This window comes from Triticum aestivum, chromosome 6B (genome assembly GCF_018294505.1).
Source record: "Triticum aestivum cultivar Chinese Spring chromosome 6B, IWGSC CS RefSeq v2.1, whole genome shotgun sequence".
In the NCBI taxonomy this organism is placed as follows: Eukaryota; Viridiplantae; Streptophyta; class Magnoliopsida; order Poales; family Poaceae; genus Triticum; species Triticum aestivum.
This window is the reverse complement of record NC_057810.1, coordinates 670,392,040-670,464,128: the sequence shown is the minus strand read 5'-3', so window position 1 is coordinate 670,464,128 and position 72,089 is coordinate 670,392,040. Positions and strand designations below refer to the sequence as shown.

General features: G+C 43.7%; 1 protein-coding gene across 1 annotated transcript; it reads left to right on the top strand.

Annotated features, from left to right (window-relative positions):
• The first annotated feature begins 24,446 nt into the window (after window positions 1–24,446).
• LOC123139049 (vacuolar protein-sorting-associated protein 33 homolog) lies at window positions 24,447–40,654 on the top strand. The gene is made up of 23 exons (XM_044558865.1): window positions 24,447–24,758; window positions 25,507–25,575; window positions 25,662–25,701; window positions 25,784–25,864; window positions 26,076–26,270; window positions 27,682–27,792; window positions 27,867–27,932; window positions 28,231–28,338; window positions 28,423–28,467; window positions 28,652–28,708; window positions 30,265–30,359; window positions 30,680–30,731; window positions 30,865–30,924; window positions 32,621–32,683; window positions 32,753–32,859; window positions 37,163–37,285; window positions 37,429–37,510; window positions 37,649–37,719; window positions 38,284–38,364; window positions 38,955–39,012; window positions 39,099–39,163; window positions 39,810–39,897; window positions 40,242–40,654. Exons 2-23 carry the CDS (start codon window positions 25,523–25,525, stop codon window positions 40,341–40,343), a joined length of 1,803 nt encoding a protein of 600 aa, XP_044414800.1. The 5' UTR covers window positions 24,447–24,758; window positions 25,507–25,522; the 3' UTR covers window positions 40,344–40,654.
• Window positions 40,655–72,089: the final 31,435 nt, after the last annotated feature.

Here is a 72,089-nt window from a genome sequence, read left to right as displayed (position 1 = left end):
GCAGCTAGGGGAGGGTCCGATGAGAAAAGGAGAGGGTGTGTCGTGGTGGTGGGGTTTTGCGTTGGTTTCACATGTTGGAAATAACATCATGAATAGTCTGGATAACAACATTTCTTTCTTACATATGGGACGGATTTGGGGCACCCGGACTATCAAGACGGTTGTAGTAGCCCGTTTGATGTCCGAACACATTCGGACGTATGAGGAAAAAAATAAGCTTAGACGTTGAATGCGACTTTAATTGTTTCTCTGATTCATTTATATGCATTGTTGTCCATAGCAGCCCGTAGCAACGCATGAGCGTTTTACTATTGTTTTTGCATGATGGATATGAGTTGAGAAAACAGTTTTTATTATACTTGCTCAAGCATCGTGCGAATGAAGAAAAAAAACTTTCTTGATATTGTGCGAGAATTTCTTAAGCGCATCAAGTAGATTTGAATAATTTGTAATATATTTTTAGTTGAATCATCGATTTATGTGTATACATCGTCAATTTGCCTTTTTTGTTATCAGTTTACATTACAAGTGAAGTAGACTTCAATTATTATACAATTGTGTCCATGCTATATTGTTTCTTCCTGTGATATTTTACATGGATTATTTTATAAACCTTTAGCAATATATTTCAGAAGCCCGTGGCAACGCACGGGCATGCTACTAGTAAAGCTATAAGGCAGAGTAACGAAACGCAACAACCAGACCTAGAAAACACAAGGAAAGTACCAGGCCAACAACCAACGGCACACATGCTCAAATAGTTCTAAGGCACGTAGGCCCACTGGTCCATCCCCGATACTCCGTGGGCTTCTTCTGGTCCATAAAAAATCATCGTAAAGTTTCAGCTCATTTGGACTCCGTTTGGTATTTCTTTTATCCAAAAGTTCAAAAACAAGAAAAAAACAGAAACTGTCACTGGGCTCTAGGTTAATAGGTTAGTCCCTAAAATAATATAATATAGCATATAAATGCAAATAAAATATCTAAAATGGATAATATAATAGCATGGAGCAATCAGAAATTTTAGATACGTTGGAGACGTATCGGTTTTGTCGGGGTGTTGTTGTATGTAGACTAGATCATAGACATTGGGAGGCCCCGAATTACTCGGCTAGTACTCGATGTGGGAGGTGGATGGGATGAGAAAATTGATGCTCATCGCTTGCGGGCTCGAAGGTTCGTCGTCGGATAACACTTCAGCTTTGTGTCCCCCATAGGATGTTGTTGGGCCGGAGTGGTACCTAGGCTTACACATGGTCGGTTGTCAATCCTGAGTTACACATGGCGGAGGTCGAAGTAGAGATTGTAGTACACATCAAGTCTTCGGCAGAGCCCCCCTCAATCATGCCAGAGTTCGAGGCTTCTAGAGTCCTTCCTTTATGAGAATGGTGGATCGTAGGCCTAACCCATGAACTGTGGGCCAACTAGGCTGGTACCCCCTAGTCCATCAGCGAGTAAGTTAGGGATTAGCTTGGCGCTATAGAAGACAAGCGCACATCAGCAACAAGCTAGCCAATAGCCACTTACACCTGGACAAATAACCGCCTCCCAAAGCCCTGATGCGTACATTAGAGGATCTAGAGATAGAGGCCAAGCGGCAGGTGACTCACGAATCCGGTTCTTTACAATATTATAAATTATAAAACAAAATTAGGTGGAGATGGAGATTTATAAAATGCCTACTAGTTATACAATAATTAATACTCATATTAATTAATTAATAATACAATAGTCGTTAATAATAATCAGTAATAGTGTGCATAGAGTATATCAATAGAGCTCCTCATGTTTGCTAAACCATGCAGATACAATAATTAGTACTAATGGTGTTTATATGTCTCGTCGATCACCCCTCGGAATGATCGGCGACTGGGGCAGTGGTGAAGATTATGACGGGGACGCTGTCACCCACGCGAAGAACGTGAGCACCCCTAACGCCTTGAACCAACCGCAGGTCCCTGGAGGCCGTGGCGGGTTGAGGGCAGGGGGCAATTGCCCCCGCCCCCCCCCCCCCCCCCCAGCCTTGGGAAGAATTTTAATGTTGTGCTCCAAGAGAATAGAAGATGAAGCATCACCTGCAACATTTGAAGCATCTTACACATGTATAATATAAATTGCATGTGTACCATAGAATGAAAAGCATGTTCTTACCCAACCGGCGGCGGCGAGGGCGGCCATCGCACCATGCCTCGGTGGGGCGACGTGGTAAAAGATCACTGCAGCATCGTAACCTAGACGGAGTATGTTGATGATCATCTGCATCGGGCCAGGCTTCGGTGGGGCGACGTGGTAAAAGATCAGTGCAACATCGTAACCTAGACGGAGTATGTTGATGATCATCTGCATTGGCAAGATCATCTTCAGGAATCTACAGAGAACATCATGTTGGAGCTTTTTTTTTAAGATACGCACTGAACATTTGTTTTAGAACACATGTTGAACATTTCTATCTAATAAATGCTCCACATTTGTAAAATGCACACGAAACAGTTTAAATAATACACAGAGAACATTTTTAAAACTGTGTGAATAATTTTTTACATTTCATGAAAAATTTATCTAAAAAGTCACAAAACGTATTTTTGAACCAGTGGTCATGATTTTTTAATAGTACATTTTTAAAAAAATCGCAAGAACAGTTCGTTTACAGTATATAAACATTACTTATATGCCTAGTGAATGTTTAAATTTTTATGTTAATTAATTTTCGAAACATCTATAGTAAAAATATTTTGAAAGTAATAAATAAACAAAATGGAAAGGAACAAGCACCGAAGTAGCCACTAATGCACCCCGGAGTCTTGTTCAAACAAAAAAACTTTCCCCAGTTCCCTCTCGTGACACCCTCGACAGCGAGAACTTGACGGACGGCGACACGAGGCATTGGCACAAAACCGGGGCATTGGCTGGGTTATCCATGACACGAAGAGTGAGCCAACAACGAACAACGACATGTTTGACGAGCCCAAATGGATGGAATAGTTGCGGGTACAGAAAAAGGTGGGGTGGCGCCGCCACGGCTATTGCCGTGGGAGAGACATCCGCCTGCAGGGTTGAGTTGCCCATTCCCAACCCAACACGAGACAACTGTTTTTGGTGTGCTTGTTAGACACCAAGTGAGACTGAAACCAGGCAAGAGCACATTAATAATCTTGTACATGCTCCTATGTTTCTCGGTTATGTATAGCATCGAGCTGGATGCATGCATGCACATTCAACATTTTAACTTATGGTCAGCACCACGCAGCCATGGTGGTATGAGTGCGCAAGGCATACCAAGTTTGAAAACGTTTATTTTTAGGAAGACAGACTATCTATCTGTAAGGCGCGAGCTATGCTACCGCAGTCCAGTTCATGACGATCTGCCCATGCATGCTCGAAGAAGAATTTTTGCCATGTGGAAGGGGTCTGACTATATCGCATCTAGATGTGAAATATTATCTCACAGATGTGAGATATTATCTCACGTCTAAGTTGTGACATCATCAGATTGTTTTCTTATTTGTTTCTTTTTTTCCATCGTTTTTTTTCTTTTGGCCGACTGACTAGAGCGACAAAAAATCAACTAAAAAAGTGCACCACACTAGGAATCAAACTCGCGGCAACATGCTGGTCACCACGGGCTCCTATACCACTCCAATAGATAGCTGCTATTGATTACTATTAAGAGGGGAGTATATAAGAACATAGTATACACTATACACCGTCTGCGATGAAGTCACGGATTGGCTTGGCGCTATAGAAAACAAGCGCACAACAGCAACGAGCTAGCCAATAGCCACTTACACCTGGACCAATAACCGCCTCCCAAAGCCCCGATGCGTACATTAGAGGATCTAGAGATAGAGGCCAAGCGGCAGGTGACTCACGAATCCTGTTTTTTACAATATTATAAATTATAAAACAAGATGGATATTTATAAAATGCCTACTAGTTATACAATAATTAGCACTCATATTAATTAATAATAATACAATAGTCGTTAATAATAATCAGTAATAGTGTGTCATACATTATATCAACATAGCTCCTCATGTTTGCTAAACCAGCAGATACAATAATTAATACTAATGGTGTTTATGTCTCGTCGATCACCCCTCGGAATGAGCGGCGACTAGGGCAGTGGTGAAGATTGTGACGGGGACGCTGATCACCCATGCAAAGAACGTGAGCACCCAACGCCTTGAACCAACTGCAGGTCCGTGGAGGCAGTGGCGGAGCTATGTTCAGGGCGGGGGGACCATTGCCCCCCCCCCCCCAGCCTTCCCAGCCTTGGGATTTTTCTGAAGAATTTTATTCTGTAGATGCATAGATTGAAGAAAATATAAACTTTTACCCCTTTGAGAGTTCATTTTTTTTCCATTCCCCCCCCCCTCCTCCAAGAGGTCCTCGACCGTCAAGGAGCACAATGCAGTCACAAACAGAAGATGAAGCATCACCTGCAACATTTGAAGCATCTTACACATGTATAATATAAATTGCATGTGTACCATAGAATGACAGGCATGCCCAACCGACGGCGGCGAGGGCGGCCATCGCACCATGCCTCGGTGGGGCGACGTGGTAAAAGATCAGTGCAGCATCGTAACCTAGACGGAGTATGTTGATGATCATCTGCGTCGGGCCAAGCCTCGGTGGGGCGACGTGGTAAAAGATCAGTGCAACATCGTAACCTAGACCGAGTATGTTGATGATCATCTGCATCGGCAAGATCATCCTCGGGAACCTGCAAAGAACATCATGTTGGAGTTTTTTTTAGATACACACTGAACATTTGTTTTATAATACATGTTGAACATTTCTATCCGAATAAATGCTCCACATTTGCACAGAGAACATTTTAAATAATACACAGAGAACATTTTTAAAACTGTGTGAATAAGTTTTTACATTTCATGAAAATTTTATCTAAAAAGTCGCAAAACATATTTTTGAACCATTGGTCATGTATTTTTAATAGTACAATTTTTTTTAAAAAAAATCACAAGAACAGTTCGTTTACAGTATATAAACATTACTTATATGCCTAGTGAATGTTTCAAAAAATTTTGTTAATTAATTTTCGAAACATCTATAGTAAGAATATTTTGAAGGTAATAAATAAACAAATGGAAAGCAACGAGCACCGAAGTCACCGCTAATGCACCCCGGAGTCTCGTTCCTGCACCATTTCCCCAACTCCCCCCCCCCCCCCCCCCCCCCCCAAACAAAAAACTTTTCCCAGTTCCCTCTCCACACACCCTCGACAGCGAGAACTTGACGGTGATACGAGGCACTGGCGCAAAACCGGGGCATTGGCTGGGTTACCCATGACATGGAGTGAGCCAACAACGAACAATGACGTGTTTGACGAGCCCAAATGGATGGAATTAATAGTTGCGGGTGAAAAGGTTGGGTGGCGCCACCACCACGGCCATTGCCGTGGGAGAGACATCCGCCTGCAGGGTTGAGTTGCCCATTCCCAACCCACACGAGATAACTGTTGTTGGTGCGCTTGTTAGACACCAAGAGAGCCTGAAACCAGGCAAGAGCACAGTAATAATCTTGTGCATGCTCCTTTGTTTCTCGGTTATGTATAGCATCGAGCTAGATGCATGCATGCATGCACATTCAACATTTTAACTTATGGTCAGCACCACGCAGCCATGGTGGTATGAATGCACAAGAAGGCATACCAAGTTTGAAAACGTTTATTTTCAGAATGACAGACTATCTCTAAGGCGCGAGCTATGCTACCGCAGTCCAGTTCATGACGATCTGCCCATGCATGCTCGAAGAAGAATCTTTTGCCATGTGGAAGTTGTGCACTAATAACTAAGTAATGGAAAGCTAGCTTCGGGCTTTCATTCCGCCCAGAGGCGCGCACTAACCTCTACTCCTAAAGAAATAGTCCGTACGCCATTCGTTCGCTCGCTGCCTCCCATCGATTGAGGACCTCACCCCGTCGATCCCATCCCCCACCGATTTTCTTTTTCTCTGAAAAAACCACTAATGTCCCTGACTGGATTTCCCTCACCGGTTTATCTCTTCAGAAAAATCCCAAGGCTGGGGGGGGGGGGGGGGGGGGCAATGGCCCCTCGGCCTCAACATACCTCTGCCACTGCCTCCAAGGACCCGCGGTTGGTTCAAGGCGTTAGGGATACTCACGTTCTTCGCATGGGTGATCAGCATCCCCGTCACAATCTTCACCTCTGCCCCAGTCGCCGCTCATTCCGAGGGGTGATCGACGAGACATATAAACACCATTAGTATTAATTATTGTATCTGCGTGGTTTAGCAAACATGAGGAGCTGTATTAATATACTATATGACACACTATTACTGATTATTATTAACGACTATTGTGTTATTATTAATTAATATGAGTATTAGTTTTATAACTAGTAGGCATTTTATAAATCTCCATCTCTACCTAATTTTGTTTTATAATTTATAACATTGTAAAGAATCGGATTCATGAGTCACCTGCCGCTTGGCATCTATCTCTAGATCCTCTAATGTACGCATTGGGGCTTTGGGAGGCAGTTATTGGTCCAGGTGTAAGTGGCTATTGAAGAAATATGCCCTAGAGGCAATAATAAAATGGTTATTATTATATTTTCTTAATCATGATAAAGATTTATTATTTATGCTAGAATTGTATTGACCAGAAACTTAAATAGATGTGTGAGTACATAAACAAATACCGTGTCCCTAGTAAGCCTTTACTAGACTAGCTCGTCGATCAAAGATGGTTAAGCTTTCCTAATCATAGATATGTGTTGTCATTTGATAACGGGATCACATCATTAGGAAAATGATGTGATGGACAAGACCCATCCGTTAGCTTAGCATATGATCATTCAGTTTATTGCTATTGTTTTCTTAATGTCAAATACATATTCCTTCGACTATGAGATCATGCAACTCCCGGATACCGGAGGAATACCTTGTGTGCTATCAAACGTCACAACATAATTGGGTGATCATAAAGATGCTCTACAGGTATCTCCGAAGGTGACTGTTGAGTTGGCATGGATCGAGATTAGGATTTGTCACTCTGTGTATCGGAGAGGTGTCTCGGGGCCCTCTTGGTAATATACATCATAAGAAGCCTTGCAAGCAAATGACTAATGAATTAGTTATGAGATGATGTATTACGGAACGAGTAAAGAGACTTGCCGGTAAAAAGATTGAACTAGGTATGTGATACGTCTCCAATGTATCTATAATTTTTTATTGTTCCATGCTATTATATTACCTATTTTGGATGTTTATGGGTTTTACTTTACACATTTATATCATTTTTGGGACTAACCTACTAACTGGAGGCCCAGCCCGTATTGCTATTTTTTTGCCTATTTCAGTGTTTCGAGGAAAAGGAATATCAAACAAAGTCCAAACGGAATGAAACCTTCGGGAGCGTGATTTTTGGAACGAACGTGATCCAAAGGACTTGGAGTGCAAGTCAAGAAGCTCCCGAGGCGGCCACGAGGGTGGAGGGCGCCCCCCTACTGGGTGCGCCCCCTATCTCGTGGGCCCCTCGGGCGTGTACCGACGTACTTCTTCCTCCTATATATACCCACGTACCTCGAAACCATCAGGGGCGACCACGAAAAGCTATTTCCACCACCGTAACCTTCTGTATCCGCGAGATACCATCTTGGAGCCGTCCCCGGTGCTCCGCGGAGGAGGAATCCACCACGAAGGGCCTCTACATCAACACCAAGGCCTCTCCGATGAGTTGTGAGTAGTTTACCTCAGACCTTCGGGTCCATAGTTATTAGCTAGATGGCTTCTTCTCTCTCTTTGAATCTCAATACAAAGTTTCTCCTTCCTCTTCTTGGAGATCTATTCGATGTAACTCTTTTTGCGGTGTGTTTGCCGAGATCCGATGAATTGTGGGTTTATGATCAAGTTTATCTATGAGAAATATTTAAATCTCCTCTGAATTCTTTTATGTATGATTGAGTTATTTTGCAAGTCTCTTCGAATTATCGGTTTCGTTTGGCCTACTAGATTGATCTTTCTTGCAATGGGAGAAGTGCTTAGCTTTGAGTTCAATCTTGCGGTATCCTTTCCCAGTGACAGCAGGGGCAGCAATGCACGTATTGTATTGTTGCCATCAAGGATAAAAAGATGGGGTTTATATCATATTGCATGAGTTTATCCCTCTACATCATGTCATCTTTCTTAATGCGTTACTCTGATATTATGAACTTAATACTCTAGATGCATGCTGGATAGCGGTCAATGTGTGGAGTAATAGTAGTAGATGCAGGCAGGAGTCGGTCTACTTGTCACGGACGTGATGCCTATATACATGATCATGCCTAGATAATCTCATAATTATTCGCTTTTCTATCAATTGCTCGACATTAATTTGTTCACCCACCGTAATACTTATGCTATCTCGAGAGAAGCCACTAGTGAAACCTATGGCCCCCGGGTCTATCCTTTATCATATAAGCTTTCAATCTACTTTTATTTGCATCTTTACTTTTCCAATCTATATTATAAAATACCAAAAATATATTTATCTTATCATACTATCTCTATCAGATCTCACTTTCGCAAGTGGCCGTGAAGGGATTGACAACCCCTCTATTGTGTTGGTTGCGAGTTCTTTGTTTGTTTGTGTAGGTGCGTGATACTTGTGAGGAGCCTCCTACTAGATTGATACCTTGATTCTCAAAAACCGAGGGAAATACTTACGCTACAGTGTTGCATCATCCTTTCCTCTTTAAGGAAAAATAACGCAAGCTCAAGACGTAGCAAGAAGGATTTCTGGCGCCGTTGCCGGGGAGGTCTTCGCTCAAGTCAAGACATACCAAGTACCCATCACAAACGCATCTCCCTCTCGTTTACATTATTTGCCATTTGCCTCTTTTCCTCTCCCTCACTTCACCCTTACCGTTTTATTCGCCCTTTCTTTCCCAATCTTCCTCTCTCTTTCGCTTGCCTTTTTTCTGTTTGCTTGTGTGTTGGATTACTTGTCGCCATGGCGCAAGATAATACCAAATTGTGTGATTTCTCCAATACCAATAATAATGATTTCCTTAGTACTCCGATTGCTCCTCTTAATGATGTTGAGTCTTGTGAAATCAATGCTGCTTTGCTGAATCTTGTTAAGAAAGATCAATTCTCTGGCCTTCCTAGTGAAGATGCGGCTACCCATCTAAACAATTTTGTTGATTTGTGTGAGATGCAAAAGAAAAAAGATACGGATAATGATATTGTTAAATTGAAGTTATTTCCGTTTTCACTTAGATATCGTGCTAAAGTTTGGTTTTTGTCTTTGCATAAAAATAGTATTGATTCTTGGAACAAGTGCAAAGATGCTTTTATCTCTAAGTATTTTCCTCCCGCTAAGATCATCACTCTTAGGAACGATATTATGAATTTTAAACAACTTGATCATGAGCATGTTGCCCAATCTTGGGAAATAATGAAATTGATGATTCGCAATTGCCCTACTCATGGTTTGAATTTATGGATGATCATACAAAAAATTTATGCCGGATTGAATTTTGCTTCTAGAAATCTTTTAGATTCGGCCACGAGAGGCACATTTATGGAAATCACCTTAGGAGAAGCTACTAAACTACTTGATAATATTATGGCTAATTATTCTCAATGGCACACCGAAAGATCTACTAGTAAAAAAGTGCATGCTATAGAAGAAATTAATGTTTTGAGTGGAAAGATGGATGAACTTATGAGATTGTTTGCTACTAAGAGTGCTTCTATTGATCCCAATGATATGCCTTTATCTACCTTGATTGAGAATAATTATGAATTTATGGATGTAAATTTTGTTGGTAGGAATAATTTTGGCAACAATGCTTATAGAGAAAACTTTAATTCTAGACCCTTCCCTAGTAATTCCTCTAATAATTATAGAAATTCCTACAATAATTCTTATGGTAATTTTAATAAGATGCCCTCTGACTTTGAAAATAGTGTGAAAGAATTTATGATCTCTCAACAGAATTTTAATGCCTTGCTTGAAGAAAAATTGCTTAAAGTTGATAATTTGGCTAGGAACGTTGATAGACTTTCGCTTGAAGTTAATTCTTTGAAACTTAGATCTACCCCTCCTAAGCATGATATCAATGAGTCTCTCAAAGCTATGATAAGTTCCATTGACGACTGCAAAGAAAGAACCGCTAGATTGCGTGCTAAGAAAGATTGCTTTGTTAAAGCGTGTTCTTCTAGTTTCCATGAAAATAATGATGAAGATATTAAAGTTATTAATGTGTGCCCTATTTGATCTTTGTTTTGCAATATGAATCTTAATAATTATGTGACTGGAGATGAGTCAACTTTAGTTAAAAGGCATCCCAATAATTCGGAGTTTTTAGATCTTGATGCTAAATTTGGTAAAAGTGGGATTAGAGAGGTCAAGACTTTAAATAGCATTGAACCCACTATCTTAGATTTTAAGGAATTTAATTATGATAATTGTTTTTTAGAAAGTTGTATTTCCTTGTTGCAATCCGTGTTGAATTCTCCTCATGCTTATAGTCAAAATAAAGCCTTTACCAAACATATTGTTGATGCCTTGATGCAATCTTTTGATGAAAAACTTAATTTGGAAGTTTCTATACCTAGAAAACTTAATGATGAATGGGAACCTACTATAAAGATTAAAATTAAATATCATGAGTGTTATGCTTTATGTGATTTGGGTGCTAGTGTTTCCATGATTCCGAAAACTTTATGTGATATTCTAAGTTTCCATGATCTTTATGATTGCTCTTTAAATTTGCAACTTGCGGATTCCACCATAAAAAATCCAATGGGAAGAATCAATGATGTTCTCATTTTTGCAGATAGAAATTTCGTGCCCGTAGATTTTATCGTTCTTGATATAGATTGTAATCTTTCTTGTCCTATTATTCTTGGTAGACCTTTCCTTAGAACGATTGGCGCGATTATTGATATGAAGGAAGGGAATATTAGATTCCAATTTCCATTAAGAAAAGGCATGGAGCACTCTCCAAGAAAGAAAATTAAATTACCTTATGAATCTATCATGCGAGCTACTTATGAATCAAGTGTCAAAGATGGCACTACTTAGATCTATCATCGCTTTTATGCCTAGCTAGGGGCGTTAAATGATAGCACTAGTTGGGAGGCAACCCAATTTTATTTGTGTTTCTTTGTTTTTGTTCCTGTTTAGTAATAAATTTTGCATCTACTTTCTGTTTAGATGTGTTTTCATGTTTTATTTAGTGTTTGTGCCAAGTAGAACATATAGGATAACCTATGGTGATAGTTAATTTGATTATCCTGAAAAACAGAAACTTGGCGCTCACAAGAAACAATTCAATAAATCACAGAAACGTGCTTTTGTGTTGATCCTTTTTGCTGTAGATCCATACACAAATTTCCTAAGACGTCCTATTTTGGTAGGATTTTTGGAGTTCCAGAAGTATTCGAAAGTTACAGATTGCTTAAGATTGTTCTGTTTTTGACAGATTCTGCCTTTCATGTGGTGTTTGCTTATTTTGATGCATCTATGGCTAGTATGTAAGGGTATGAACCATAGAGAACTTGGAATACAGTAGGTTTAACACCAATATAAATAAAGAATGAGTTCATTATAGTACCTTATGTGGTGGTTTTTCTTTCTTTCACTAATGGAGCTTATGAGATTTCCTGTTGAGTTTTGTTTGTGAAGTTTTTAAGTTTTGGGTAAAGATTTGATGGACTATGGAATAAGGAGCGGCAAGAGCCTAAGCTTGGGGATTCCCATGGCACCCCAGGATATTCAAGAATAGCCAAAAGCCTAAGCTTGGGGCATCCCCTCTTTCGTCTTCGTTCATTGATAACTTTACTTGGATCTATATTTTTATTCGCCACATGATATGTGTTTTGCTTGGAGCGTCTTGTATGATATCAGTCTTTGCTTTTTAGTTTACCACAATCATCCTTGCTGTACACACCTTTTGGGAGAAGCCCACTTGATTGGAATTTATTAGAATACTCTATGTGCTTCACTTATATCTTTTGAGCTAGATAATTTTTGCTCTAGTGCTTCACTTATATCTTTTAGAGCACGGCGGTGGCTTAATTTTGAAGAAATTGTTGATATCTCATGCTTCACTTATATTATTTTGATAGTCTCTTAAAACAACATGGTATTTGCTATGGTTATAAAATTGGTCCTAGAATGATGGGCATCCAAGTTGGGTATAATAAAAACTATCATAAAAAGTGAATTGGATGCTATGATCAATTTGATACTTGATAATTGTTTTGAGATATAGAGGTGGTGATATTAGAGTCATGCTAGTTGAGTAATTGTGAATTTAAAGAATACTTGTGTTGAAGTTTGTGATTCCCGTAGCATGCACGTATGGTGAACCACTTTGTGATGAAGTTGGAGCACACTTTTATTTATTGATTGTCTTCCTTATGAGTGGCGGTCGGGGACGAGCGATGGTCTTTTGCTACCAATCTATCCCCCTAGGAGCATGCGCATAGTACTTTGTTTTTGATGACTTATAGATTTTTGCAATAAGTATATGAGTTCTTTATGACTAATGTTGAGTCCATGGATTATACGCACTCTCACCCTTCCACCATTGCTAGCCTCTCTTGTGTCGCGCAACTTTCGCAGGTAGCATACACCCACCATACTGCTTCCTCAAAACAGCCACCATACCTACCTATTATGGCATTTCCATAGCCATTCTGAGATATATTGCCATGCAACTTTCCACCGTTCCGTTTATTATGACACGCATCATCATTGTCATATTGCTCTTTGCATGATCATGTAGTTGACATCTTATTTGTGGCAAAGCCAAATTTTCCTACATGTCACTATTGATTCATTGCATATCCTGGTACACCGCCGGAGGCATTTATATTGAGTCATATCTTGTTCTAAGTATCGAGTTGTAATCTTGAGTTGTAAATAAATAAAAGTGTGATGATCTTCATTATTAGAGCATTGTCCTAGTGAGGAAAGGATGATGAAGACTATGATCCCCCCACAAGTCAGGATGAGACTTTAGACTTTATAAAAATAAAAGAGGCCAAAAAAGCCCATGAAAAAAAAGAGGCCAAAGAAGCCCACCAAAAAGAAAAAAGGAGGAAAAAAAGAGAAAAAGAAAAATAATAATGAGAGAAAAAGAGAGAAGGGACAATGCTACTATCTCTTTTCCACACTTGTGCTTCAAAATAGCACCATGGTCTTCATGATTTAGAGTCTCTTATGTTATCACTTTCATATACTAGTGGAAAATTTTCATTATAGAACTTGGCTTGTATATTCCAATGATGGGCTTCCTCAAAATGCCCTGGGTCTTCGTGAGCAAGCAAGTTGGATGCACACCCACTTAGCTTTTGTTGAGCTTTCATACATTTATAGCTCTAGTGCATCCGTTGCATGGCAATCCCTACTCACTCACATTGATATCTATTAATGGGCATCTCCATAGCCCGTTGATACGCCTAGTTGATGTGAGACTATCTTCTCCTTTTTGTCTTCTCCACAACCACCATTCTATTCCAAATATGGTGCTATGTCCATGGCTCACGCTCATGTATTGCATGAAAATTGAAAAAGTTTGAGATTACTAAAGTATGAAACAATTGTCTGGCTTGTCATCGGGGTTGTGCATGATTAAATCCTTTGTATGATGAAGATAGAGCAATAGCCAGACTATATGATTTTGTAGGGATAACTTTCTTTAGCCATGTTATTTTGAGAAGACATGATTGCTTTGATTAGTATGCTTGAAGTATTACTATTTCTTATGTCAATATGAACTTTTATTTTGAATCATTTGGATCTGAACATTCATGCCACAATAAAGAAAAATACATTGAGAATTATGCTAGGTAGCATTCCACATCAAAAATTCTGTTTTTATCATTTACCTACTCGAGGACGAGCAGGAATTAAGCTTGGGGATGCTTGATAAGTCTCCAATGTATCTATAATTTTTGATTGTTCCATGTTATTATATTACCTGTTTTGGATGTTTATGGGCTTTACTTTACACTTTTATATCATTTTTGGGACTAACCTACTAACCGAAGGCCCAGCCCGTATTGCTGTTTTTTTGCCTATTTCAGTGTTTTGAAGAAAAGGAATATCAAACGGAGTCCAAACGGAATGAAACCTTCGGGAGCGTGATTTTTGGAACGAACATGGTGCAAGTCAAGAAGCTCCCGAGGCGGCCACAAGGGTGGAGCCCCCCCCCCCCCTCTACTGGGCCCTCCCCCCTATATATACCCACGTACCCCAAAACCATCAGGGGCGACCATGAAAAGCTATTTCCACCACCGTAACCTTCTGTATCCGCGAGATTCCATCTTGGAGCCGTCGCCGGTGCTCCGCCGGAGGGGGAATCCACCACGGAGGGCCTCTACATCAACACCAAGGCCTCTCCGATGAGTTGTGAGTAGTTTACCTCAGACCTTTGGGTCCATGGTTATTAGCTAGATGGCTTCTTCTCTCTCTTCGAATCTCAATACAAAGTTCTCCTTCCTCTTCTTGGAGATCTATTCGATGTATAACTCTTTTTGTGGTGTGTTTGTCGAGATCCGATGAATTGTGGGTTTATGATCAAGTTTATCTATGATGAATATTTGAATCTCCTCTAAATTCTTTTATGTATGATTAAGTTATCTTTGCAAGTCTCTTCGAATTATCGGTTTGGTTTGGCCTACTAGATTGATCTTTCCTGCAATGGGAGAAGTGCTTAGCTTTGGGTTCAATCTTGCGGTGTCCTTTTCCAGTGACAGCAGGGGCAGCAAGGCACGTATTGTATTGTTGCCATCAAGTATAAAAGGATGGGGTTTATATCATATTGCATGAGTTTATCCCTCTACATCATGTCATCTTTCTTAATGCGTTACTCTGTTCTTATGAACTTAATACTCTAGATGCATGCTGGATAGCGGTCGATGTGTGGAGTAATAGTAGTAGATGCAGGCAGGAGTCGGTCTACTTGTCACGGACGTGATGCCTATATACATGATCATGCCTAGATAATCTCATAATTATTCGCTTTTCTATCAATTGCTCGACAATAATTTGTTCACCCACCGTAATACTTATGCTATCTCGAGAGAAGCCACTAGTGAAACATATGGCCCCCAGGTCTATCCTTTATCATATAAGCTTTCAATCTACTTTTATTTGCATCTTTACTTTTCCAATCTATATTATAAAATACCAAAAATATATTTATCGTATCATACTATCTCTATCAGATCTCACTTTTGCAGGTGGCCGTGAAGGGATTGACAACCCCTTTATTGCGTTAGTTGCGAGTTCTTTGTTTGTTTGTGTAGGTGCGTGGGACTTGTGAGGAGCCTCCTACTGGATTGATACCTTGTGATAGAGGCGAGGTGTCCCGATCTTTCGATGAGATGATAACTATCGATTTGGTGAAGATGACTTTGACGATCCGACTACAAACGTGCATGACGTTGCGCCTTAGCAGTCGCTAAACCAACTCCGAGAGGTTATTGACCATGCCGGAGCACAATCAACCTGACCACGAAGGTCTATTCCTGCAAGCAATCGAAGAACAAGCAAGAATATGATAAAAGCAATCTGAATATTGCGAGTATATATGAAGTATTGATAAAGGTGGGGATCCGTAAGCGGTCTTGGTCTGGTCGTTGGACACAAACGAAGTACACGAAGTTGCAATGGCTAACTTTTAACTAAACAAATCCTAAGGAAAAAAGTACTAGATGGATCTACTTATATAGGAGGAAGGGGTGGCGTCCAAGGAGGTGGGAGGACGTCCCAAGGCAGCCTAAAACTAACCCTAGGTCGTACAAGGCTCATGGGCCCAAGTGGAGGTGATGCAACACCTTTGGACTTGTAGTATGACTCGGATTCTGATGCAGTGTCCGATTGTTTCATCGATATCTCAATGCTCCAGACGAATTTGAAGGTGAATCCAATTGGGTTGGAAAGAGCATGAAATCTAGTTTCCAACCAAAAAAGAATCACCCAATTCAGAGTCCGTGTGAAAAAGCCGTTGGCGTTTTGAGTCAGGTATGTCTGTGTAGTCCGAATCTGAATCCAGAAGGTGCGAGACTTGGACTCTATCTTCTCTTGGCCCAAAAGTGTCGTGATAGGACTTTTTGAACAGACCCCAAACTTCTCCTTTTGCCTTATCTTCATATGTGGATTGTACAAATGTCTCACACACCTGCAATTAGACAAAACACAAAAGTGAGTGAAGTATTTTTGTTCTGGATAACATAAATAGATTATTGAATAGTTTGCACTAGAAATCACCTGACAAATATGCATGTATGCAATATTTTTGGTCGTATCCAAGGTAGTCATGTCCTCATCACGTTGATTCTCAAAAACTGAGGAAAATACTTACGCTACTGTGCTGCATCACCCTTTCTTCTTCAAGAAAAACCAACGCAAGCTCAACACGTAGCAATATGACGATACCGACGATCGAATCTTGGGCAAGTAACATACCGATGGACAAAGGGAATTGCGTATATTGTCATAAAGGTTCGACCGATAAAGATCTTCTTAGAATATGTAGGAACCAATATGGGCATCCAGGTCCCATTATTGGTTATTAACCGGAGAAGCGTCTCGGTCATGTCTACATAGTTCTCGAACCCGTAGGGTCCGCACGCTTAACATTCATTGATGATATATTATTATATTAGTTATATATGTTGGTGACCGAATGTTGTTCAGAGTCCCGGATGAGATCACGAACATAACGAGCGGCTCCGGAATGGTCCGGAGGTAAAGATTGATATATGGGATAATAGTGTTTGGTCTTCAGAAGGGTTCCGGAATTCACTGGTAGGGGGTTTCAGATGTTTTGCGAAATGTTTGGGTACGAGAACTCTTTATTTGGGACAAAGGGGAAAGCCATGAGGCTTTTGGAAAGTGCAAAAGGAAGTTTTGCGGAGGCTAGGGGCAAGACGCCAGGGATCCTGGCGTCTGGGCCCAGACGTCGGGAACCCTGGAATCCGAGAAGGACTCTTGCCTTTCGGGCAAAACCGACTTTGAGGAGGCTACTACTTCAAGTTTCGACCCCGGGGCTCAATATATAAATAGAGGGGCAGGGCTAGAACCCCAAGACACATCAAGATTCGCCAAGCCCTGCCGACAACCCCGACCCTCTAGTTTATCCTTCGCCATAGTTTCCGTAGTGCTTGGCGAAGCCCTGCGGAGATTGTTCTTCACCACCACCATCACCACGCCGTCGTGCTGCCAGAACTAATCTACTACTTCGCCTCTCTTGCTGGATCGAGAAGGCGATGACGTCATCGAGCTAAATGTGTGTTGAACACGAAGGTGCCGTACATTCGGTACTTGATTGGGCAGGATCGTGAAGGTCTACGACTACATCAACCGCGTTGATAAACGCTTCCGCTTAGCGATCTTCAAGGGTATGAAGATGCTCTCCCCTCTTGTTGCTATACATCTCCATGGATAGATCTTGCGTGTGCATAGAATTGTTTTTGTTTTCAATGCAACGTTCCCCATCAGTGGCATCAGAGCCAAGTCTATGCGCAGATGATATGCACGAGTAGAACATGAAGAGTTGTGGGTGGTGATAGTCATACTGCTTACCACCAACATTTTATTTTGATTCGGTGATATGTGGGATGAAGCGGACCGGACCAACCTTACATGTCCACGTACATGAGACCGGTTCCACCGACAGACATGCAACTTGTTTTGCATAAAGGTGGCTGGTGGGTGTCTGTTTCTCCTACTTTAGTTGAATCGAATTTGACTAAGGCCGGTCCTTGAAGAAGTTTAAAATAGCAATTGATGAATCACTGTTGTGGTTTTTTGCGTAGGTAAGAACGGTTCTTGCTAGAAACCCGTAGCAGCCACGTAAAACTTGCAACAACAAAGTAGAAGACGTCTAACTTGTTTTTGCAGGGCATGTTGTGATGTGATATGATCAAGATATGATGTGATATATGTTGATGTATGAGATGATCATGTTTTGTAATATTGACAATGGAAGGAGCCTTAGGGTTGTCTCTTTATTGTATGAAGTGCAAACGCCATGTAATTGCTTTACTTTATCGCTGTGCGTTAGCAATAGTTGTAGAAGCAATAATTGGTGAGACGACCCCGACGCAACGATGGAGAATAAGGCGTGGAGCCGATGACGATGGAGATCATGACGATGCTTTGGATATAAAGATCAAAAGCACAAGATGATGGTGGCCATATCGTGTCATATATTTTGATTGCATGTGATGTTTATCCTTTATGCATCTTATTTTGCTTAGAACGGAGATAGCATTATAAGATGTTCTCTTCACTAAATTTCAAGATAAAAGTGTTCTCCCCGAGTATGCACTGTTACCAAAGTTCGTCGTTTCGAAGCACCTCATGATGATTGGGTGTCATAGGCTTTATGTTCATGTACAACGGGTGTAAGATGGTTTTGCACATGCAGAATACTTGGGTTAAACTTGATGAGCCTAGCATGTACATACATGGTCTCGGAACTCTAGAGACCGAAAGGTCGAACAAGAGTCATATAGTAGATATGATCAACATAGAGATGTTCACCATTGATGACTACCCCATCTCATGTGATGATCAGACATGGATTAGTTGATTTGGATCATGTATCACTTAAATAACTTGAGGGGTGTTAATTTAAGTGGGAGTTCATTAGTAATTTGATTAATTGAACTTAAATTTATCATGAACTTAGTCTTAATAGTTTGTGCATATCTATGTTGTAGATCAATAGCTCGCAATATAGCCCCCCTATTTTTGATATATGTTCCGAGAGAAAACTAAGTTGAAATATGGTAGTAGCAATAATGCGGACTGGGTCCATGATCTGAGGATTATCCTCATTGCTGCACAAAACAAATATGTCCTTGATGCACCGCTAGATTATTGACTCTAGTAAACTCTTTGGGTATTGGTCAGATGGCGATGTGAACTATGGGTGTTAAATCACATGGTGATGTGAACTAGATTATTGACTCTAGTGCAAGTGGAAGACTGATGGAAATATGCCATAGAAGCAATAATAAAATGATTATTATTATATTTCCTTAATCATGATAAAGGTTTATTATTCATGCTAGAATTGTATTATCCGAAAACTTAAATACATGTGTGAATACATAAACAAATATTGTGTCCCTAGTAATCCTCTACTAGACTAGCTCGTTGATCAAAGATGGTTAAGGTTTCCTAACTATAGACATGTGTTGTCATTTGATAACGGTATCACATCATTAGGAGAATGATGTGATGGACAAGACTCATCCGTTAGCTTAGCATATGATCGTTCAGTTTATTACTATTGCTTTCTTAATGTCAAATACATATTCCTTCGACTATGAGATCATGCAACTTCCGGATACCATAGGAATACCTTATGTGCTATCAAACGTCACAACATAATTAGGTGATCATAAAGATGCTCTACAAGTATCTCTGAATGTGTCTATTGAGTTGGCATGGATCGAGATTAGGATTTGTCACTCCATGTATCGGAGAGGTATCTCTGGGCCCTCTCGGTAATACACATCATAAGAAGCCTTGTAAGCAAATGACTAATGAATTAGTTAAGAGATGATCTATTACAGAACGAGTAAAGAGACTTGCCGGTAACGAGATTGAACTAGGTATGAAGATACCGACGATCGAATCTCGGGCAAGTAAAATACCGATGGACAAAGGGAATTACATATGTTGTCATAAAGGTTCGACCGATAAAGATCTTTGTAGAATATGTAAGGACCAATATCGGCATCCAGGTCCGGCTATTGGTTATTGACCGGAGAAGTGTCTCGGTCATGTCTACATAGTTCTCGAACCTGTAGGGTCCGCACACTTAACATTCATTGACGATATAGTATTATATGAGTTATGTATGTTGGTGACCTAATGTTGTTCGGAGTCTCGGATGAGATCACGGACATGACGAGTAGTTCCGGAATGGTCTGGAGGTAAAGACTAATATATGGGATGATAGTGTTTGGTCTCCGGGATGGTTCCGGAATGCACCGGAAGTAGTTTCGGATGTTTCCCGAAATGCTTGGGTACGAGAACACTTTATTTGGGCCAAAGGGGAAAGTCCACGAGGTTTTTGGAAAGTGCAAAAGGAAGTTTTGCGGAGGCCAGGGGCAAGACGCCAGGGACCCTGGCATCTGGGCCCAGATGCCGAGAACCCCAATGTTTGGGCCTGGAGTCCGAGAAGGACTCTTGCCTTTCGGGCAAAACCGACTTTGAGGAGGCCTTTACTCCAAGTTTCGACCCCAGGGCTCAACATATAAATAGAGGGGTAGGGCTAGCACCCAAGACACATCAAGATTCACCAAGTCATGTGCCGGCAACCCCGACCCTCTAGTTTATCCTCCTTCATAGTTTCCGTAGTGCTTGGCGAAGCCCTGCGGAGATTGTTCTTCACCATCACCATCACCATGCCGTCATGCTGCCAGAACTCATCTACTACTTTGCCTCTCTTGCTAGACCGAGAAGGCGAGGACGTCACCGAGATGAACGTGTGCTGAACGCGGAGGTGCCGTACGTTTGGTGCTTGATCGGGATGGATCGTGAAGATGTACGACTACATCAACCGCGTTGATAAACGCTTCCGCTTAGCGATATTCAAGGGTATGAAGATGCTCTGCCCTCTCGTTGCTATGCATCTCCATGGATAGATCTTGCGTGTTGGTCGCCGGATCTAGGTGGCTAGATCTGGGGTTTTGAAGGCGGTCGAGACAGTGCACAGGTTGTCGGGTGGATTCCTGGGGACGGATCCGGGTGAAAACCTGGTATTCGGTCGTTGGCCGGAGCCAGTGATGTCGATGCCCTAGTCATCATTTCCTTCATGAATGCACCATCGAGGTGAAACTCCCAACCCTACCCAATACCTCCGGAGGAAACCTAGATCAGTTGATCGGATGACGACGACATTCATGTGTCGTTACCCCCTTGGGGGCGGCATTCTTGGAGATGCACTCAGGCTCAAGGGACCAGGGGTTGGCTTCTTCGGTGGAGCGGTGTTTCTTTCTACATATTCATGACAGAGGTTCTTGGCGGCATGGAGCAGCGGAGGCTTGGCATCAGATGTGTGGCGATAGACACGCCCAGGAGGTCGACGCTGTCTGGTGTCATGGTGGCATAGGCAGCAGCTAGACCAGGCAAGGTAGATGCAGCAGTACATCTCTGAAGATGGATTAGTGGCAGGTGGCTGCGGCGGCCTTATACCCGACAGGCGTCCTAGTTGAGGAGCACGCCGGACTGGTGGGTGCCCATACCCGGCAGACGTCCTGGTTGGGACCTCAGGTCTTAGATGTTTAGGTTTGGTTGCGAGGTCTATTTGGTATCAGGCCCAGACTATCAGCATCCTTCATCAATTGGATAGGAGTAGCGATAGTTTGTTGCCTAGACGGTGGCTTCAGTCTTACTGTTATATGACTTTGTAAGGTCTTGTGTGAATAATTAATAAAATGGCTGTATGCATCGTTTAGATGCAGAGGCCGGGGGTCCTCCCCCATTTCTAAAAAAAAAATGGTATATATGCATATCATAACATCGCAAGGTGAGGAAAAAATAAAAAGATAAAAGATAAAAGATAAAAGACCTCACAAAAATGCAAAGGCTGAGTGAATTGAGGGGAGCGCCTATACAACGCGGTACGCGCCGGCAGCCACGGGAGCGCTTACCCTCCCTGCTCCCCCGCGCTCCCTCATGGGCCGGCCCATGTGCGGGACGGGGAGCCCCTTGTTTTTAGCCTTTTTTCAGGAAAAGTTAGAAATTGTCCAATTATTCATGAATTCAAAAATTGTTCCCAATTTGATTTTTTTCAGGAAATGATAAATTCTCAAGGATTCAGAAAAGTTCACAATTTAAAAAATAATGTTCGTGTATTCAAAAGATGTTCACGAATTCCTAGAAAAATGTTCACAATATTCATAAAATGTTCAGGAATTTTTAAAACTGTTCACAAATTAAACAAAATGTTCACAAAATTCAAAAAATGTTTGCTATTTCAAGAACTATTAAGGAACTAAAAAAAATGTTCGTCAAAAGAAATGTTCCTGAATTTCATAAAATGTTTATAAATTAAAAAAATGTTCACCGTTTCTGGAAAAATGTACACAATTTCAAATATTCGAGAATTTGAAAAAAACCATGATTTTAGAAAAATGTTGACGGATTTAAAAAAATCATGATTTTAAAAAACTGTTCATGATTTCAAAAAAATGTTTACTTTTTCAAAACAATATTCCCAAATTTTTAAAAATGTTCCGCATTTGAGAAATGTTCAGAATTTCTAAAAATGTTCACAATTTAAGAAAATTTGTTCGCAAAAATTGATACATGGCCAAACTTTTTTTAGAAAAAAGGTGAAAATAAGGAAAAAAGAAAAAAACAGAACATTAAAAAAGAAAAAAGAAAAAATTGGAAAAAGTAAAAATAAAAAAGGAAATAAAAAAAACCCGGAAGAAACAAATAAGAAAAACCGGTTTTGGGAAGGTTCTAGAACCTTCCTAAAACCGATGGAGGAGGAATCCCTATATGGGACGGCCCAAAAAACTGCGGACGCTAGGGGGGTGGGGGGTACGCGCCAACTCGCTAGCGCGCGACCTATGTACCATATAGGGATCACCTGAATTGAGATTGTTCAGAAAATAGACAAAAAAGAATAAAAAAGAGAACCGGCAACGCCAGCCCATGCTGCCACACATGGGCCAACCCACACCGTCACGACGCACGCACATAGGGTGTGTATGGTAGCATGCATGAAGAGTATATGCCAAAAAGTTCCCTAGCCGACCCATTTTTGGGTGTTTGGTAGAGTGTATGGGCTCACTTGAGCATAGCCCAACCAATGCAAAAAAGGGCCTCTGCATAGCTGAGTCGAAGCACCCCACACAGACCTGCCGAGTCGAGCGAGGCTGAGACCGCACAGGGGAGAATTCTCCACCCGACCCACTTTCCTCGAACGACCACCCCTTCCCCTGCCCTCCCACGACCCCCTCCCCCTCCCCTTGCGCGAGCCCTCCTGACCTAGCCGCCAGCGACCGCTCGCTAGCTACCCCGCCGCTGGTCCCCTTCCTTCTTCAATCTCTCCGCCGCCCTGCTGAAGGTGTCTACCTCGCCGCCGGCCCGCCCCTATGCCGGGTCGGTCCTTCACTCGCCGTCGGCCCGCCCCTGCTCTTGGCCGGACTCAACTCGCCGTCGCCGAAGTAGATCCTGACACGGGAGAGGTAGCAAATCCGCCAGCTTCTTCGCTTCCTCCCCCTCCTCCTCTCTTCCTCCCCCTACCCCTGTCCTTCCTGCCTCTGCTCGGGACCTTGAACAGGGAAGAGCCCTTGTTGCTGTACAGAGAAGACAGAGCCGAATATGCTTAATTGGAATATGATAATTTGATTTTATTTACTGTCTATCTTCTGTTCAGATAGCCTACTATGGTTAAGAGAAAAACTTATGCATGAAGGAATTATGTCTAATGCAATATGAATCTAGTGATGCACTGCTACAATTCATGATTATTATGCCTTATGTTAATTGTTGATTTTTTCACGTTATCATCATCCAAATTATGTTGGCATGGTAATGTTTTATTGCTTGAATTATTTAGATTAACTCATCGAACATATGGCAAAATATCCGTTCATGTAGCCTACCTCATACAGGCTACCAAACACCGTCTCAGTACATCATGTCTTGTTTGATGCAGGCTACCAAACACAGTCTCAGCTCAGCATGCGTCAGTACATACATTGCTACCAAATAGTTGCAGATGCATGTACTCAGCATGTTTAGACTAAGCATGTCTTTAAAGGGGAACAACTATGCTAGGATGGGAATAGCCCATAGTGCGGGGCTTCAGGCTGCGCGAGCGCAGCTCGAGCTCGAACGCGAACAACGCGAGATTAGCGTGTGCGTGAATTTTAGGGACAGAACAAATCCAAAGATGATTGAGTTAGATATGAGATAACTATCATCTCCGTCCTGGTTTATTAGTCTTTTTTGTATTTTTTACTTAATTTTGACCATAGATTTAATTAATAAAATGTTAGTGCATGCTACAAAAAATTATATCGTTGGATTCGTATTTGAACATAATTTCCAGTGATTTTTTGTGACATGGATTAACATTCTGTTAGTTAAATATAAGGTCAAAGTTTAGCATAAAATTTAAAAAGGACCAATAAACCAGGACGGAGGTAATATTTCACATCTAGATGTGAAATAACAAACTCATTTAATAATTGGTAGGAATTAGATAGATTTTTTTATGAGTGGCCGAATTGGATATATAGAGGAACGTGCGTAAGATCGTTATGCATGGGCATTTGGGCAAACGGGCCTAGTTTGCTGCCGCTGTCTGTAGGTTATTTTTTTATTTAGACTTTACGGATGTTATGGGCCGGGTTCCGTCCCTGCACGCACACACTCCGACCGGCTGCCCGTCAAAAAAAGGGAAAAACTCCGACCGGCTTCGCTCCAAAAGAAAAGAAAAAAGAAAAAGAAAAACGCACGCCGCCCGGCTTTCCTTCGCCCGCTCGTCTGCCCCTCCGACGCCGGAGCTCCGCGCTCCTGCCCGCCGGCCGCTCTCCGCCCCTCTGCAGGTCCTCCACCACCCATCCCGTCCCGTCCATTCCTTACTCTCCTCCCTCGAGGCCCCGTCCCCGCCCCGCCTTCTCCTCTCCTCGGCGCCGTGGACTCGACGACCCCAGTTCGCCGCCGTCCGCGAAGGCGACGACCGGCAGCAGCGGCCCGAATCGAGGAGCGAGGGCCCTCTCAGGTGAGCTTCCCTCTCTCAAGTGTGGTGCCCCATGCCTCTGGTTAGCTCCCCGATTTGGACGATCCGGGGGTTTGATGCGGCTGCGATTTATTTGGGGATGGATCTGGGATGATGGATTTACCGTTGCTCATGCCATGCTAGCAAATCTTATGTAGGGATTTTGGATTCATGTCAAGTGTATGCCAAGTGAATGAACATTAGCCTCATAAGTACATGATTATGCTCATATTTCGTAAAAAATTTAGATTATCTGGGCAGTTAAAGTTTTTGGCCTTTGGAACGCACCAATGTTATTCCAAACCATAGCCCTGTTACTTGTTCCAACTTTGGTAGTTATGTAGTTTGCTTCTGTTTGTGTGGACTATAGCTACTACATTGGGATGTTCTGTTAGTGGATTAGTGGATGGTTTGATGTTAATTATTTCACTTCATTGAGCAGAATGGTTGTCATCTATAAGTTGCGAACATCATGTGTAATACTCCCTCCGTCCCAAACTTCTTGTCTTATATTTGTCTAAATACGGATGTACCAAGTCACGTTTTAGTATTAGATACATCCTTATCTAGACAAATCTAAGACAAGAATTTTGGGACGGAGGAAGTAGTACTTTTCATTCCCCCCTTTTAGCAGTTTTCCTCTATACTCTGCTACAGTCGCTGTTTATCTATACGCTATCTAATTACTCACATATGCATGCTTCTTTGTTTTAAGAAGAATATCTTTTTGATGTATTCGTGAAATATGAAGGTGTTGAGTGGGCCAAATGGCACAGATTCCAAACCTCGATAACGCCGCGCTCAATCTTACTGCCCTCAGGTCTCTTATCCTGATCTTACTCACTTCCTGTGTCTTCCTCTAAATCTTGACTTGTGTTCTTAATCTCTTTTAACCCTGGCATCCAGGGAGCAGTCACAGAAGGAACTTCTCAGCATAATCAAGAGTGTGCGTTTCTCCTCCTGCACTCCCTGTCGCAATCTTATGTACTTTTGTTGACATTGAAGAGTTTGAATTCCTTGTGTATCAGATTAGGGGGAAGAAGTGTCTGGTCATTGATCCGAAGCTTGCGGGTACCCTCTCGCTGATCCTGCAGACCTCGGTGCTAAAGGTTCGGTGATAGACTCTGGATCTGCTGCCAATAAGCGATACGTTTCATGTCCCTAACTAATATCTTAATACATAATTTGAACTTTGGGGATGTGCCATGGGAATATTCCTTCAAATACCTTTCGTACATAAACAAAAGAGTAAAGCCATGTTGCAGCTACTTTCTTTGTTTCAACTTGGATAGCTCAGACATGTTTTTTTACATTGATTAGGAATATGGCACGGAGCTGCGGATCCTCTCTGCTGACCCTCTTCAGACGGAATGCCCCAAAGTGGTGTATCTTGTTCGCTCCCAGTTGAACTTCATGAAATTTGTGGCTAATCAAATTAAGAATGACGAATCCAAAGGGCTCCAGAGGGAATACCACCTCTATTTTGTACCACGCCGTATAGTTGCCTGTGAGAAGGTATTTTGGTTTCTGTATATTTTATTTCCATTAATGTACATGCATGTTCTATTATTTTGTTTGGACTTATAATTCTAGTATGGTAGAATAATTTGTGAGACTCATGCGAAATTCGATAATTATAGACCTCATTACAATAAGAGATGACTCAAACACAATCACCATTGTCCTGTATGGATGTCATGTGTGTACTGTGGAATTTATTGATCTCATACATTACTACTGCACAGAAAGAATGGAATTCCATCTTGTATGGGTGAAATCTGCACTAGTAGATATCATAATTATAGTTATGCTTTGTTTGACTAGGTTTTAGAAGTTTGGCAAGACGGAATCAGTCCTTCAGAGTATTCCCATTTCCCGAGTGTATTCCTGTAGTTCTTAGCCCAATAGGTTTATTAGACATGATGCCAATGAATACGACCTTATGTACTAAAATGTTGACATGGCAGGTATTAACTGAACACGTGTTCTTTTCATTGCTGATGATAGGCCTGAAATGTTTTTCCAATCTGAACACCATAAATCTTTGCATTATTTCTTCCCAAATACAGTTTTATCCATACCAGTGACATATACAGTAGTTACCGTAGGATGGAACTTTTGTTACAGATTATTCATATGAATATTTCTTTACAATCTGAATAAGCTTCTCAAGGATTTCAGCTTGCCTGCTGCTTCACTGTTATATAAAGCTGATGCCCTTTTACTTTAATTCGTGACCCATTGGCTGTGTTGTTTTGACAATTAAAATTGAGAAGCTTGAGCTATGCATTTACACTAAGTCATAATGCTGGCTATGATCTTCTAGCGTCTAAACTAGCGATAACATATTTCAGTTTCTCTTGAACTTCGTCACCATTGTTTGGTAAAGAAGTATCGAATTTGACTAGCCAGAAGAGGATCCAGGAATGCTAACTATCTTTATGTATAATAAAATTAATAAATTCTAACCTATCTTTTGTAATGTCCCCTGAATTGTCATGTATCTGCAATGCTAATGACCAAATATCTGATTATGGATGGCACAGACAATTGTAAACCATGACTCAATATAGATTTTTTCTGAGTTGTAATATTTGTTGAGGAATAAATAAATGTTTACAAATTGGCAAATACATCACTCATAGCCCGTATGCAATTATTATACTACGTACATACTTTCAGGTGCCAAAAAATTATACTGTCCTGTTGTTTTGATGATTGGTAGACATTTTCCTTGTTATAGTAGTAATCTTATAAGTTTTTCTTCCCCTTAACTCGCGGATGCCCAAACACATGCTTAGCTATTGTTCTCAGAATTTTGTGAGCTTGGAGCCTAGGACACATGAGCCCAGGAATCCACTCCATAAATTTCTCTTTGCACTAAGGCATCTTCAATTTAATTCTCTTTTTTTTTTTGCTGACACAGATTCTGGAGGAAGAGAAAGTTCATCAAAAGTTGACAATCGGAGAATATCCCTTGTATCTAGTTCCTTTGGACGAGGATGTCCTTTCTTTGGAGCTTGACTATTCCTTGCAGGTACAGCTACATGATTGGTGTAGCATGTTTTTCTAACATTTTATTAGTCTCATTGGAGCATTTATGATTTTCAGGAATGCCTTATTGAAGGAGATACAAGTTCTGTCTGGCATGTTGCAAAAGCTATCCATAAGTTAGAGGTATGTATGTATGTCTTCCCTTCCTGTGTTTGGAATGTTTTGTACTTGAAATAATGATTACTCCATTTGTGATTCATTAGTTTATGGCCGAAATATTGTTATGGATAGACTAAGTTGCGATCGACCACTATACTTGACGTTTGCATATTACTTACCAACTCTGCATCTGCAATCTCACAAGTTTTTTGACACAATCTTTCGTTTACTAGAAAGCCTTTCACCCTATTTCAATGTGGGAAACTGGCTTCCATCAAATTCATAAAGTGTTGCTCTTACGCGTATAAGGTTTCTTTTCCAGTTTGCCTTCGGGGTTATCCCCAATATTAGAGCCAAGGGTGTAGCATCAACCAAAGCTGCAGAATTGCTGAACCATATGCAACTCGAAGACCCGGTCAGCATGGATAATGTAATGCCATTTGATTTCAACCTTTCATGACTCAGATCTCTAAATTCAGCTGATTGCCTAATTTTTACTTTGTGGTGCTTTTAGATGGGGATTCCAGAGATAGACACCGTTATTTTGCTAGATAGAGAGGTAATTTTCTGTTGTACACTTTGTGATCATTTCTTGCTTTTCTCAGCATATATGAACCTTTTCACTATTTTTTTAAGTGATCAAAGTTTTATATAAATTATAGTGATCTTAGGTGTGAATGTGTGATATATTTTCTTTTGATGTCTTCTCCTTTTCTGGAATTCATCTTCTTTTATTCATTCAGGTGGATATGGTGACACCAATGTGCTCTCAGCTAACGTATGAAGGTCTATTAGACGAGGTAGGCCATAAAGTTTTTGATACTGGCATTACTTATAAGTCACAAGTGTTTGATCTATTAGCTTTCTCTGTTGAATCTTGATTGATAACATGTGAACGTATGACTCTCCGAGCTAGCATGTTCCTGGCTTTCTAGTATTGCTTTCTCTTAAGTTGGGGTTGATGCGAAATACCACACAGTTTGTGTTCCTTGCCAGTCAAAATAAGACATTTTTATTGCCGCCTCCATCTTTGTTGTAGCTCCTCCACCAGATCATGCGTGCAGCAGTGTAGGCCTTGTAATGAATTCAGCAGTATGTATGTTGTCAACCACAGTACACAACGGGGTAAACACCGCCGGGAGGGTGTTCGAATGGAGTCAGCCTGATTGGGGAAGCGATTAGATCATAGGTGGGAGATACATTTGGGAAGGAATAGATTGATTTCTCATTGTTTGGATGGGAATCAGACCTGGCTGCTGGCTATATACTAACAAACTCAATCTCTATTTGATAACTATCTACTCTATGCATAACTGCGTGATAGCTATCTACACCAGCTGATACATACGGCTGTTGCCATCCACCCTAGTGTCGCAGCCGTCCGGCTGTAGTCCCAAGGTCCACACCTCCCTAATCTCTACCAATGACGTGTAGTAAATTTTAAAAACCATAGAGTTGCAGATGGAAATGACAGGATGCTACCAAAGGCCACCTAAAACTTTGGTTCTTACTTGGTAATGGTTCCTTGAGCCTTCATGTTTACTACCCTAGTTCCAAAATAGATGTCATTTTAAAATGTATGCAGACAAACTGCTGTGAATTTGACATTTTAGACTGGCCTTTGTTGGTGGATTTCTGTATCAAATGATTTTTGGAATAATGTGGTCAAAGGTGTATACTGAACTGTATGCCAGAAACATCTACCCTGGATGGAGGGGGTCCTACACATTGTTGTCCTAATCGAATGACTGATTTGTCATTTAATATTGGTCTATCCAGATGGCTACTGGAGTTAAGCTGCATACAGAATGTCGTATCCTGACTGAACTAACTGTGATAATATCTTGCTTTTAAGTAATGTCCACCTTGCTTTGGATTGTTGTCTTGAACAGGAGATGTGAAATGCAGGTAGACAATATCCCTGTTTACTCTTTTACCCTCCTAGTTTGCTAGGTTATGTGCATTGCAATGGTAGCAGTGATCATACTAGTTTTAATTGTGTTAGAACAAGCAGGGTGCAATGATATTTTGGTAAATGGTGAACTCGTTAATCTTAGACCAAGTGGAAATGCCTATGCAGTTGCATACTTATACTCGTCTTTGCAGCAGGGTGTTGCTTAAGATTTTAGCTCATTGGCTGGGTCGGTCTCGGTTTTATCAGTATTGTTTGTATGATTCTGGAGCAACATTAACTCAGGTGTATCCGCTGCATGAATGGCAGTGGTGTGATGTTTATTGCCTAAATCAATGCAACCAAAATGAACTGAATTTCTACCATCCTGCCACTGCATTTCCATTACGAATCTAAATTTAAAGTAGCTTTGAATGAATCGTGTGATTATGTTTTATTCGACAGATGTTGGAAATTCATAATGGATCTGTGGAAGTTGACGCCAGCATTATGGGTGCTCAACAAGATGGAAAAAAGGTCAAGGTTCCACTCAATTCAAGGTAAACTATCCTTGGTATGTACTATCTGGAAAACAAACAATGAACATTGTTATAACGATGTGGCGTGTAACAATTTTGTGTGTGCAAGAATTGTTGCTTTGCTGTTTGGAAGCTTCCTCTATACGTGTATATTATTGCCATTGACATCCCACAATATTGGTTTTAATTTTGTAGTGCATTTCTGAAGACTCAAATTTTGCATATGTACAAATACATTTTCAAACCTTCTTAGATTGCAAGTTATGCGTGTGCAATGCTCCTATGTACATAAGCATGCATGGATTTGGAGCTATAAATTTATGTCGCTGTTCTCTTTTCAGTGATAAGTTGTACAAGGAGATTCGAGACCTCAACTTGCATGTTGTAGTTCAGGTTCACTCCACTGGCTTTACCTCTCGTATATCTTGTGTGAATGAGCTTTGCACTAATGTTGTTGTTCTGGTTGTCATGCAAGCGGACATAAATAATATCGTGTTCTGGTCATTGCAAATTGTTTTGACTGCAGGTCGTCCGCCAAAAGGCAACGTCCATTCAGCAAGATTATGCAGAAGTAAAATCAACGAATGTAAGTGTAAGAACTAAAGAGTTTTGCATCATGTTGTGTATTCTTGGTATGCATTATCTTTTAATATTTGTCATGAATGTCAACTAGGTCCACCCAGCAGTAGGTTAGGTCCATGTGGTCCGTGACTTATAAATTTTAATACAATACAATGCATATAGCTGTGATAATTTCTCTTCCCAGAAAGCTAGCATGATATTAAGAGCGAAGCAACCCCTAGCCCATCCACCATGCCAACCTCTTTGCGTGCGGTCTGCCACCTCCGCGTGTGCCCCCACCAGATTTGTTCATCCATGATCAGTTCCCACCTTGGTTGACTATGGGTATCTACTTTGTGTGTTTCAGTATTTGAGATTCTAAGGTGGATTACATGTCGTCGTATTTTCTATTTTCAATTCAGCTCCAGCATCATGCTTACTCCTGCTTAGTGACTCGTTAGATCTGGTATAGCAGTCATAGGTGTGTTAGTGTGCCTCCCTTCTTATGGTGCCTGAAAATGCTATAGCATAGTTCAATCACCGGTGCCTGGAGTCAATCGCAGGTTTGGCCTCGAACGTTCAAATTCGGAACAACATTGACTCATTCTCAAACTCTAGTGCCTTAAGTATGTGTCTCATCTCTCATGTATACGATGGTGTTAATATGTTGACTAGGAGGGATAGGCTTATCTAGAATCCTTCACAATACTGTTGAATAAAAAGGTCCTAATATGATGTTAGTGTATAAGGAGCACCATCTTCAGCTGATTTTCTTTGAGAAATTTGACTGAATCCCTGTTTGTATAAATAACCACTTTATGATTGATTTTTTTAGATACTGGGCTGACAAGGAATTGTTTTGTTATATAGGGTCATAGTTCGAGAGTTCATCTTAGTCGGTCTATATTTTTGATCTTACCCTCTTTTTGGCAAGATCAAAGTTTGAATTCTTTGTAATAAACAATGTAGTAAGGTTGTTGGTTATATGCATCTTAGGAGGCAGAGGCCAGGGGTAATAAAAGCTTCCATTTTCTATTCTATTTTTTTTTGAGAGTTAGACATCATTTTTGTTGTTGGTGTTTGCATTGACAGGTTGCTGTCGCTGCAGTTATTTTGAAATATGGTTAATGATTCTGTCTGTTATCATATTCAGAACAAGAGTCCGTATCCATTTCGAACGATATGTTTTCGTAGTGTAAATATGATTACATTGGCATGAATTGAACTATCTGATGTGACAGTTTTGAAGAAGAAAAAGGACCACTAAGCATGTACAATATGAAAATATTGTACTGTTAATTTCAGAACTATCATATATTGCCCGTTTGGCAGCTCTTTAATCTTCACTCAATATTTTTTTTATGTGGAAATTCAGAGAACACGTCTCGCGTATACTTCACATAATATTTGGTCAAAATTTGAACTGTTCGATTTGGATATTCGGAGGACATTGTCTCACGTATACTTGATGGAATGATTTGTCAAAATTTGAATTGTTGTATTGGGAGATGCTGCTGGCTTTTGATGTTACATTTGGGGTAAGGAGTGATGAACACAGGTGTTAGGATAAAATTATAAGTTTGTCCCTTTTTATGAGAACTACATACTTTGGATATCCCACTAGGGAATTTTCTGTTTAGCATCCAAAGTATCTGCATGTGTATTCCAGTTGGTTTCTTTGTTGCTTGAATGGAAGTTATCTAAATATTTTTCATAAACAGACGCAATCGGTTTCTGAGCTTAAGGATTTTGTGAAGAGGTTACACTCGCTACCGGAGATAGCTGTGAGTTACTTAAATACCTAAGTTTGTTTACCTCTGCTTCCACTAATTATGACACATTGTATGATTCAGAGGCATGTTAACTTGGCACAACATTTGCAATCATTTGCGGCAAAACCCGCATTTCATGCCAGAGTAGAGATTGAGCAAATAATACTGGAGGCGCATACCTATGAAACGTGAGTTTGTTTTAGAAACTTCTCAGTTTTCTTTGAGTTACTTTCTGTGCATTTGTTATAGTTTATTCCCCCCTCTTAATTCAATGCTTCTTGAGTTCTACTCCTTCCGTCCCATAATATAATTATATTGGATGTAATAAGATCTTATATTATGGGACAGAGGGAGTATTATTTATTAACGCTTTATTTTCTTTGTTCTTGCTTCTATTGAATAATCAATTTTGCACCCTGAAGTTTCGGGCTGGTCACTTTAACTCCCTTAGCTTCCTAACCATGTATTCTATCATCTAAACTTTTGGTATCAGATCAAATAACCTCTTATTGTCGGGTGTTGAGGCGATTTTGCCATGTGGCTTTGCATGGATATTTCTAGCTGCTTAGCAAGCTGTATAATGAAGAGGGGCGATTCTCTTACTTGCCACTGTGGAAGCTTCTATGTTCCCTATATGCGTTATGATGGCAGCATTGACTGCTCAGCTGGGTTGAAAAAGAGTAGTATTCTTGAGATGAGAGACACAAACTTTGGGGGATTGAACTGGACATTCTTATTACTTGACTAATTAAAACACAACGCCTCCCTTTTTTTCATGAAAACGCAAAGGACCCGCAAAGGACCTTTGTGTTTCTTTTCATTGAAAAGGTAGAAGTTCAGTCACAATCCTCCGAGGAGGTGCGGGGTGCAAAAAGATGAAAGAAAATTAGTGAACCTCCTAGGTTGAAGGCAGAACAACCCTGAGCCCTTGAGCACTGGCCTCTGGAGGGATGATGTCTCCCGCACCTGCTCCCTGCCCCCTCCCTCTAGCCTAGCCTAGCCCTCGATGGCGACTTCACCGTCCACACCCTCCACCCCGAGGACTTCTTAATCCTCTTCAGCTCCCAGCTCACCAAGAACCGCCTCGACGGTGACCACTTCATTTGCAACCCACGCTTCTATCTCTCGCTTCATCCTTGGAGCAAGCTCGCCCATGCCGTCTCAAGCGAGTTCGAATACCGCGTCGAGCTTGAGCTCGAGCTCTGCGGCATCCCCGCCGAAGCATGGCACCTTTCAACGGCCGAGCACATCCTTGGAGAGAGCCGCTGGATCGAGCGTCTCCACCCCCACACGCGTTCCCGGGCAGACCTTGCCACCTTCCGGCTGTCGGGGCGCTCGCACGACCCTGCCGTCATCTGCCGCGCCGCTACTCTAGAGATTGTCGAGTAGATCACCTCCCGCGTCGGCTTTGGCGCACCATGTCAGGGCGCTCACGTACCCCATCTCCATTACGCTTGTCCGCGCGGAGGTTGACAGGCTTTGCCCCTTGGCACCCCCTTGGCACTGACCCTGATCGCGACGGTGGCGCTAGCGCCGGCAGTGGCCTTGGCCTTGGCCATGGCTCTGGACCTGGACGTGCGCGATGCCGTGGCAGCAAACGCCGACGCATCGATGCGCAGCCCACTGGACGTGCGGATGGCATGGTCATGGACGCCCTGGGCTGGTGTGCCGGAAACCGTGCTGTCCGTTCAGATGGGGTGGCCGTCGCTTTTGCATGGCCTGCCCCTTGCGCCACGGCGGTACCACTGTCCATACCTTCCCTGAGGAAGGAGATGATGCCATGGCCAGGCTAATGCGGGCCCCGCCAATCTCGTCGTCGTGCCAGAAAAGGAAAGAGTAAAAGGAAAAAAAATCAGTCCTTGGTTGTGGACCAGGCCCCCAAAGCTGTTGGGGCAACAGACGGTGGTCCGACAAGATCTGTGTCCCCATTGTTGGCGCTGGGTGGCAGTCCCACATTGGCTGCAGACCCACTTGAACCATCCAGAATTTTGAACTCGTGGTGGTCTTGCACACATGAGGACGATTCTGCTGGGTCCAGCCTTGGCTCGTCTGATCCTAGGGCTTGTCAGGGTCTGGACGCTTTGAGCGAGATCCCAGACACCCAGCCTGAAGAGTCAGTACTGCCAGCCAACGATGATCTCTTGTCGGGACAAAGCAGTTAGCACCTGGCGCGGGGCTGGGCTCTTCCGCTGACCAGTCTGCGGGGTCCCCGAAGGACAGGGGTGCGTAGTACACCCCAGTGAGTTGTTTATGTAGTACAATACAAAACCCAGGCACACCAATCAGTGCATGAGTGACGCCATGGTCGGGCCAATGGACCCACGACACGACCAAACCCAGCCCTTGGCGCCAGTTCTCCGCCAACCCTGGGGACAATCCCCGAAGATGGGCCGCAACTGTTGTCCACGGCCCAGCGGGCTCGTGTTGAGATCCTACAGAGGCCCTTGGTCCAATCCATGCCGCCAATCCATGCCGCCAAGGACTGTTGCTGGTCTGCCAGGCACGCCGAAGCCAGCGATTGATGACCACGCCTCCTTTCGGCCTGCTCCCGGCCGATATGCGTCACCGCCGCTCACAACGATGATGTGACGATCCAGAGGCTGTGCTGCTGCTCCCCAATTGTGGACGCTGGGCGTGTTCCTCTCAGCCGCCACCAAGCACCTAAATGCGACCCTGCCGACCCCCGGGAAGAGGCCACATCGTCCTCTGAACCTTGCTCCTTGCCGCGGCCGCTCGGCATCTGCTGCATCGCCAATCGCAGCGCCACCTACAACTGAGAGAAGAGCACAGGTCCAAAGACTGCGCATGTTGGGGATTGTAGGTACAAACCAGAACATCATGGCCGCAGAGGTGAGGGCCTATGATGGCATGTTTGCTGCGCCCATCCCGCTCGCGGTGCTCACGGCCACTGTGGCCCTTGTCGACCATGAGTCCTAGCCTTCCTGGCCTCCCCGCCGATCTTCTCGGCAAGCGTCCAAGTTGCTTGCGAGACTTGGTCATGCTTCGGCAATCTTTCCCATCGATCTAGTCCCTATGGATCACGGCCTAAAGATTGCGATTTGGAATGCGCGCGGGCGCTCGCACCTAGCCCACAGTGGAGAGTGGGGAGCTGTATGAGGGACACCGCTGACCGCATCACCAGCTGTGCACAGCCCTGACCCCCATGCTGACACCTTGGGTGGGCCAAGGGGGGGGGGGGGGGGAGGGTACAGCGCACACCACCTCCGGTGGAGCCACCTGCCGCTGCTGCACCCTTGCCAAGATACGCCCGTCACTGACCACCACTAGGCATCCAGGGCAGCCCTTGGGCGACGACATGTTGGAGGGGCGCGAGAAGCTCCGTTGCTCTCGGTGGCAGCAGCGAGCGGACGAGAAGAGAAAGAGGCTAGGGTCATTGGCGGAGCCATGGCTCGGCCAGCCTGGGCGGCTGCCTGGGCTCAGCTGGTGAACTCCACTGAAGCAGTAGAAGAGAGCAAGGATTCAAACTTGGTGATCCCCTGCCCTTGGCGTGATGGTCAGGTCTAAGTAATCTGAAGAAAGGAAGCAATGAACCAATCTGCAAGCTGCAACATCCTTTGTCTTTGGACCACTGCCATAGCCACGTGCACTTCCTGTGGGAGGGAGGATTTACTCCTCCCACGTCCGCCTTACCTTGGTGCTCCTCCATGTGCAAACTGTCCAGGCTTCCTTGATCCTGCATGCTGGGAACTGTGGTGTCTGTGCTCAAGTTTCTGACCGCCACACAAAATGGCCCTCCATGCCACCAGCAGCTGCTCCTTGGTGGCAGACGGTGCTATTGGAACTTTGTATTTCTAGTTTCTAGGAGTAGCACACATTTTATCCCTATGGCCTATCAGACTGTTCCCATGTTCTTTTTAGTTTGAAAATATAAACAATTCATGCATTCTCGCTGATTCTGCTGGGTAGTGGTATGCCTGTGCTTTGGATGAGCTATTGTATGCTGGGATGCACACGTCATAGGGTTAAACCTGTTCGGCCATGTGGTGGTGGGAGGGGAATGGAGGTGGGAGCCTTTTCGGAGGTGTGAACTATCCTTTCTTGCCTTCTAAAGGGTGGAAGTTCTTCATTGATTTTCTACATGGATTTCTCGTGCTTTCTTGGGCTCAAACCTTAGCTTGTTGCTTTGCTGTGATTCCATGTGTCTGTCGGTCTAGTAACTTAGATGACTGTATGCTGTCATTTCCTGATTTACTAACATGTGAAGGGTACAAAACGGAAAAATGCTAATGGGTACTGTTTTAGCCTACCAATTGCCATACTGGTATGAAACAGCAAGTTTTTTCATGTCTAATGCCAAAATAATATAGGTCTGATAGAAGATTCAATATTTGCCAGTGGCATATAGAAAGTTTCCCCCAAAATATTTTGTGCAATCCACTCCCTTGTTTTTGGCTTTTAGGATATCAAGCTGCTGTCAATTAGTTTCCTCTGATCTGTGTTGAAATATTAAACTAAGCTAACCATGCCCAGGTGTTACGAGTACATTGAGGAGATTATACAGAAGCAAGAGCCTATTGAAACTGTACTTCGCCTTCTAGTGTTATTTTCCCTTACAAATGCTGGGTTGCCGAAGAAGAATTTTGACTACTTGAGGTATTCTTATATTTCTTTATAAATCACTGTATTTCTGGGATTTCATGATACTTTGTGTTAAAACTCTGTATATTTTCACTTTACAAATTTGCAACATACAAAATGTATGTTATAGTCTTGATTCATGTTTCTGCTTTTTCTAGGCGGGAAATACTGCACAGTTATGGCTTTGAGCACATGCCCTTGTTATACAATCTGGAAAAAGCTGGCCTTGTTAAAAGGCAGGTTAGTCAAAGTAGCTTCTCTCAACTTGGTTTTCTTCTTGTTTCAGATCCTTAAGCGGCTCCTCAATGGTGTTCTATCTTGTTATTTATTCCAGTTCCTCTCGCATCAGTTTCTATAATATACTATCATGTTGTGCAGGAATCGAGGACTAATTGGCCTGTTATTAGCAGAGCTCTCCAGCTTATAGTTGATATAAAGGATCCTGAAAAGTATTAACTGCATAAACTTCAGACTTACTTTGGCTTCTCTTTCAAGTTTCACTTATAAAACTTTATGCTGAATTAATCTCCACAAATTTTTCATCTTTCAGAAGGTGTAGTTTATTAATGTATTTTTTTGTTTATTTTCAAAACTGGCTAATTATGTTCTTAAAAAGTACCCATACTGATCTGCAAATGACTTTGACTCTAACTGAATGTTTTTGGAGTCTTGAGCTGTTGTGAGATGCAAAAGAATTTTCTCATTTTTAGTTGCTTCAATAAATAAAATTTGTATGAATGAAGAAAAATGCTAAATTCCATATTTCCAATGAAGGTTCATGCCATATGCTTTGTTGAAACTTGTTTGGTGTATTTTTTGTGTGTGTTTGAATATGTTGAAATGTTGTTCATTTTCCCTCACCATGTTATGGAAAATATTCATAACACTTCTGGGAACATTCATTCTTCTGCCTGTTGTGCATTTGTTACTAAGTTTCCATACTTAACTGTGATCGCAAGTTATCTTGGTCATGATAACAACTATCACTAAATTGTTCCTGTTTTCAATCTCAGCCCTGATGATATAGCATACATCTTTGCTGGATATGCACCTCTTAGTATTCGCCTGGTTCAGCATGCAGTAAGGTCTGGATGGTAAGTATATCCAATCAGTTTGTTTAAAAAAAAATCATGCTAGTTAGAGTGTAGTTTGCATGAGAAAATATGTTTAGTTTCCCTAGAGATAGATCCTTTTTGGAGAAAATAAGCTAAAAAATCAAACAGAGAACCCTGGTAAACATCTCTAGTGTGCTCTGAGTTACAGAAAGTAGGCATTATTTATGAACTTCCCTTTTTCTGCACTTTTAGCTGTAACAGAACTTTATACACGGTGAGAAATAATGGTGTCCCTTCTTTGCGCCTGTGTCGTTCTCTAATGATATTCTCCACAACACGAATGAACTTCCATTTTTCTTATAAGCATACTTATTCATTCCTTATGGAATGTAGTTTTGGGGAGCTCATTAATTACTTGTTTCGTAATACATCGTAGCAAAAGAGTTGGCAGTGCCAATTTGTTTGATTCATCTGTGTATGACTTCTCCCTTATAACAAGTCGTATCGACTTTCTTATCTATGATGTTATGTTGAGCAAGTTGTTTGCTTGAAAAACCAGTATTGAAGGGTTAGAAGGTGCCGCAGGTTAAGATGTTTTTTCCAATATCAATTTGTGTACCATTGTGCAGGCGATCTATTGAAGAACTGTTGAAATTATTGCCAGGTCCTCATATGGATTTGAAAAGAGTGAGCAAATATTGTCTATATTGAATTTCACTTTTGGGGATATCGAATGTTTTTTCTTAAGATACTGATCCAGTTTACTCATATAGGGTGTCTCGACCATTAGTTCATCAGAATTACTACCAGGTTCCGGGTCACAACAGAGTACCGACAGGTAAATTACCTTGATGTGAACTGTTGTTGCCACATTTTATGAATACTAGAAATGGAAAGGGTCTGGTTACCCCAATCATGTTTGCTTCATAAACTTGCTCGAATAATAGGTGCCAGCATTGTCTGTTGATCTGATATACCAGTTCCCATGTTATTTCATGATCTTACCGAGCAAGTATTTATCATGTGTCGAGAGTTAGACTGTCAAAATTGTGGTGTTCTCCACATGGTTTGATCCTAAGTTATATGATATGTCTGCTGTATGAGCTTAGTTCGACTTTTTTGGGCCATTAGACCTTGTGACATGTGAGGACTGAGGGTGTGTGATCATAAAGTAACAGATCTTGGAGAAGAGATTATATGTAGAGTCCAGGGGAGGACGTGAAGAGTAAAACTAGGGAGACATGAAACCAAGGTGAAAAAGACAAAGAAGATTAGTACTATTAATACTATCATTTGACATTGCATCCCCTATGACTTGTCCCCTGGAGAAGCCAAGAATTGCACTGTTTTGTTAATCGAAGTTGTTTGTCGCCAGAACCGTATGACTGGTTTAACTAGATGGTTTTCCCCTATTGTGCTTGATAGCAGTGTCATCACCAAGTTTTTCTTCCCCTGGATTTGTTATAATTGTCTGTTTGTTCTAGGGTTGGTCATCGCTCCCTGGTTCTGGTTGTATTTATTGGTGGTGTAACATCTGCTGAGATTGCTGCGCTTCGATTTCTTAGTGCACAGGTATGTATGTGCAAATTGATTTCCATTTTCCTTCAGATGTGAATAGGAAATGGACTCCAAAATGCTACAAATTCGGTACATTTTGGAGTTCCAAATTTGGAAAATAAAAATGGAAAGAGTTTGCTCCAGGTCCTTTCTACTTCATCCATTGTTTTCACTATTTTTCATGTCTAGTTCTCTTTAATGTTTTCTCAAAGTGATTGTTGGGAGTCTGAGTTTGACTCTGTAGATGAGGTTTTGCTTGCAGCTCGACATTACAGTATCACACTACAGTTTATTTCAGGAAAGTCCTGCCATAGACTCGAGTTTCTTACTTGCCATGTCCTGTCTCTTGTCTACTGCAGGAAGGAATGGGCTATGACTTCCTGGTTGCAACAACAAAGGTTATCACTGGCAACACATTACTGAGACCAATTATAGCCAGCAGCAAAGAGGGAATGATTTAGTTGTCTTTTCTGTGCACACCCCTTTTTGATTGTACAAAGCAGCGCACACCCGAGCCCAAGATGGGATTTTCCTTGGTTCAGTTCTAGGCTACTTCTATTCTGCCACCGGAAATGCTATTGCTTGCGCTCTTGCGTTCATCAGCCTTGGTTTTCTCGTCAGATAGCGCATGTACATCGATATCTCCTGTACAGACACAGCCGCGCTAGTTCCTTCCTTGGTGCTGGATGGAAGTTCAGCATTATGTTTTTTCATGTATATTCTCGAAATACACACCTTCATTTCTAACTCTGTTCTGCTTTCACCTTGTACATCAAGTGGTGCGATGGGTATGTTTAGTTCTTTTTTCTGCGCGGCAATGCCAACTCTGCGCTGCACCTGACTATGCGTCTGTTTTGGTTTGTGAGCGGCTCTGGGTTCGGCGAAGTGTCCGCTCTGTAAAATGGACCTGTAGGAGATTGGTGGTGTTCTGCTCACCAAAGCTATCTCTCCTCTATGCCGATTATACTTGGAAATGTAGTTGGCATAGTTTGTGTGTGTCTTGTCTGCAGTTTGCAAACTATGCCAACTATGGTGAAACCTCTTGCAGTTTGCAGTTATCTGCTCACAGATTCCTGGAAAGCTACATTGGTCTGATTGATCGAATCGAGCTTGTTGTCGATGCCAAAGGAAAAGGTGCTTTAGAAAGTTCAGGCACAAATTGTGCTGAATTTCTGGTGCAGGCAGGGACAGTTGGGGCCAAACACCTCGTTGTTCTAGCACGTCAATGCTTGATTTATCTTCTGCACACTGGATGGTGGACTTCACATGCTCAAAGCGACTAGTCATTTGAGATTATCAGCATAATATCGATAATTTTTCTGGCAGCCTGGAAAACACATTGCATGAGATTAAATACTTGGGGTATTTTCAGTTTGGCAGCAGGGGATTAGGCTGAGTTTGCATCTCTATTATACCAGGGGCGCGGTGTTCCTCTGCATTTTATTTTATTTTTACCTTTTTACTGTTTCTGCTGAATTACTGCTAAAAGAGGGTTGTCGCTTCCTTTCTTCTCTCTTCAAGAGATAGAGAGAGAACGAAAGAGGGACAGGGGGAAAGGGGAGCCGCCGCTGCCTCCTCGACAGGTCCATCCAAGCAACCATGACGCCGCCGTCTGGCTGGCTGCCATGCCGCCGCTGCCGTGGCTCCCTCCCCGTACTGCCCTTCCTCCACCTCGGTGTGGCAGCCACAAAACCTAGGCTTGGTTCCTGGCTCCCTCCCCGTACTGCCCTTCCTCCACCTCGGTGTGGCCACGGGGTGGCAGGTGCAAACCCTAGGCCTGGTTCCTGGGCTTGGTCGGCCTAGTGGATGTGGCTGTGCTCGACGCCGATTCCGCGACCAACGGCGCTCTCTCCCGACCCTCGCTCCTCATGCCTGCACCAATCTTCACCGCAGCTTGATGACATGGAGGTGAAGCTTAGAGGCTCGTCCGAGCCCAACTCATCTACTCCCTCCGTTCCTAAATATAAGTCTTTGTAGAGATTTTATTAGGTGGACTACATACGGAGCAAAATGAATGAATCTAAACTTAAAATGCATCTATATACATCTGTATGTGGTTTACAGTGAAATCTCTACAAAGACTTACATTTAGGAACGGAGGGAGTAAATGAGAGCAGCAAACTAATAAGAGCAGCCCCATAGCCATCAAAATAATTACATAACCAAATAAATAAATAAGAGTAGCCCAATACGTTACCTCAAAAAAGCAGCCCAGTCACGTACAAAGCTTGACCTAGCAAGAACTTACGTTCGCACTTTTGTCCGAGAAAAAAAATACTCCCTCCGTTCCTTGATATAAGGTGTATAGATTTTGAGAAAAAAAATCTGAAATATAAGGTGTATTGCGCTACACCACTCGTTTGGATAATTTTTTGAGGGGTTTGTTTACATTTCCTTATATCACGCAAGCTCCTCTATTTTCTCATGTCAATTAGTCATGTGTAATGTCGCCCAAAACTTGTGAAATTTTCTCTCCATGTGTGTTCTTTAATTTCTGTGTCAAAAATTATACACCCTATATTCAGAAATGGAGGAGGTACGAGACAAAGTTGAGTCATCTATTTTGAAACGGAGGGAGTATAGAGGAAATGGGAGTAGGGATCGGTCCCTGGTCTCCAGGCAGATCACGGGAGATGCTAGCCACTCTGCCCAGCCCCCTCTCATTGTAACTTGTAGGGGCGCGTCCTACTTGAGGCTATTCGAGCTGGTTTTTTCTTCTTCTTTTTTCTTCTTCTTTTGTTTCTTCTATTTTTTTCTCCATTTTTTTCATTCTTTCTTGCATTTTTTTTTCATTTTCATGTTTCTTTTGTTTATTTTACTTATATTTTTTGGTTCTCTTTGTTTTTTGGATATTATTTTACATTTTCTGTACATGCCAACAACATTTTTCAAATACACGTCTAACATTTTTTTAATACAAATTAACCATTTTTATAATACATGGAAAACATTTTCCTATACATATTTTTAATATTTTTTAAATAGAAAACTAATATTTTTTAATACATAGTTAACATTTTTTATATAATTTAAATATTTTTTAATGCTTGATTAACATTTTCAAATAAAAAGATTAACATTTTTTAATACATGGTCACATTTTTTGTTTACACATTCAACATTTTCCAAACACCTGATTAACATATTTCAAATACTTGTTCAATATTTTTTAAATGCTTGACTAAATTTTTTATATACGTGATAAAAAAATTCATCATTTTCTAGTACATGGTCAATATTTTTTCTGTACACATTTAACATTTTTCAAATACTTGTTAAATTTTTTCAAGTGGTTGATTAACATAAAAAATTCATCATTCTTGAATACATGGTCAACATTTTTCAATACACATTTAACATTCCCCAAATGCTTGATTAACATTTTTTAAATATTTGTTCAACATTTTTTTTGAAAATGTTTGATTAACATTTTTATATACATGATAAAAAAATTCATCATTTTTTAAATACGTATTCAACATTTTTCAAATACTTGTTCAACATTTTTCAAATACTTGTTCAACATTTTTCAAATGTGTTTTGTAGAGTGTTTTTTTGTAATGTATAGAATATTTTAAAGTATAAAGAAAAGTACAAAAATAAAGCAAAAAAAGGAACAGAAAATAGAAAAAAAAAACAAAAAAAGAGGCAGTGGCCTGCTGCGTGTGTGGGCTGGACCATCTCACTCCCCCTTCAGCGAGTCGGAAGCTGGACTCGCTGAAGGCGAGAAATAGGGGCGCCCATCCACCATGCCGCCACTGCTAGCATAATCACGTTGCACGCACGCATGACACATCCATCCACTCGTGCCGCTGGACGCCGTCACCCTGCCACATTATCGTTGTCCTCTTCCAGACAACGTTGTTCTCGCCTTGCCATGCGTCGTCGCTGCACACCCCAATCCCGCCGACGTCGTGGCTACACCGGCCATGCCAAGCACTGAAGCACACACACGCACACCGCCGCGCGCACTCTCCGAGGCCACCTATGTCGAGCTCCCATGTTGCTTATGCTCATGGTGTGTGTCTGAGCCAGCGACTGGGGCCACCTCGGTAGTGCTTTTCCTCCTCCACAAGCTCGATCACATCCAAGAGCTTTCTCCCCAATGTCCCGACGCTCCGGTGCTCCAGCTCCTTGACCATGTTCCCAATGCCGCTTGGCACTGACCAGCGTCGCCGGGGCCAGCGAGCCAGCCGACCGGCCCGGGCCAAAGGGCCGGTATTGGGGCTCACTAGAGCACCGAGCTGAGCCCCGACCTGGCTCGTCGATGACAAGCTTTTGGCTGGTTCCTTCCGGTTCGTGTCCAGCCTGACCTGTGGACTTATGGGGGAGCGGTCGTCGTTGTTGTTGTTGTCGTGGTCTGCTAGAAACTGAAGGGCACATGGAGTATGGCGATTGGGCAGCAGGGAAAGAGCACCAGTCAACTCCACCGTCAAGTTCAAGTACCACTGTTTGCTTTTTAGTATAATTTGTTGGGTCCCACGTGTAGAAGGAGGGTACATGTGCATGGGTGGGTGAAGTCATCGTCAACTCAAATCTTTAGAAGTAGGAAAGATAACCATCTGGTACCAGGTTGAGCGTGCCAATGGACTCATTTTGAGTGGCATCAAGCCACGCTTAGTCCGATCCTTGAAGGAAGCGGACTCTCGTTGGGTAGAGGGGCTTGACTCTGTGTTGTGGGGCTTACGCACCACGCCCAACCGGTCCAGGTTACACACCTTTTTATGGTGTATGGAGCCGAGGTCATCCTACCATGTGACCTCATTCATGACGCACCTCGGGTGCGGATGTATGAAGAGAGGGAAGACGAGCTGGATCGGCAGGACGACCTGGATGCTCTCGACGAGGAAAGGGACGTCGCTCGGGCACGTTCTACATTCTACCAAGAACAAGCACGGCGCTGCCAGAGCAGTGAGGTCAGGATGAAGGCATTCAACAAAGGTGACTTGGTCATGAGGTTTAATCCAGAAAAGCAGAAGGACAAGCTGTCCCTGAAATGGGACGGACTGTTCATCATCGACCAAGTACTCACCGGAGGTGCATATCGTATTCGAGACCCCGAAGAAAATAGGTTGGTGCCACATCCCTGGAATGCCACACTGCTCCGACGCTTTTACGGTTAATTAAAGCCGTGCTTGGGTTGCCTTTCCGGTTACCCTCCTATTTAGTATACAATAGATATGAAGTTTTCCTTTTAAGTCATTCGAACTTTTTGACTGGTTGTGTTCGGTAATGACGAAGTGATAACGTTCCTTCGGACACATTTTATCTGTAGAGCACACAATACGATGGTCGCTTTTTTCCGAAGTTGCGTGAATTTTTGAGGCACTGTTGGTGCCTCTTTCCAATAAAATCATTGTATGCCTTTATATGCATCAATAAGTTTTTGCCAATCTGGGTTGCCTGGCTCTTGTTCTTATCCCCTACGTCCCCGATTGTTCGTCTAGGGGGTAAGGGAGCATCTCTGCAATTGTTGCCTCCGAGTCAGCCGGATACACACCTCAGACGGGTCAAGCAGAAGGCTAGCATTCTTAAGAAAATAGTTGATCGGCTCTGATGGAAGTAGATTTAATTGGTTTTATATAATCGATCATTGGGGGCTTTACGCTCACCTCCGACGTATGCCCCAACCTGTTTCAGAATGGGTAAAACATTATTACCTGAGGAAAGGAACCGATAGCGGAACTATTTTTCTTAGGAGGGTGTTTCTTATGCTTAGACATAATATAACACAAGTTGTATAGCAGGATTGCCTTGCTATCCGAAATACTTGCTTTAGTTTTTGGATCAGAAGTAGGAACTACTACTCGGCTAATGGCCCATGAAGGAGAAGCCGAAGGATGGCTAGCAAGGTTCATACAACAGCAGCTTCACCCCAGATCCACAAACTTGCACCAAATGTGATGTTTTAGTCCAAAACTTGCAAAATGTTACTGAGGACTCCACAAACTAGACACCCTATGTGATGTTTTGGTCCACAGCCACTCACAGCATGACAAGTGGCAGTCCAGAGGGTGGACCGGTCAGCTTTGGAAATTTTGCACAAAGGCCCCTGGCGTTCACTCGATTCAACCCGCAGTACACCCCACCTGAATTAAATGCAACAGGAGTTCACAGATCCGTTTGACCTCTCCCGCTGTCCTGTCGGGGGAGACAGTGTGGTGGCGATTTCTTGATGACGGTTTTCATGGCACCGTCGTTGCCGGAGTTCGCCGGCGGGATTGAGCCACCTCCTCCAGCTCATCTCATCCGACCGTTCGGCGTCATCCCATCAGACTATGGTGAGCTCCTGTCCCCTCTTTCGCCTCTTCCTTGTTCCGCCTGTGCTCTGTTTCCTTGTCGCCGGTGTGTCATCGCCGTCCGCATCAGCCCCGCCGCATCTGTGTGTCTCACGGTGGTGTGCTTGTTGAATGCTGTTGGGTTTTTCTTACGGCAGTAAAGCTAGGGTTTTTGCCTAGTGGGTTTTGGCCGAGTAGATTAGGTTAGGTTTTAGCCTCGCAAAGTCTTGGGTTTGGCCCAACAAGTGGTTCTTCTTTCTCGTTCATATGTTAGCTTGTTAGACACGAGTTGTTCGGTTCTCCATTCATGTGCACCGGAAGCAAATCTGACAATAGTGGATTGTGTTCATTGCCACCAAATTTAGTTGTCCAATGCTAATGCTTACTTGTGCAATGGTGTTAGTGATGCCACAGGTTGGTTGTGTTCAATGGCAGCAACTTCAGTTAGCCCAAGTATTGCTTTTTGGACATATGACTGAATTTTTTCAGTTAACTGTAGTTATCTGAATTTTGTCAGTTAACTGTAGTTATCTGAATTTTGTCAGTGCACTGTAGTTATTCACAATGTTTTCAGTGCACTGTAGTTAACTGAACATCTTAGTTAACTGAACTTCTGAGCTAACTGAATTTTACTGTTAAGTTTATACATCATTGTGCAATGCTTACAAATTACACATATTTGATGTAGTGTGTGATTCAGCAAATGGACAAAGGGTGGACACTTCTTTCTTTACACTTGAACTTGAGCATGGTGGAATTTTCTGTGGCCCAATTAGTAATTTGGAGTACTGGAACCCTTGAGTGGAAGTTCTTGATTATGTTGATGCTATCACATTCTCATATTCATTCATTGAAGAGCACCTAACTTGGTTGGGATATCCAGTGGGTGAGCACATACTTTACTGGTGCTTGCCTGATAAATCAATTGCAGATGGTTTGGTCAGAATTAAATCTGATGATGATGTGCAACACATCATCAGAGCTAGTGTTGATCATAAAGTGCTGGCTATTATGGTTGACCATGCAGATTTCATCAGCAATTTCAGGGCTGAATCCATATGCACATTACCATCAATTCAGTGCCCTGTTGCAATGCACACTGCAAGTTAAGCATCTTTTCACCAGAGTGTAATTTCTGTCAATGAAGATGAGCCATTTTTAGAGTTTCCTGCAACTAGAACAGAACCTGAAAGCTTGCTTATACAAGGTGTAGATCACAATTTGCTTACTAAAGATGGAGCAACAGTAATTGAAGATATAGTTGTTTCTGAATCAGATTTCAGTGACAGTGATTATGACATAAATGAGGGGGATGATGATCTTTATGATGACAACATTGACTTTGATGTTGATGAACAAGCTGAGAAAGAAGAGGAGATGTGGAGGTAGATGACTATTTGCTTGATGATGAAGATCTTAATCTGCCCATTGAGGAAGCAGAGCAGTTGAGGTACAAGTTTACTGCCTTCAATTCAAAGGTGGACATGGTTTCCCCTGCCTTCAAAGTTGGGATGGTCTTTGCTGATGTGAAGGATCTTAGACTTGCTATTACTGCATATTCTGTTAAGAACAGAGTTCAGATCAAGAAGTTAAAGAATGACAAAACTAGAATAGAGGCTATTTGTGAAAGAGGTTGCCCATGGTGGCTAAAAGCTAGGAAGGACAACATGACAAGTGGATTTGTAATCAAGGCTTACTATGGAGAGCACTATTGTCAAAAGAAATGGAAAATAAGGCAGATGACAGCTAAGTTTCTGTGCCAGTATTTCATAGATGAGTTCAGGGATGACCAGAAAATGTCACTTGGTACATTTGCAAGAAAAATCACCAAGGCATTCAATGTGACCCCTAACAGATGGAAGCTAGCAAGGGCTAGAACTGCAGCCCTGAAAGAGATCCATAGTGATGAAGAACATCAGTTCAGTAGGCTATGTTACTATGGTCATGAATTAAGGACTACAAACCCTGGCTCTACATTTCTGTTATCAACTGAGCTGAAGAAAGACCCAAAATTTCCAATGGTTAGGAAGTGTCTGAAGACACTGTATTGGTCTTATGATGCATGTAAAAGAGGGTGGTTAAAGGGGTGCAGGCCTATCATTTTCATTGATGGATGTCACATGAAAACAAGGTTCAAAGGAGTTTTGCTTAGTGCTGTTGGAATTGATCCAAATGACTGCATTTTCCCCATTGCAATGAGTTGGGTTGAAGTAGAATGCACAGTATCCTGGGAATGGTTTCTGACAACTTTGAGAGATGATCTAAACATCACTAACACTGCTCCTTTCACAATTATGAGTGACAAGCAAAAGGGATTGATAAATGCTGTGCAGAAAGTGTGGCCAGATGCAGAACATAGGTTTTGTGTGAGGCATATCTATCAGAATTTCAATGAGAAGCACAAGGGAGAGTTGCTGAAGCAAGACCTATGGGCCATTGCAAGATCACCCAACAAAGTGAAGTGGAGGCAGAACGATGAGAAAATGGATGCAGATAGTTCAGCTGCATTTCATTGGACTAAAAGACTTGATCCAAAGACTTGGTGTAAAGCATTTTTCAGTGAATTTCCCAAATGCGACATTCTACTAAACAATAATTCTGAAGTGTTTAACAGCTATATCCTTGAAGGCAGAGAGATGGCAGTGTTGCCAATGCTTGAATATATATTCTACAAAATCATGAAAAGGCTTGTGAGCAAACAAAGAGAGGCAATAGAAAAGTGGGCAGGGCAAAGAATATGGCCAAAGATCAAGAAGAAGTTAGACAAGAACACTGAATTTGCTGCAAATTGTCATGTTTCAGAAGCTGGCCAACAGAAATTCAGAGTTCAGTCTGGAAATTCTAGCTACTCAGTGGACTTGTGTTTGCATACCTGTGATTGCAGGAGATGGCAGTTATTTGGTGTGCCTTGTGGCCATTCCATAGCATGTTGTAGGGAAGAAAGAATTGACCCAGAGTTAATGGTTCATGACTGCTACACTGTGGAGAATTATATGAAAGCATATGGCTACACACTGGTCCCTCTAAGAGACCCTAAATACTGGGAGGTGCAGCCAGGATACAAGGTATTTCCACCAGTGTTCACCAAACAGCTGGGCAGGCCAAAGAAAAATAGGAAAAAACACCTGAAGAGAAAATCAAACATGGTGTGAGATATTTGAACAAGAAAGGTGTTACAATGCATTGCTCCATATGTGGCAGAGCTGACCGCAACAGAAAGGGCCACTACAGATGGCAGGAAGCACTTGTTGAAGAAGGTGTAGAGCTAATGGATGAAAATTGTGATGATCCTACTTTTCTGCAGGTATGTTTCACTTGTAACTGAATAAAGTATCACTTGTAATTGAAGAATGTTTCAGCTTCAACTGAATAATATGAGCTTCTTCTTTGCAGAACATATACCCCACCAGGCCAGATCCTAGGTTAGATCCTAGTGAGTCACCCACCAGCATGGTCTTCAACATGGCTACCAGAATAGAGCTAGAAGAGCTCAACAAAGAGTTCATGGCCCATTGCCACAACAGTCTTCATTTGTTGCTGCTGCTGGTGCTGCAATACCATAGCCAAGGGTCACTACAGAGATGAACATTGCTAGACAGACAAGGGCAAGAACAACAGCTAACAGAGGAGAAGGATCTGAAGCTACTCGCAGAGGAAGAGGAAGGAAAAGGAGAGGAAGAGGAGAAGGAAATCCAGCAGCAAGGAGAGGAAGAGGAGCAAATGCTATCCTTGGAAGAGGAGCTAATGCAAATGCAGTGCTTGGAAGAGGAGCAAGTGCAAATGCAGAGCTTGGAAGAGGAGCAAATGCAATGCTTGGAAGAGGAGAAAATCTAGTGCTTGGAAGAGGATCAAATGCAGTGCCAGGAAGAGGAGCAAATGCTGATGCAGTTCCAGCAAGAGGAGGCGGAAATGTGCATGTTTGGAGAGGCAGGGGAGGAATTCCAGGTGCAGGTAGAGGCAGGGGAGGAAGAAATGCAGATGCAGGTTCAGGAAGAGGAGCAATCCCAGGTGAGAGGGCATGGTCGCTGCTGTTTGGAGAAGATATGAGCAACAGCCTAATTCCTGATCTAAATGCTCCCTCTGATGCTTTATTTGGTGGCAGTTCAGACTATCACTTTTTTTGTTAAGGCCTGAAGCAATGTAAAACATTGAGTGGCCTTTTCTGGATGCAGAAAAGAGCATCCAGTGCCTCATTATTTGATGGCTAACAGTGGCATTAAGTGCCCTTTTTGTAACTAAAAACTGTGATGGTAAGCATGTGGCATTAGCTGGGTTTTAATTCTTTCCAAAATTCAGTTGGCAAAGTTCAGTTTATTTCAGTTGAATGCGGTCCAAAATTCAGTTAACTACTATCAGTTAGCTAAGTTTAGTTAACTACTATCAGTTAGCAAAATTCAGTTATGTAATGTCAGTTAGCAAAATTTAGTTAAGTGTTATTAGTTAGCAATATTCAGTTAAGTACTGTCAGTTAGAAATGTTCAATGAAGTTAAATAAACTTACAAAAAAATTAAATTGCTGCAATTATTTGGCCTACATTCAACTGAATTATTTGGCCTACATTCAACTGAATTTTGTGTAACGAAAAAAGAAAACAAAAATGTTCAGCCTGGGTCTCGAACCCAGGACCGTGGGTTTGGTAAGCTAGAAGCAATGCCAATAGAGTAGTTGTCATGGTTTGGTGTATTTGCTGCCACTATTGTACTAATGCGGCAACCGTCCGTGATTTTTTCGACAGGCCAATGATTTAGTTTTCACACCTATCTTAAATACGGCAACCCACCGCACTCGTCGCCCACTACCCACTCCCCACTTCCCTCGTCTCGTCGTTGCTTGCGCTACCCACCTCCATATCATCGCCACCAAAGAAAACCCTCGCCGGAGGTTGAAGCCGCCGCCGACGCCCATGGACGGCAGCCTCGGATGGCAGAGGGCCGTCAAAGATCTGGCCGACGACGAGCAGGCGGCGCGGGTGGAGCTGCAGGAGATCGCGCGCTGGTTCCCGAGCATCCAGATGATGAGGAACCACGCGCACGACCTCATCAAGGTAACGACGGACGACGAGAAGCGTCGCGCCATGCCCACTGGCAATTACGGAGTCGTCGGCGTCCATACGGCGAAGATCTTGCAGTTCGCCATGGGGGAGACGCGGTCGGATGATCCGGACCAGCGCGCGCGCTGGTGGATGTATCGGTCCGCCAAGGCGCCGCCGCAGCAGCCGGATCCCAACCGTGTCGCCTCCAGGGCGGAGCGCGTGCGTGAAGTCGTCCTTGCCGTCCCCGCGCCAATCAACAGGGCGTACTGGGACAGGTTTCAGCCTGACCTCCTCCTTCCCGACGACGTCTCTGACGCGGACTCGTCGTCCGACTCCGAGTACGACCACCTCACCTCCGACGTGGACTCTGGCTACGACCCGGAGACCGAGTTGTCTCAAGAGTGGGAGGTGGATGTCATCGTCCTCTCTGACGACGAGCTGGATGAGGTGCAGATGGCACCACGGGCGGTGACCATCCCAATCGACATGGACGCGCTGCCAGATGTGCCTGACGGCGTCGTCGTCAAGCAAGAGGAGGCGGACGAGGCAGACAAGGTGCCTACGGAGGAAGAAGTGGACGGCAGGAAGGGGAAGAAGAACGCAAGCAACAAGAGAGCTGCAGATGGGGTGGTGCGCCGCTCGGAGAGGCTGAAGATGTTGAAGGGCAAGTGAAGCAGAAGCCTTGAAGGAGAAGTGATGCAGCTCAAGAAGAAGACATTAGGTATGCTGATATAGTAGAGCAGCATATAAGTTAAGTATTTTGGCAATGTTGTTTAGGTGTGCTCTTATATGTAGAGCATATAAGTTATTCTATGATGCTATGGTGCTGTTAAGTATGATGGTTAACTAGGATGTTGAACTAAGATGTTGAACTATGATGGTATGGTCAGTTATGCTAAACTAAGGTATGAATGTTGTAGTTTAGGTGTTGAAGTATCCAATGCTGTACTTAGTTAGTTATGAATGTTGTGTTCAGTTAACAGTTTGAATGTCTGCATGTGTACCTATGGGCAACCAACTCTTTCCCAAAATAGATGGGACCTATGTGCATGTAGTAGGGTCCATGTGGTACACTGAAAAATTTAGTTAACTATGAAAATTTTAGTTAACTATCAAAGTTCAATTAACTGTCACAATTACATTTAAATGTCAACAAATTCAGTTAAATCTATGTGAGAAGTAGATAGGAGCACTATTCAGTTAAGTATTGTTAGTTATCAGAAATTTAGTGCACTGAGATGACAAATTTAGTTTTCTTCTGAACAAATTTAGTGCACTCTCAAGAAATTCAGTTTACTTTGAACAAATCATTTAACTATGACCAAATTCAGTTTAATTGTCAAAAATTTAGTTAACTATGAAAAATTCAGTTAACTGTCAAAAAATCAGTGAACTCACTAAATCAATAATAAGACAATTCAATTAACTCAAAGTACTTAAATTGAGGAGCATACTTCAGTGCACAAATTAGTCAAATTACTTAATACAAATAAGTCTGGAATTTCAAGTGCAAGGTCATACTGGACCTACTACTAAGCAAGGTCATACTGGACCTGCTACTAATGATTACATTAGACCATCATTCAAATTCTTCAAGCATCTCTTTCAGCTTCCTTATCTTTCCCTTGGTGTCTTCCTTATGTTTGAAAAGATCACCAATCATGTACTCTAACTTCTTCTTCTCTTGCTTTAGCACATTCCTCTCCAGGACCAGGTTGTCCCTCTCTTGCACGAGACTGTCCCTCTCTTCCATGATGCTGTCCCTCTCCTACTTCATGAGGTCCCTCTCTTTCTTTGCCTTGGCCCTCACAACTTGATGAATGTTTGTGAATGATTTGTCAGACATCTTCTTCTTATCAAGATCTTCCTTCATGTCAGCCAGAGCAAGTTGCGTGTTGCCTAGCTGGGCCAGAGCTTGCTCATTTTCAGCCACCATTTGAGCAAAATCAACCTTAAAAAACCTCAAGTCTTTTTCCATCTTTTCCTTCTCTCTCACAACCCTAACATTTTCTTGAGCATGAACTACATTGTCCTAGAGCCTAAGCTTGTTCTCATCTTCATACATGCCCCGGATCCTAGCTAGGCTCATCTTCAAAGGGGCAGGCCACTCAGGGTCAACCCACTCCAGATAGCTGCATTTAGGTATCTTCTAAAAATTTGCAATAAAAGAAAAATATTCAGTACAATGAAGATAACAGTTAAATACTGGCTCAACTACACTACAAATGTTCAGTTTACCTGAACAAAAGAAAGTTTACTTGAGAAATATTTGTTAACTGACAGATCTCCACAAATTCAGATTTACAAATAACAAGATTCAGTAAACTGACAGATCTCCACAGTATTCACTTAATTTAAAGAATTACAAATAACAACATTAAGTTAATTGACAGAAGCAAAAACAGCAACATAAACACTGAATCTAACTGTCAACAAAAGAAATGTGGCATCCCGGCTCAGAGCAACCGGTTTACCATGCATTGCCAGCCCATAGACCTTGTCTTCTGGCAACACACAACAACTTGGTACAGAAAACAACCGCTTTATTGATACTAGCGGATCAGAGTTTATATTACAACAGCTGGCAAGGCCAAGCGGCACACACGGTGCGGCTGAACAATATGTACATTATTTAGTGAACATAAAGGGGCCTCGATCACAACAACTACACGGCAGCGGAACAACATCGTAGCGGATCTCCATAGCACAGGGACACCGATGTGGACACGATCTAGACTCGGACATCACTCCTTTCCAACGGGACTTTCCTGAAATCTGGCATGACATGCCAAGTCAGTACATTGAATGTACTTGTAAGCTCACAACAAGCATAAACATAATGACAAACAATATCATGACAATTAACCAATTTATAACAATGCAGCAATATATCCAACATGCTGTGACCATGCTCTTTTGATAATCGTCCCTCGGACTGGCTTACCAAATGTGATCGCTCCTAGATCACAAACGTGCCAACCCAGAGACATCTCGTGATCCTTACGATGATCACAACCACGACCAATATTTGGCCACAAACTGTGATCCTTACGGCGATCACAACCACGACCAATATTTTGCCCGTGATCCTTACGGCGATCATAACCATGACCAATATTTGGCCCGTGATCCTTACAGCGATCACAACCACGACCAACATCTGGTCCAAATCAACACGGTGGCCTTCCCGCCACCAACCCAATGCAAACTTCAAACTTAGTGTGCAAGATTTATTAACTGTTGACCCATGGTGTGACCTACTTTCGAGTGTGTCCTTACCGTGGACTCGGCTATCGATAGATTAATACACTCTACAGAGGTACCGCATTGGACCCACACCACGGAAACCATGGCCTCGCACTCCCATTCGGGTGGACCAACGACATTCTGACGAAACCCCTCCATTGCCATGACACTCTCTCGGCCACTCCGACTCACTCCCCATCGAGCTAGTCCTGGATGGCCCTGTGTCTATCAAAGACACAACGACCACCGTCATGGTTAAACAATCCCACACGGGGACCCGGTACCAAAAAACTCAACAACGGGCACACAAGGTTATGCCTGCTTACCGGGCCAGGGTACAACATGACCATAACCTTCCCTAGTTGGAGGCACCAACCAGAGGCATGACAATGAAACGAATAAAGGCCGTCCCATACCGGCAAATGTGGTTGCACTGGGAAAGACTCGATTCAGCGGCACCATGACCCGATAAACAACATATTCAAGTTGAGTTATTATCAGGTTCAACTTAAAGTGAAAATAACTGGTGTCATAATCCCATGACATGCATCACCAACATATGCATCACATATCAACAGAAATGATTGAGTCAACTATGCTCACACTGAGCATCAACAACTCATGATACTTCTCTGGTTAAGATCAAGCCTCACTTCAACCAGAATCTTTTCTTGCAAATTTATCATTTTTACTCATACAAGAAAATAATTCCACTAATTATTCATATCCATAGACATATTATTCTTTTCATTACCCAAAACTAAATCCTTGTTAGTTTACCAACTAAGTTCACTTAAAACTCTCTGTAAATCAAGCATATTCACTTTAACAAGCATCTAACAGAATATAATTAACATAATAATAATTTAAATGCATGGATAATCATTTGTTCAAGTAGAAAATCACAAATATTGCAGTGGCACTATGAAAATGTTGCTGTGGCTTGCCTTAGTGCAGATGAGGTTCACAATCCTCCTGGTGATCCTCAAGACAAGCCTGACCTTCTGAAAATAATTAAAAAACACAAAAAAGAAATCATGAAGAAACCTTCTGAAATTCACCAGAAAATCTAGACAGTAGGGAAATATCCCATCTTTGGCGAGCTGCTAGATTTTTGGACAAAGAACACAATGCAAAAAGAATCAATGCATTTGGACTTATGGTTAAAAAGTTTTGGCCGCTTGAAGTTCTCTGGATTTAAATGAAATTTGAATAAAAATAAACAGACTGGGGGGGGGGGGGGTGACATCAAGCCGTAAAAGCCCAGGGCGCCACCACTCGTACCGCTTCGCGCGCGTACAAAGTGGCTGACTAGCGGGCCCCACTAGTCAGGTGAGGTGGAGGGGGAGAGGGAAGCAGGGAGCAGTGAGGCTTCACCGGAGCGCACGCCGGGGGTGAGGGCTCTTGGGCCAAAACGAGGGGGGGATCGAAAGAGAAGACGGAGGCGCACCTGCCCGTACCCGTAGAGTGGCTAGGGGTGGTCGGATGTCGTCGGAATCAGCCTCTCCAGCGGAGGCAAAGGACGGAGGTCACCGGAGATGAAGACGACGGCGACTAGGGGCGACTCCAGGGGCTCCAACTGGGCGGAACGGCACCACCGGAGAGTGGCGGAGGCCCTGGAAGGGTTGCCCTGGCCTGGGAGGGGCTGGAGCTGCGGGGACGACCCAAGGGGATCACCGACGAGCTCGAGCTCGGGACGGCATCCCGCGGCCTGCCCGGCCGGGCTATGGATTTCTACGAGCTAGAGGAGTGTGTGAGAGTGGAGTGGGGTGCTCGAGGAGGATGGGGGTGGCCGTATTTATAGGCGAGCAGCGAGGGGGTTTCGGGCTCCGCCGTTGGACACCTGTCCGCGGCGCCCAACACTGAACGACGTCAGGAAGAGAGGGGGAAGAAGATGGAGCTCACACGGGGACTGTTGGCGAATGGGGACAAGCACAGGAGCGAGAGGAAGACGACGAGCACAGTGCACCGCACACTGTGGCATTGGACGGACCGTGCCCGTGCCCGCTGCGGCGAGCTCCGGCATCGGTGAGTGCCGGGGGGAGTTAAGTAAGTAGAGATGATGATGGTGGCGCGGTTTGGCACGCTCGGGCAGGCTGGGCAGCGAGCATGTGTGAAACAGAGCGCTCGGCGGCACTCAGAGCGCGTGTTTTGCATGCCAGCACACCTGGACGAACGCGATCACCGCGTGAACTATGACATCAGGCAGACCTAAGCCCAAACTTCATGTCTGGCGTGTTGACTGTGGTAGTTTTGAGTGTTACCACGCTTGGGTTTGGGTTCAGGTGCAGTAGAAATGAGTTTACACTCCTGGTAAGTTTCTGGACAGTAACTTTGAAGGTTTACTCTGGTCAAACCACTGGGAGTTGAGGGCTGAGCTTTGGAGGCTAGCCAATAGTTACTAAGGTGAAGATGCACAAGAAAAACCAGCTACAATGGAGCAAGTAAAATGGTAGTTGCTGTAGAAACTACCATTTCTGTCCAGAAATGAAAATATTTTCTGTAGCCAAAATATTCCAAAAAGTGATGAAATACTTTTTGCCCAGAAAGGTGCCCTAGGGTTCAAAGAATAATTGGGATTTTACTCAGGATTTTATGGGCAAGAAAAATTGGGTTGCTTTGGAGCACATTGAGCTAGCTAGGGTTTAGGAGGGGAAAATGAATATTTTTCATTAAAGAAAAATATTCCAAATGATATTTTGAGATGAACCAGAGATGGAGTGATTGTTTGAGAGGGAGATGAAGCACTTGGTTGAAAGTCAAGGGGTACCCAAGTGGTTAAGTCCAAATGAAGAGATTCAAAAACTCCAAACTCAAATTCAAACCAACTGAAAATCAGGCAAAGAAGAGGGGGGGGGGGGGGGGGCAGGCTGTTACAAACCTCCCCCACTTAGAATGAATCTCGTCCTCAAGATTCGGTTGCTTGGGAAAACCATTCTAGATAATGTGCCCTTAGAAATTCTTTCGATTCCCATGTTGATTCTGACTCTGTGTGATGCTTCCATTGGACTTTGTAAAACTTCCTTGCTTTACTGTGAGTGACTCTTTCCATCTGATCCAAGATTTTAACCGGCCTTTCTTCGTATGTTAAATCCTTTGCCAGCTCTATTTCAGTCATATCTGTCTTTTTCTCGGGCGGCGATATGCATCGCCTCAACTGTGAGACATGAAACACGTTGTGCACGTCCGACAATTCAGGGGGTAGCTTCAACTGGTATGCAACAGTACCCACTCATGACATAACGGGAAATGGACCAATAAATATGGGTGCCAATTTTCCACGGGTCTGAAATCTCTTGACTCCTTTCATAGGCGTGACTCGAAGGTATACATGTTCTCAGGGTTCAAAACTGGTCTGTCGGTGCTTTGCATCATAATAACTCTTCTGTCGAGATTTGGCCAACTGCAATCTGTCTCTGATTTCCTTGACTTGCTTCTTGGCTTCCAGCATGAGACCCGTTCCGAAAATAAGGCTATCTCCAGTTTGAAACCAATTTAAAGGAGTGCGACACTTACGGCCATACAAAGCCTCATACGGTGACATCTTTAAACTAGTCTGGAAGCTATTGTTATAAGAGAACTCAGCATAGGGCAAACAGTCTTCCCATTTTGGTCCTTGGGCCAAAGCACAGGCTCGTAGCATATCTTCGAGTATTTGATTTACCCGCTCTGTCTGTCCATCAATCTGAGGATGATAAGCGGTACTGTATTTCAATGCTGTCCCCAAGGCTTGATGGAGACAGGGCCAAAAAGTGGAGGTAAAAAGTGAACCTCGGTCAGAAGTGATGGTTCGGGGTACTCCATGCAGACCGACTATTCTGGATACATACAGCTGTGCAAGCTCATCTGCTCGATATGTGGTTCTGATTGGGATAAAGTGGGATACCTTGGTTAATGTATCCACTATGACCCAGATTGCATCATTGCCCCGTCGAGTCTTGGGTAGTCTTAAGATGAAATCCATACAGACATCATCCCATTTCCATTGTGACACTGGCAGCGGTTGGAGAAGTCCGGCTGGCTTCTGACGCTCTGTCTTCACTTTGTTGCATATGTCGCAACAGGCCACGAAATAGGCAATGTCTTTCTTCATTCCATCCACCAGAATATTTGTCGAAGGTCTTCATACATTTTCGTACCTCCAGGGTGACTTGAATACGAGGATTCATGTGCTCCTGACAGGATCTTTTGCTTTAAATCCGCTTGATTGGGCACACAAATCCTTCCCCGAAATCGGAGGGTACCGAACTGATCCTTCGAGAAATCGGAAGTCTGACTTGCTACCATATGCTTGGCATGTTTCTGCAGATCGGTGTCATCTGGCTGGGCCTTGCGAATATCTTCCTCAAGTGTGGGGGTAACTTCCAAAATATTAGCAAGGCCAGCATCAACTATTACCAAGTTGAGCTGAGCAATCTCTTCTTGAAGTTCAGGAGGCAAGGATTCCAATACGACATTTAGGCTGACGGGCTTTCGACTGAGCGCATCGGCAACCACGTTGGCCTTACCCGGGTGGTAATTTATTCCAAGGTCATAATCCTTGACTAACTCAAGCCATCTGCATTGACGAAGATTTAAATCTAGCTGAGTAAATATATACTTGAGACTTTTGCGATCTGTAAAAATTTGGCACCTCTTCCCGATGAGATAGTGTCTCCAAATTTTTAAAGCATGAACCACCGCGGCCAACTCCAAATCATGAGTAGGATAATTTGCCTCGTGGGGTCGTAGCTGCCGTGAGGCATAGGCTACTACCTTGTCGTCTTGCATAATTACGCATCCAAGTCCTTGCCTGGAAGCGTCGCAGTACACATCAAAACTGCGGTTGATATCTAGAAGAGTCAATACTGGGGCAGTTGTCAGCTGTATCTTTAACTCATTGAAACTTTTCTCACAGTCCTCAGTCCATTCAAACTTCTTATCCTTTTTGAGCAGCTCCGTCATGGATTTAGAAATCTTGGAGAATCCTTCAATGAAACGACGGTAATATCCGGCTAATCCAAGAAAACTCCGGATCTGAGATACGGTCGCGGGCGACAACCAATCGAGTACATCCTTTACTTTGCTTGGGTCCACGGCTATACCTTCGGCGGATAGTACATGTCCAAGAAACTCAACTTGTTTGAGCCAAAACTCACATTTCCTGAATTTGGCGTATAATTGATGTTCATGGAGTCGTTGTAACACTACACAGAGGTGTTCTTTGTGCTCTTCTTCACTTCTCGAGTAAATAAGTATATCATCGATGAAGACTACCATGAACTTATCGAGGAAGTCCATGAATACTTTGTTCATCATATGCATGAAGAAGGCAGGGGCATTGGTGAGACCAAAAGACATAACTGTATATTCATAAAGATCGTATCGAGTGGTGAATGTGGTCTTAGGAATATCCTCCTTTTTAATCTTGAGTTGCTGGTACCCAGTCCGTAAATCAATCTTGGAGAATACCTTGGCCCCACTGAGCTGATCAAACAAGTCATCAATCCTTGGCAGTGGATATTTGTTCTTGATTGTGACATCATTCAGCTGACGGTAATCCACACACATGTGGAGGCTGCCATCCTTTTTGTCCACGAAGATAGCAGGTGATCCCCATGGTGAAGAGCTGGGACAGATATATCCTTTCTCGAGCATCTCATCAAGCTATTTCTTTAGCTCCACTAATTCTGATGAAGGCATTCGGTAATACTTCTTGTGTATTGGTGTGGTCCCGGGCACAAGATCTATTGCAAACTCAAGCTCTCGATCAGGTGGCATGCCTGGAAGTTCTTCTGGAAATACATCAGGAAACTCACAGACCACAGGAATTAATTCCAATTCAGCCACTGCGGTGAAGACCATTTCTTTTGTGGGTATGCTTCTGCGAGCATGGAATTTTGTAGTCTGCCCTTCCTGGCTGGTCAAAGTGACTTCTCGGGTCGCACAATTTATGCATACTTGATAATGATTCATCCAATTCGTACCCAAGATAACATCCAACTTATCAAACACAATAAGTATCAGGGAAGTGGGAAAACAGACTCCATTGATACTGACTTCCAGATTACGGCAGACTAGATTGCTTCTGATTAAGGATCCCGGGGTTTGTACCAGCATATTCTTGCCCAAAAGCGAACAAGGAAATTTGTTTTGGGCAACAAAACTCCGAGAAATAAAAGAGTGGGAAGCCCCAGAGTCAAATAAAATCACTGCACGTATGTTATTAACAGAAAACATACCAATGGCGACTTCGGGGTTCTCTTGGGCTTCATCGGCGGAGATGTGATGAACGTATCCCGTGATGTTTTGCTGGTTCGGGCTTGCCTCCATAAAATGGACTTGTGGCCTGAATATAGCATACGACCTGTTGTTCTTGGGACACTGTTTGGCGTAATGTCTGGTTTGCCCACAACCGAAGCAAGAATTGTTGCGCAAACGCTCCTCTTGCACTAGGTTGGATACGACATTCTTGACTTGAGTGGTGGTCTTGTTAACATTCTGTTGCCAATTGGGCTTGTATTCTGCTACGTCTTGAGCTTGCGTTGGTTTTCCTTGAAGAGGAAAGGGTGATGCAGCAATAGTAGCGTAAGTATTTCCCTCCGTTTTTTAGAACCAAGGTATCAATCCAGTAGGAGGCTCCTCAAAAGTCCCACGCACCTACACAAACAAACAAAGAACTCGCAACCAACGCAATAAAGGGGTTGTCAATCCCTTCACGGCCACTTGCGGAAGTGAGATCTGATAGAGATAGTATGATAAGATAAATATATTTTTGGTATTTTATGATATAGATTGGAAAAGTAAAGATGCAAATAAAAGTAGATTGAAAGCTTATATGATAAAGGATAGACCCGGGGGCCATAGGTTTCACTAGTGGCTTCTCTCAAGATAGCATAAGTATTACGGTGGGTGAACAAATTACTGTCGAGCAATTGATAGAAAAGCGAATAATTATGAGATTATCTAGGCATGATTATGTATATAGGCAACACATCCACGACAAGTAGACCAACTCCTGCCTGCATCTACTACTATTACTCCACACATCAACCGCTATCCAGCATGCATCTAGAGTATTAAGTTCATAAGAACAGAGTAACACATTAAGAAAGATGACATGATGTAGAGGGATAAACTCATGCAATATGATATAAACCCCATCTTTTTATCCTCGATGGCAGCAATACAATACGTGCCTTGCTACCCCTGCTGTCACTGGGAAAGGACACCGCAAGATTGAACCCAAAGCTAAGCACTTCTCCCATTGCAAGAAAGATCAATCTAGTAGGCCAAACGAAACTGATAATTCGAAGAGACTTGCAAAATAACTCAATCATACATAAAAGAATTCAGAGGAGATTCAAATATTTCTCATAGATAAACTTGATCATAAACCCACAATTCACCGGATCTCGACAAACACACCACAAAAAGAGTTACATCGAATAGATCTCCAAGAAGATCGAGGAGAACATGGTATTGAGATCCAAAAAGAGAGAAGAAGCCATCTAGCTAATAATTAACTATGAACCCGAAGGTCTGTGGTAAACTACTCACAACTCATCGGAGGGGCTATGGTGTTGATGTAGAAGCCCTCCATGGTCGATTCCCCCTCCGGCGGAGCACCGACGAAGGCTCCAAGATGGTATCTGGCGGATACAGAAGGTTGCGGTGGTGGAATTAGGTTTTTGTGTCTTGTTCTGATGTTCTCGGGGTACGTGGGTATATATAGGAGGAAGAATTAGGTCGGTGGCCGCCCAAGGGGCCCACGAGATAGGGGCGCGCACCCTATAGGGGTGGGCGCGCCCTCCACCCTTGTGGCCGCCTCGGCTGCTTCTTGACTTGCACTCCAAGTCCTCTGGATCACGTTCGTTCCAAAAATCACGCTCCCGAAGGTTTCATTGCATTTGGACTCCGTTTGATATTCCTTTTCTTTGAAATACTGAAATAGGCAAAGAAATACAGCAATACGGGCTGGGCCTCCGGTTAGTAGGTTAGTCCCAAAAATGATATAAATGTGTAAAGTAAATCCCATAAACATCCTAAACGGGTAATATAATAGCGTGGAACAATCAGAAATTATAGATACGTTGGAGACGTATCATATTCCACCTGAGTTTGTTGCCAGGTACGAGCCTTCTGCACTGGTTGTACCTCCTTCCTTGGCTCAAACTTGCGCTTGTGATCGTTGTTAGTAGACTTATTATCCGATACAAGCTTGTGCTCCCTTTCAGCAATGAAAACCTTGTTCACCAGGGTTTGGAAGTCTGGGAAATCGAACATACTAAGAGTACACCGGAGTTGCGGGTTTAATCCACCAAGAAATCTGTCAATCTTTCTTTCTTCAGTGGCCACGTCATATAGGGAGTAACATGACAGATGATTGAATTTTTGCAAATATTCACCCACAGACTGATTTCCTTGGAGGAGCGCGAGAAATTCACGTTGTTTAGTCTTCATAATTCCCGTAGGGATATGATATATCCGGAATCGTTCCTTAAATCTTGACCAGGTGACTTCGTCATCAACAGACCACATGGCTCTTTCATTTCCCACCATATGGCAGCAGCGCCTTCAAGATAATGAGTTGCAAATGGAACCTTATCTCCTTCTTCAGTACGAGCAATCTCAAGCTTCTTCTCCATAGTTCTCAACCAATCATCTGCATCCAAGGGATCAATAGCCTAACTGAAACTGCGAGGCTTGGTCCTTTGAAAATCTGATAGCTTGGAGTGATGACCGGGCTGATTCCCATTCTGTCCAATCACAGCTTGAACACTTCTTAATATTTCAATCAGATCATTATTTCGTCTTTCCTCAAACATACGCAGAATTTGCTCGGTGGAGGGCGGATCTTGCGGTGGAGGCGGTGGTGGAACGTACGGCTCGGGTGAGTGTCCTGCCTGTCCTGCGGAACGACGAACAGGAGAACCCTCGCAAATGTTGCTACTGCAGCCTCCCCGCGTCATCCTATTGTGGTTTTTCCCAAGGCAAGACAACCGAGATGAGAAGCATTCAAATAAATTTGGGGGAAAGCCAACAACAAAAGCCCGAGAAAAACCCGAAAAGATGAAGAAAATATGGCGAATAAAATAGAGTTCCAACAAAATTATACATAGACTCATACATCAAAGTTAACAACATGCCAGGTTCAACTACTCTCATACATGAAACAAAACATCATAACTTGTATGACTACATCCGTACACCATCCTGACGACTGCAAATACTCAGAAGCTCTACTACTCTACTGGTGCTGCGAGGTCCTCTCCTGAAGCGGACTCGGATCCTGAACTAACATGGTTAACTGAGACCTCCGGGTTAAAGGTGACACGACGACGCTTCCTCTAGGGCTCTCCCTCCAGGGCAGGTGTAGGGTGAAGCATCGGGGCTACAACAGTGGCGAGAAGTGAAACCCACTCAACAGGAGCACTAAGCGGACTCATTGTCATGGTGCCCGAGCTACTCAGAGGAGTAACCGGTGAAACATGAGAACTAGAACTGGCTGGAATATAGGGAGTAAATCTAGGATGGAGCAGCAACAGATCTAGTAGAGACTAAAGCAGTACGGGCACGAGTCAGCTCTCGAGCCAGCTCGTGGATCATAAGATAGCTAGCAGTGATATAACAAGAAAGGTGGCTAGCAACACTATCAGACTCCGGATCGATGATAGGGAAATGGACACGACCATTATCGTGCAGAGAAGGATAGTAGAAGAAACCTGGGTGGTTATGCATCCGGACCTCATTGTAGCGAAGCTCAACAAGGACCTCGAATGCAGCAAACTGGACAGCCTGAGAAGCGGTAGAAGCGTAACCGCTCCGAGAGGTACGAGTGTAAGTGCTGGAATCGGAACTGGTGCGCAGAGTAACCACTGCGTGATACTCATACACTAAGTCAGATAGACGCTCCCGGTACACACGATAGGCTGGGTCGTCACCGAGGGGGTACAACCGACGCCACACGTTACGAAGGAGATGCGGCGACGTGTACGGCATCAGCTGCAACTCGCACGGATACGACACCGGAGCCATCTACACTCACAACCATTAGCAGGTTAGCATAAAAATAAAACAAGTGCATGCAATGCAACAACCAGCTACAAATGCTATCGACACTCAACTACAACTCGTATCTAGCGCCCAATTAGCACGTCGTAGTCTAGCATGGCCTACAATCAGTGCGGCTATGATACCAAGCGTTGTGGCCCCCGGCTCAGAGCAACCGGTTTACCATACATTGCCAGCCCAGAGACCTTGTCTTCTGGCAACACACAACAACTTGGTACAGAAAACAACCGCTTTATTGATACTAGCGGATATGAGTTTATATTACAACAGCTGGCAAGGCCAAGTGGCAGACGCGGTGCGGTTGAACAATATGTACATTATTTAGTGAACATAAAGGGGCCTCGATCACGACAACTACATGGCAGCAGAACAACATCGTAGCGGATCTCCATAGCACAGGGACACCGATGTGGACACGATCTAGACTCGGACAACACTCCTTTCCAATGGGACTTTCCTGAAATCTGGCATGACACGCCAGGTCAGTACATTGAATGTACTTGCAAGCTCACAACAAGCTTAAACATAATGACAAACAATATCATGACAATTAACCAATTTATAACAATGCAACATATATCCAACATGCTGTGACCATGCTCTTGTGATAATCGTCCCTCAGACTGGCTTACCAAACGTGGTCGCTCTTGGATCACAAACGTGCCAACCCAAAGACATCTCGTGATCCTTACGGCGATCACAACCACGACCAATATTTGGCCACAAACCGTGATCCTTACGGCGATCACAACCACGACCAATATTTGGCTCGTGATCCATACGACGATCACAACCATGACCAATAGTTGGCCCGTGATCCTTATGGCGATCACAACCACGACCAACATTTGGTCCAAATCAACACGATGGCCTTCCCGCCACCAACCCAATGCAAAATTCAAACTTAGTGTGCAAGATTTATTAACTGTTGACCCATGGTGTGACCTACTTTCGAGCGTGTCCTTAACCGTGGACTTGGCTATCGCTAGATTAATACACTCTGTAGAGGTAGCGCACTGGACCCACACCACAAAACCCATGGCCTCGCACTCCCATTCGGGTGGACCAACGGCATTCCGATGAAACCCCTCCATTGCCATGACACTCTCTCGGCCACTTTGACTCACTCACCATCGGGCTAGTCCTGGGTGGCCCCGTGTCTACCAAAGACATAGCAACCACTGTCGTGGCCAAACGATCCCACACGGGGACCCGGTACCAAAAAACTCAACAACAGGCACACAAGGTTATGCCTGCTTACCGAGCCAGGGTACAACATGCCCATAACCTTCCCTAGTTGGAGGCACCGACCATAGGCATGGCAATGAAATGAATAAAGACCGTCCCATACCGGCAAATGTGGTTGCACTGGGAAAGACTCGATTCAGCGGCACCATGACCTGGTCAACAACATATTCATGTTGAGTTATTATCAGGTTCAACTTAAAGTGAAAATAACCGGCGTCATAATGCCATGACATGCATCACCAACATATGCATCACATATTAACGGAAATGACTGAGTCAACTATGCTCACACTGAGCATCAACAACTCATGATACTTCTCTGGTTAAGATCAAGCCTCACTTCAACCAGAATCTTTTCTAGCAAATTTATCATTTTTACTCATGCAAGAAAATAATTCCACTAATTATTCATATCCATAGCCATATTATTCTTTTCATTACCCAAAACTAAATCCTTGTTAGTTTACCTACTAAGTCACTTCAAACTTTCTGTAAATCAAGCATATTCACTTTAACAAGCATCTAATAGAATATAATTAACATAATAACAATTTAAATGCATGGATAATCATTTGTTCAAGTAGAAATTCCAAATATTGTAGTGGCACTATGAAAATGTTGCCGTGGCTTGCCTTAGTGCAGATGAGGTTCACAATCCTCCTGGTGACCCTCAAGACAAGCTGGACCTTCTGAAAATAATTAAAAACACAAAAAAGAAATCATCAAGAAACCTTCTGAAATTCACCAGAAAATATAGAAAGCAGGGAAATATCCCATCTTTGGTGAGCAGCTAGATTTTTCTACAAAGAACACAATGCAAAAAGAATCAATGTATTTGGACTTATGGTTAAAAAGTTTTGGCCGTTTGAAGTTCTCTGGATTTAAATGAAATTTGAATAAAAATAAACAGACTGGGGGGGGGGGGGTGACGTCGAAGGCATAAAAGCCCAGGGCGCCACCACCCATACCGCTTCACGCGCGTACAGAGTGGCTGACTAGCGGGCCCCGCTAGTCAGGTGAGTTGGAGGGGGAGAGGGAAACAGGGAGCGGCGAGGCTTCGCCGGAGTGCATGCCGGCGGCAAGGGCTCTTGGGCCAAAATGAGAGGGGGGGGATCGAAAGAGAAGACGGAGACGCACCTGCCCGTACCCATAGAGTGGCTAGGGGTGGTCAGACGACATTAGAATCAGCCTCTCCAGCGGAGGCAGAGGACGGAGGTCGCCGGAGATGAAGATGACGGGGACTAGGGGCGACTCTAGGGGCTCCAACCGGGCGGAACGGCACCACCGGAGAGTGGCGGAGGCCTTGGAAGGGTGGCCCTGGCCTGGGAGGGGCTGGAGCTATGAGGATGACCCGAGGGGATCGCCGGCGAGCTCGAGCTTGGGGACAACGGCCCGTGGCCTGCTCGGCCGGGCTACGGATTTCTACGAGCTAGAGGAGTGTGTGAGAGTGGAGTGGGGTGCTCGAGGAGGCTGGGGGTGGCCATATTTATAGGCGAGCGGTGAGGGGGTTTCGGGCTCCGCGGTTGGACACCTGTCCGCGGCGCGCGGTGACGAACGACGTCAGTGAGAGAGGGGGAAGAAGATGGAGCTCACGCGGGGACTGTTGGCGAACGGGGACGAGCACAGGGGCGAGAGGAAGACGATGAGCACAATGCACCATGCACTATGGCGTTGGCCGGACCGTGCCCGTGCTCGCTGCGGCGAGCTCCAGCATCGACGAGTGCCGGGGGGAGTTAAGTGAGTAGAGATGGTGATGGTGGCGCGGTTTGGCACGCTCGGGCAGGCTAACAGCGAGCACGCGCAAAATAGAGCGCTCAGCGGCACTCAGAGCGCGTGTTTTGCATGCCAGCACGCCTGGACAAACGCGGTCACCACGTGAACTATGACATCAGGCAAACCTAAGCCCAAACTTCATGTCTGACATGTTGACCATGGTAGTTTTGAGTGTTACCACGCTTGGGTTTGGGTTCAGGTGCAGTAGAAATGAGTTTACACTCCTGGTAAGTTTCTGGACAATAACTTTGAAGGCTTACTGTGGTCAAACCACTGGGAGTTGAGGGCTGAGCTTTGGAGGCTAGCCAACATTTACTAAGGTAATGATGCACAAGAAAAACCAGCTACAATGGAGCAAGTAAAATGGTAGTTGCTGTAGAAACTACCATTTCTGTCCAGAAATGAAAATATTTTCTGTAGCCAAAATATTCCAAAAAGTGATGAAATATTTTTGCTCAAAAAGGTGCCATAGGGTTCAAAGAATAATTGGGATTTTACTCAGGATTTTATGGGCAAGAAAAATTGGGTTGCTTTGGAGCACATTGAGCTAGCTAGGGTTTAGGAGGGAAAAATGAATATTTTTCATTAAAGAAAAATATTCCAAATGATATTTTGAGATGAACCAGAGATGGAGTGATGGTTTGAGAGGGAGATGAAGCACTTGGGTGAAAGTCAAGGGGTACCTAAGTGGTTAAGTCCAAATGAAGAGATTCAAAAACAACAAACTCAAATTCAAACCAACTGAAAATCAAGCAAAGAAGAGGGGGAAAAAACCAGGCTGTTACAAGAAATATAAACACTTAATCTAACTATCAGAACTGTCAAACTTAACTGAACATTGAATCAAGCCAAATCAGCCACTAACCTTCTATGCACAAGCTAGGAATCTCCTCCCACTATCCACTGAATCAAATGCCACCAGCTTCTGACACACACATTCATGCTCACATCTTGAACTCAGATCTGTGGCTAGACCGCTCCATTCCAAGCACAAGATGGTGGCAAGTAGCTAAAACATAAGTAAATCAGCTTCATTTGCTAACTAACAATGCACACCCAAAGAAACCCTAACCCTACCAGAGAAAGAGATCTAACCTGCACTTCACTGCTGACTGACCCAACGTCGGACGAACTGCCAGAATTGCTCCAGGAAACCATGGCCACGAGTTGTGCAAATGTTCAAGGGTTCAAAGCAGGGGGTTGGGGAGGGGCCTTACTGCCGGCGACAAAGGGAGAGGGAGAGCGAGAGGATGGAGAATGGGGATCATGAAGGAGAAAGGGGGACAACAACGATAGGTGTGGGGTGGGGGGAACGGGAACAACAACGATAGGTGTGGGGTGGGGAACGGGACCAGCAATGGTAAGCACTACGGGTTGAATGGAGTGAACACTAGGGGCCTTTGTGCAAAATTGCCAGAGCTGACCGGTCCACCCTTTGGACTGCCACTTGTCATGCTGTGAGTGGTTGTGGACCAAAACATCACATAGGGTGTCAAGTTTGTGGAGTCCTCAGTAACATTTTGCAAGTTTTGGACTAAAACATCACATTTGGTGCAAGTTTGTGGATCTGGGGTGCTATTACCTCATACCATAAAGTACATAGATACATAGTCATTACAACATATCTTAAACTTTATCTAGACCGTCTGTCAAAGACTTGAGAGAACAGTCTTGCTGAGAAAAGCGCGCGGCGGCCATGATGTCGTCATATACTAAATACGTTGGCACCTCCTTGCCGTCGGCACCAACTGGGCCAACCTCGACGAGATGCTCTGTCTTCACTTTTGTGAGCGAGTCTTGACCATGGCCCACGGTTCCCTCGTGCCCTCCCTACAAAAAAACCCTTCCAGGCCTGTATTCAGTGCCGAGCCCCTTTAAGGTGGTTAACAAGCTCATACATGTCCTCGGGCACACTCTCTTCGGGCCATAGACCTTAAAAACAACTTTCATCGATGTCTGGGCCCGCTCGTGCACCTTGGTCAACTCTGCCAGTGCACCTTCAGTCAGGGGGCTACTGGCATCCTTCAGCCAACCTGTCAGCAACACAGTTGTGTCTTGGCCTGGTTTAGCTCTGCAGAGAGATTCACATTTTTCTCCTGAGCAACCTGCAAATTGGGCGTATGATTTATCAAACATATACTTGGTCACTCCTTCCCAGATTACAGCTTGGGGGCTGTGGGCTCTAAAGCTCATACTCTATGGCTGAAATGAATCCACCTGTCGGATGTACCATCTGACAAGTGTCCTGGGGGCTCCTGCTTAGTCGGTGGTCGGATTATCATAAGCCAAAATAAGGATTTAAAAAGGAAATTACGTGCAGGCATGTGGATAGGGCGTTCGCCGCTTTCTCAAAAACATTATGGGTCGTGCCAAGGTAGGTGTCCACTGAGTTGAGGGCGCTAAACTCCTGACTCGAGAAGGAGGGACTCCTTAGAGAGGCTCTTTGGCGTCTATGGTTCATCGCGCTTTCGACCTCAGAGGTGGTTGCCGAGCAGGTCCCCGAGGTGGCTGGTTGCGACACTTCGGGAATGCCCCCTACGGGCGAAGGCAGCTTCGTGTCGGCCATCAGGGCTGAGGTCTTGGCTCCCTCTGCTAACGGTATATCGGAAGAGGGTCTGTGCAAGGAAATAAATTGTCAGCCTTGTGACCCTCGATCTCCGACGAACAATGTAATAAGAGCACATGTTACCTGCTTTGGGGAGGGGTGGCAGGTTCCGCTTCCATGGCTACTTTCGTTTCAGGGGTCTTTTGTGCGGCAATCGGAGGGCCCCATTGCGGGACCGTGCTGCTACATGCGCACTTTGAGCATCGAACCTTAGGAAGAGGAGTCAGGGTGCCTGGGGTTCTGCGAGCTAAAGCCTCTATTTTGAGAGGAAGGAGGAGGAGGCTTTACCGATGAGGATGGATGCATCCCTGGCAAGTCGGGGATGATGGCCACTCTTGAGCCATCAAGGCTCTCCTGATAGAAGGTACCCTCTTCATATAGGGTGGATACCTCTTCATCTTCTTGAAAGGTGGGGTCCTCGTCTCGCCAATATCTTTTCGGCTCACGCGCCGAGCTATTCAGGGTCTCATCCCATCGCCTCCATTTCTGTTCGGATGAAATGAACAGTCGTCATGAAAGAACGAAAATAACTTGCTCGGATGGACGAGGAAATATTACTGAACTTACCAGTTCGGCAACATTGTAGTAAGATAAGCCATCTATGAACTTTCGCTTAGCGAAGTCCGCGACTTCTCCCTTGTATATGCCGGCCAAGGTTGCGCCTAAAGCCATGACATCTCGGAAACTCTTTTGCGGATGGACGGCGTGGCATTGTCGTCACCATTATACATAAACAATGGGTGTTGATGCTGTCGAAGAGGCTGGACTCTTTGGTTGATGGTCATTGCCATCACGTCGATAATGGTGAGGCATGTGCTCATCAGACACCTCACCTTGGCGGCTAGGGAAGCTACTTCCGAGTCGTCCTGCTGGGCAGGGCTCCGCGGTCTCCAGCTAAACCGTTTCTTCGATTGATCCAAAGAAATGATCGAGAGCCCAGGCCGAACTGGATCGTGCAGCAGGGCGTCTTCCATACAAAACCATTCGGACGACCATGTGTCGGTGTCCTCTCAAGGAGTCCCTGCAGGGTAGCCGGTCCCAGCTATGCGGCAGACCTCGTCTAGCCCTACTTTGTGTAGCTTCCCATCACAGGAACAGGGCATGAGGCAGAAATATTTTCTCCATTGCCCGAAATGAGCCTCACACCCGAGGTACATCTCGCAGAGGGCAACATACTCCGCGATGTGCAGAATCGAGTTGGGAGTTAGGTGGTGGAGTTGGATCCCGTAAAATTCAAGGAGACCTCCGAGAAAGGGATGCATTGGAAACCCCAAGCCGCGCAGGAGGGACGGAACAAACACACCAACTCATCGCCGTGAGGGATGGGGTGGCTGTTGGCGTGCGCCTGCCCATCTACGGATATCAAGTCGGGGCAGGTGGAAGCTAAATATTAATTAGGCAGATAACCCTAGGTGGATAACCGATCCAATTGGAGACGCGTGATGGAGCAGTTACCCGAGTCACCTTTGAGGGGGTCGTGGGGGCACTTGGAAGAACCCGACGCTCGCCATTTTCAAGGCACTCAAAGCTTGATAGTGGGAGCAATGTCTTGCAAAAGGCGAAGGGAGAAGTAAGGCTAAGATGTGCTTTGGCACAATTGTTGGTCAGGGGCCCACTAATAAAAGATGGGCGAAATGATGCTTCGACATCTGGCCATAAAGTGGCTTGTTTCCCAAGATAGCACGGTGTTCAAGATATCTCATGGTGGGCCCGGAGCCAAAAGACGTCAATGCACGAAGTCACGAAGGGGGGAACTTGCCTGCTAAGCCGAAGAACTCTTATGCCGAAGACATTTATCTCATGAAGATTTCCATCCTCGACTTTGAACACAAGTTCAGGGGCTACTAACAGTGTCCTGGACTGGGGGGTCCCGGCCTGGTTGATTAGTCCATGGGCCGAGCTCAAGGCCTGTCAGAGAGCATGGACTCCAAAAGTTTCCAACTTGAAGAACTGACATATCGGGCCTCACCA

Excerpts from the sequence above, each read along its gene's own strand:
- LOC123139049 (XM_044558865.1), top strand. The coding sequence starts at position 25,523 with ATGGCACAGATTCCAAACCTCGATAACGCCGCGCTCAATCTTACTGCC. Across the intron at positions 27,933-28,230 it reads AAGCTATCCATAAGTTAGAG|TTTGCCTTCGGGGTTATCCC; the intron begins GTATGTATGTAT and ends TTTCTTTTCCAG. Across the intron at positions 30,732-30,864 it reads ACTTGCATGTTGTAGTTCAG|GTCGTCCGCCAAAAGGCAAC; the intron begins GTTCACTCCACT and ends TTTTGACTGCAG.